The 72,089-nt window shown below is 37.8% G+C and overlaps 2 protein-coding genes, 1 long non-coding RNA gene and 1 pseudogene across 3 annotated transcripts; 1 reads left to right on the top strand and 3 right to left on the bottom strand.

Annotated features, from left to right (window-relative positions):
- Positions 1-23,203: 23,203 nt before the first annotated feature.
- LOC103934977 (polyadenylate-binding protein 6-like) lies at positions 23,204-26,788 on the top strand. Its single transcript, XM_009344744.3, has 8 exons — positions 23,204-23,530; positions 24,079-24,388; positions 24,640-24,899; positions 25,001-25,294; positions 25,394-25,635; positions 25,737-25,796; positions 25,887-26,117; positions 26,416-26,788. The coding sequence occupies exons 1-8, from the start codon at positions 23,260-23,262 to the stop codon at positions 26,572-26,574; spliced, it is 1,827 nt and encodes a 608-aa protein (XP_009343019.2). The 5' UTR covers positions 23,204-23,259; the 3' UTR covers positions 26,575-26,788.
- A 43-nt stretch (positions 26,789-26,831) lies between these two features.
- Positions 26,832-29,107, bottom strand: LOC103930316 (GDSL esterase/lipase APG-like). The gene is made up of 5 exons (XM_009339644.3): positions 28,803-29,107; positions 28,186-28,316; positions 27,814-28,047; positions 27,251-27,506; positions 26,832-27,178 (listed from the first exon to the last, which is right to left on the bottom strand). Exons 1-5 carry the CDS (start codon positions 29,056-29,058, stop codon positions 26,982-26,984), a joined length of 1,074 nt encoding a protein of 357 aa, XP_009337919.2. The 5' UTR covers positions 29,059-29,107; the 3' UTR covers positions 26,832-26,981.
- Positions 29,108-32,581: 3,474 nt separating this feature from the next.
- On the bottom strand, positions 32,582-41,889 carry LOC103934984 (annotated as a pseudogene).
- Positions 41,890-54,581: 12,692 nt separating this feature from the next.
- Positions 54,582-55,261, bottom strand: LOC103930317. Its single transcript, XR_664660.3, has 2 exons — positions 54,981-55,261; positions 54,582-54,839 (listed from the first exon to the last, which is right to left on the bottom strand). It is a non-coding gene; the product is annotated as an uncharacterized LOC103930317 (long non-coding RNA).
- Between the last annotated feature and the right edge of the window lie 16,828 nt (positions 55,262-72,089).

The following is a 72,089-nucleotide window of genomic DNA, read 5'->3' as shown; positions in this document are numbered from 1 at the left end:
TCGCATCTAAGTAGTAGCATTCCATTCATGAGATCATATCTAAACACGTTTAATTACTCTAGAAAGTGCGTTCTTTGTTATAACCTATGTGAGTACTAGTCTTTCATGTTTACATCAATCTGCTCACATATAACTAGTGTAGGGTGTGTAGTCAGAAAATCTGAGTGAAAATTGAGTGCATAACTAGTGAGGAATTGAGGGAATTCTCTAAGGCATGTTACTACATTCAAAATGTGTTTTATTTGATTAAATGCGAACTAGTGAATGGTGACTATGATTAAGTATGTGCTTGAGGGGAAGGAAGACTAAAAGCTATGTGAGTAATGATCTTTGACATGTCATGTTTCATTGGAAATCCCTGAGGCAAACGTTGGAAGGTTTAGGTTATGTTTTGTTTGTTTTGTTGCGTTTTGTTTACTTTAGTTGTTTTGTTTTGCTCGAGGACTAGCAAAAGTTAAGTGTGGGGGAATTTGATAGGAGCATATTCATGCGACTTAATTAGCTTGTTCTCGTGCATTTATGTTGTGTTTACTTAGTTGTTTTAGTGTTTAAGGCCACTTTTGTGTATTTTCAGATTATAAGGCCAAAGTGTGCAAGAAGATGCAAATTGGAGTCTTTTGGAGCGAAATAGGAACGAATGAGTTGAAGACTTGAAGAAATGACGAAATCCTACTCCAACGATGAATTCTTACCAAAACGAGGAATCCTACTCAAACAAGGCTTCCTATTTTAGGAAAGTTGACCCTAAGTTTCCCGTTTTGGTAACCTTTCCTAATTCTAAACGTCCATATTTTCTAGCCACTTTATAGGCCTCGTATGCACTTTAAGACACAAAACCAAGGCCCTAGCCCTATTTCCCTTCCTAGCCGCACCTTTATATTTATGTTTTAATTTCCTATTTTCGTAAGCCTTTGATTTAATTTAAAATAAGCTAGGGTTTATTTTCTAAAACCCTACATATTTTTACAACCAAGCCACCATTATTCTCACCAAAAACCCATTCATACAGTCTCGTGCCACTTCCCAAGCCGTCACACACATCCATCCCATTATTCAATTCCAAAACCTATAATCATTCACCCTAATTCCATATATTCATTCATACAAACAGCCGCACAAAATCAAAAACATTCCAGCAGCCACTTTTTCCCATTTTCTTGGCCATTAGCCGTGCATTCCAACTAAAAAAACTGGGCAGCCATCTTCCATTTTTTTCCTTGAGCCGCTCCCTCCATTCCACACCATTCTCACCCTAATTCTTATTATTTTTATATCAAGCCGCAGTCACCAAAACCCATTAAAACCGTGCCTTTCATCCATCCAGCCGCAGCATCCATTCCCCAAAAAACTGTCCAGCCGCAGCCACCTCCATTTTTCCCCCACCTGCCGCAGCCTTTCTCCATACTTTCCACCACCATACAAACCTTCACACACCACCCCACTACCTTGCCGCACCACCACACTTCCCTAAACCCATCCCTAAATCAGAAAATCACCCAAAAACACAATAAACCTTCTCTGCCGCAGCAAGAAGAAAGGAGGAAGAGGACTTAGACGCGCAGAAATTCAAGTGGAGTCGTTGGGCGTTCTAGGTGTAATCCATCCTTTGTTCTTTATGTTTAAATTCAATTTTATTTTTCTTGTTGTGAACATGAGAGGCTAAATCCCCCTAGTTAGCTAGGGGGTGATTCGAAACCATGTTTATGCTTGCAATATGAATTGATTACTTTCGGTTGGAATTTCATAAGTTGTGGATTCAATTCGTTCATCTATTTGATTGATAACTTATTTGTGTATGTTGATTGAGAGTGCACGCTTAGTTTTCATGCATGAATATGATGCTAGATTATGAGGGAGTTTCACCTAATAGTTACAATCTTATAATCACAAGTAGTGAAGGTCGCTTGAAAACGATCGCGTTGAATGAATTCTTAGCATAAGTTTCATGCAATTCATAGTAACGAATGCTTCGTCAATGCTTATGTTTTTCATAGAACTTAATGATTCTTGCTTGTATCTCTATTATGCAATTCATGTAGGGAACTTGTAGGGAATGTTTTGGGTTGTCGTATGCAATCATCCAACTTAATAACTTGTGGAAAAACTGATGGTTAATTAGTGCAATTCACAGTTAACTTGGGGCGTTGAGTATTTATAATTTATCGAAAGACCAATTGAAAATCATTTTGTATGCAAGTGTAACATGTGTGGAGAAGAACCTTCTAGCTAGCATTCATTCCATATTTCATCACATTCATATTTAAATTCTGCCTTTAAATTACAATTTGTGCATTTAATTTATTTTCGTCAAAACCACAATCTGATAGGAGCATATTCATGCGACTTAATTAGCTTGTTCTCGTGTATTTATGTTGTGTTTACTTAGTTGTTTTAGTGTTTAAGGCCACTTTTGTGTATTTTCAGATTATAAGGCCAAAGTGTGCAAAAAGATGCAAATTGGAGTCTTTTGGAGCGAAAGAGGAACGAATGAGTTGAAGACTTGAAGAGACAACGAAATCCTACTCCAACGATGAATTCTTACCAAAACGAGGAATCCTACTCACACAAGGTTTCCTATTTTAGGAAAGTTAACCCTAAGTTTCCCGTTTTGGTAACCTTTCCTAAACTTAAACGTCCATATCTTCTAGCCACTTTGACGGCCTTATAGGCACTTTAGGACACAAAACCAAGGCCCTAGCCCTATTTCCCTTCCTAGCCGCACCTTTATATTTATGTTTTAATTTCCTATTTTCGTAAGCCATTCAATCCATTCATTTCCATTTTAACCCTAATTTCCCTAAGCCACCATTTTTCCTATTTTTTTATTTTCAGCCGTGACTAACCCCCCAAAAGGCTCCCATTATTCAACCATTAGGCCGTGATTATTTCCACATAATTCTATCAAAAACCGTGCAGCACATTCCAATTTCCCCAAAAAAAACCTAATCCGTGCACTACAAAAGAAAAACCTAGCAGCCACATTTACATATCAAACCGTGCAATACAATCAGCCATTTTTCCCATTTTTTTCAAGGAGGCCGTGCATTTTTCCATAACCCTAAGAAAACAGCCGCATCATCCCATTATTTTATTTGCTTCCAATTGCCGTGCCTTTGAGAATCATCCCATAATTCCACACAAAAACCAAAACAGCCGCACCTAATCCCACCATTCCATTTTTATTCCCTCCACTCCCCCATCAATTCGTGGATAGCCACCATTCAGCCATTAAAACAACCTAATTACCCCATTTTCATTTTTCTAGCCGCAGCCATATTTTTCCCATAAAAAAAACCCAAACAGCCGCACCTTTTCCATAACCTTCCAGCCGCAGCAACCAATTCCCAAAAATCATCTCTGCCGTGCCATCTTCCTTCCATTCCAGCAGCCTCCCTAAACCGAAAGCCTTCACACACAACTTCCCATCATTGCCGCAGCAAGGAGAAGAGGAAAGAGGAGCTTCGACGCGCACCAATTCATGTGGAATCGTTGGGCGTTCTAGGTGTAATCAATCCTTTGTGCTTTATGTTTAAATTCAATTGTATTTCTCTTTTTGCGAATATGAAAGGCTAAATCCCCCTAGTTAGCTAGGGGGTGATTCGAAACCATGTTTATGCTTGCAATATGAATTGATTACTTTTGGTTGGAATTTCATGATTGGTGAATTCAATTTGTTTAACTGCTTGATCGATAACTTATTTATGTATGTTTATTGAGAGTGCACGCTTAATTTTCATGCATGAATATGACGCTAGAATATAAGTGAGTTTCACCTAATAGTTATGAACTTATATTCACAAGTAGTGGAGGTTGCTTATAAACAATCGCGTTAAATGAATTCTTGGCACTAGTTTCATGCTCATCATAGTAACGAATGCCTCGTCAACACTTATAGTTTTCATGATGCTTAATGATCTTTGATTGTATCTTTATTGTGCTTTTCACGTAAAGGACTTTTGGAGAATGTTTTGAATTGCGTTGCGCTAACCCATCCAATTCATTAACTTAAGGAGAACTTGACGGTTAATTTAAGCGGACCTAATTAACCTGGGGTGTTGAGTTTCATAATTTATCGAAAGACCAACTGAAAATCAAAGTGTATGCAAGTGTGACATGTGTGGAGAAGAACCTTCTAGCTAGCATTCATCCATATTTTCATCACATTCATATTTACATTCTACCTTTAAATTACAATCGTTGCATTTAGTTTAATTTCATCAAAACCTCAATCCCCCTTTACTTTAGTATCCAATTTAGTTAGAAAGTGTTTTAATTTGTGTTTATAAGCGTTTTGTATTCTTTGAGTCTTTTGATTTGTTTGAGTGTTTTTATTGTTAGTTTTGCATTCTTTGAGTCTAGTTTAGTATTTCAACCTTTATTTTACGTTTTTGAGTCAGTTTCCAAGTGATTTTGCAATCCCTCCTAATCCCCGGTTAAGAACGATCCCTACTTATTTATATACTACAATTGTCACAAGAGGGTTTTAATTTGTGTGCTTACTTAGTTCGCATCAAATTTTTGGCGCCGTTGCCGGGGATTAGCAACTTTGCTAATCCCTTGGATTGTTCAATTTCTGTTTATTTATTTATTTTGTTGAAGTTTCTGATTTTGTTTTGTTTTCCTTGTGTTAGGTACTAGAAGAGGAAGAAGAGGCCACGGCAGGGATCTTTGAGGAGCCACAAGACATGGCCGTAGACAACCGGACACTTAAGGAGCTTTCCGCTTCGGGATTGGCTAATGCAGCACCTTTGTGCATCCAATATCCCCCACCGGCCGAAGGGAAGACCGAGGAGTTTGAGTTGAAGTCAAGCTTGCTCCACCACATTCCGAAATACCATGGGATGTCCATGGAAGATCCGAACAAGCATCTAAAGGAATTCGAGGTGGTGTGCTCAAGTATGACTCCTGTCAACGTAGACGGAAGTATTCTGAAGATGAAGGCTTTTCCATTCTCTTTAATGGACAAAGCTAAGGATTGGTTGTACGATTTAGCCCCCGGAACCGTCACATCGTGGGAGAGCATGAAGAGGGCCTTTCTGGAGAAGTTTTTCCCAACTTCTCGAATCATCCTTTTGCGAAAAAGGATAAGTGGCATTCAACAAGATGAAGGTGAGTCATTTCCTACGTACTATGAACGTTTTAAATCTCTTGTTGCTTCATGTCCACAGCATCAGATGAAGGAGGAGTTGCTTCTGCAATACTTCTATGAGGGGCTCTTACCAATCGAACGACAAATGCTCGACGCATCGGCGGGTGGAGCATTGGTGGACAAGACGCCCAGGGATGCCAAGGTCTTGATCGCTAACCGAGCGTTGAACGCTCAACAATATGAAGGAGTGGGACAAAGAGGACCCCCACGGCAGCAGGTTCATGAGGTAAGTTCCGCACCTGATATTCATTCACAGTTAGCTAATCTTACCTCCATTGTGTCTCAGATGGCCGAAGGCATGAGGATGCAAGGACCAGTTGTATGTGGGGTGTGTTCAATCCAAGGACATGCTTCCGAGAAGTGCCCACAGCTCATAGAAAATGGTGGATGGGAAAGTGCCAACGCCATTGGATTTCAGGGCCAGAACCAACCAAGGAACGATCCGTACTCAAACACTTATAATCCAGGTTGGCGAGACCACCCGAACTTCAAATGGAGGGAGCCCCAACAACCACCACAACAAGGGGGCTTTAGGCAACAACCTCCGGGCTTCTTCACCAAGCCATTCGCACCCACAGAAGCACCTCCACAATCTGCCCAAACAAGTTCAGGTAACTCTTTAGACAATGATACACTTATTAAGATACTAACTAAGTTGTCTAATGGGCAGGAAGATCAAGCGAGGGCTATGCAAAACCAAGATAAGAGGGTGGATCAACTTGAGAAACAAATTGGGCAGATTGCCGAGTTTGTAGGTAAGTTTCGAGATCCCGGACAACTCCCTAGTTCCACCATTCCAAATCCGAAAGGAGGTTTCGAATCAGCTAAAGCAATCACCCTAAGAAGTGGTAAGGAAGTTGGGGCAGGTCCTACATCAAAAACAGGTCATAACGAGGATGAAAAGCTGCAACATGAAGAGGAGGAAGCAAGCAAGCCCACGGCAAGGGTACAAACACCCTTGCCGCAACTACCTAGGGACATTAATGCACCCAACTCATCCCATTCGGCCACCAAAGGTAATTTGGGTTCAAACTTGATTAATTCTAACTTTGTTCCACCCGATGTTCCTTTTCCTAGCAGATTTTTGCAAACAAAGAAGGAGGAGGATGAAAAAGACATCCTGGAGACGTTTAGGAAGGTGCATGTCAATATCCCGCTCCTTGATGCAATAAAACAAATTCCAAAGTACGCGAAGTTTTTGAAGAAGATTTGTACAACAAGGAAGCGGATTCGGGAAAAAGAGGTGGTTCATGTAAGTGAGAATGTCTCTGCCATCTTGCAACGCAAACTACCTCCCAAATGCAAAGACCCAGGTAGTTTCACTATCCCTTGTGTCATTGGGAATACTAGATTTGAATCTGCCATGCTTGATTTAGGTGCTTCTATAAATGTTATGCCATATTCCATTTATGCATCTATGAACTTAGGAGCATTGAAAAATGATGGTGTTGTTATACAATTAGCTGATCGATCTAATGCATACCCGAGAGGAGTCTTGGAAGATGTTTTGGTGCAGGTAGAACACTTGATTTTTCCTGCAGATTTCTATGTGCTTGACATGGAGGATTCAACCCACTCTCCACCATCGCCACTCTTACTTGGACGACCTTTCATGAAAACAGCCCACACCAAGATTGATGTGGCCAAGGGAGCTTTAACTATGGAGTTTGGTGGTGATACAATTAACTTTAAAGTTTCTGAATCCATTAAGAGTACTAATGATGTTCATTCTTGTTGTGTTATAGATGTGCATAAGGACTTAGGGCCGAAAGGATCCGCACCAATCAAGAAGGATGCATCTAGAATCACCATCAAGGAAGGAATTGGATTGGAGCAAAACGAGCACGCCATTACCATAAAAACATCCAATATGGCCGTGCCTTGTGCTAAAATTGGCGAGATAGTGGCTGCCCTAGGGACATTGCCACAACATCCTAGTAAGTCTCCAATCCCAATTCCGATTCCCATTTCAAGTAATAGGTTGTTACCTTCTGTGGTGCAGGTGAAAAACCAATTTAAAGGTGGTGGGAGCATGTACATGGAGTGTCGGAACCCAAGCACCAAAATCAGGGAGGATCACTATCCCCTCCCATTCATCGAGCCGTACTATGAGAAATTTCAAGGAGTATACCGTGGAGGACATAACCCTCCATTCCGTGAGCCAGAGTGAAGAGTAAAAGAAGGTTTCGTCCGGCTGGAAGATGTTAAAGCAAGCGCTTCGTGGGAGGCAACCCATGCAATCAACAAAGGAAGAACTCGGGAATCGCTCCACACTCAGATTTGCGTCCCTAAACCCTTTCCTTTGTTGCTTATTTTATGTTATATGTATTATGTTTTTAATTGTGTCTAAAACATTGAGGACAATGTTTAGTTTAAGTGTGGGGGGGTAACATTCTGTTGTGAGATTGTGTGCATGAAATTCGTAGAGTTTTACCACCTAACATGTCTAAACTTGTTCTTTGCTGTTTTTAAGTGTTTTTAAGCTATTTTAAAGTGTTTTAGAGTGTGTTGACTTAAAAATCCGAAAATACCATAAAAATTTGAAAAATTGTTTTGAAAAACCCAAAAAGAGTTGTTTTTGTGTGTTTGTGTCGTAGGTCACCTTCCAACACAATGATGAGGATTTGGTTTTTAATTGCATGATGGTTAAAGAAAGTTACAAACATGGTTGGACGTTTGATATACTCTTTGGTTTATGCTTGTTTGTAGTTATAGTTTACGAATTCACATGTAATCACAAAGGAAAAAATTAGTTTTTGTAACATGCTTGAAGGAATGAACTCAAACTAAAGCTACATCCCTGTGAGACTTGAGCCTAAACGTTATTTGGAGAGTTATAATCTGTGCATTAATGTTTTCTAAGTCGTTGCATGATCTCATTATTCTTTGCTTGGTTACTACTTAGAAGGCGTTTCATCACTTAGTTCCACATGCTAGAACTCATGCCCATTTCATTCAAAGCATGTTATTGATTTGCATAACACATTTTCAAGATAAAGTTGTGTAGTGACCACCACAAAAGCCAAATAGCCGTGCGCCCTTCACTCATTTTGCGTTTAAGTTTAACCCCCGTTGAGCCTTGTGTAGCCTATGTTCTTTGTTAACCCACATTATCCTCACCTAGCCTAGATTAGGACCATCCTTACCCTTGTTCTTGAAGCATAGTAAGCAATGAATTCCTTTTGATTAATGTATTGCAGGAAATAAGTGTGGGGGAAAGATTATTGATGTGAGTTTATGTGCCATGGGCACGGTTAGAAAAAAAAAAAAAAAAAAAAAAAAAAAAAGAGAAAAGAAGAAAGAAAGAAAAGAAAAGAAAAAAAAAATGAAAGAAAAAATTGAAAAGTATTGGTTGTTGAAGTAAGGGCCCAAAACAATGAATCAGGCCCTAAGAGTTGTTTGAATCTTCCCCATTTGTCTAAAAGTTGATTTCTGCATTCTAAGGGAATTCTAGGTCTTAATTTCATTGCTTTACTTGCTATTGCTTAAAGAACTTTTGTTTATCCCTACCTTTTCTTGTTAGCCAATACCCCAAGCCCCGTTACAACCCTTGACTTCTATCTTGAGTGCTGTGCATTTCAATTGTGGAGTTTGAATTTGGTATGAGCATATGGTGTCACTGGTTCTCGCATCTAAGTAGTAGCATTCCATTCATGAGATCATATCCAAACACGTTTAATTACTCTAGAAATTGCTTTCTTTGTTATAACATATGTGAGTACTAGTCTTTCATGTTACATCAATCTGCTCACATATAATTAGTGTAGGGTGTGTAGTCAGAAAATCTGAGTGAAAATTGAGTGCATAACTAGTGAGGAATTGAGGGAATTCTCTAAGGCATGTTACTACATTCAAAATGTGTTTTATTTGATTAAATGCGAGCTAGTGAATGGTGACTATAATTAAGTATGTGCTCGAGGGGAAGGAGGACTAAAAGCTATGTGTGTAATGATCTTAGACATGTCATGTTTCATTGGAAATCCCTGAGGCAAACGTTGGAAGGTTTAGGTTATGTTTTGTTTGTTTTGTTGCGTTTTGTTTACTTTAGTTGTTTTGTTTTGCTCGAGGACTAGCAAAAGTTAAGTGTGGGGGAATTTGATAGGAGCATATTCATGCGACTTAATTAGCTTGTTCTCGTGTATTTATGTTGTGTTTACTTAGTTGTTTTAGTGTTTAAGGCCACTTTTGTGTATTTTCAGATTATAAGGCCAAAGTGTGCAAAAAGATGCAAATTGGAGTCTTTTGGAGCGAAAGAGGAACGAATGAGTTGAAGACTTGAAGAGACAACGAAATCCTACTCCAACGATGAATTCTTACCAAAACGAGGAATCCTACTCACACAAGGTTTCCTATTTTAGGAAAGTTAACCCTAAGTTTCCCGTTTTGGTAACCTTTCCTAAACTTAAACGTCCATATCTTCTAGCCACTTTGACGGCCTTATAGGCACTTTAGGACACAAAACCAAGGCCCTAGCCCTATTTCCCTTCCTAGCCGCACCTTTATATTTATGTTTTAATTTCCTATTTTCGTAAGCCATTCAATCCATTCATTTCCATTTTAACCCTAATTTCCCTAAGCCACCATTTTTCCTATTTTTTTATTTTCAGCCGTGACTAACCCCCCAAAAGGCTCCCATTATTCAACCATTAGGCCGTGATTATTTCCACATAATTCTATCAAAAACCGTGCAGCACATTCCAATTTCCCCAAAAAAAACCTAATCCGTGCACTACAAAAGAAAAACCTAGCAGCCACATTTACATATCAAACCGTGCAATACAATCAGCCATTTTTCCCATTTTTTTCAAGGAGGCCGTGCATTTTTCCATAACCCTAAGAAAACAGCCGCATCATCCCATTATTTTATTTGCTTCCAATTGCCGTGCCTTTGAGAATCATCCCATAATTCCACACAAAAACCAAAACAGCCGCACCTAATCCCACCATTCCATTTTTATTCCCTCCACTCCCCCATCAATCCGTGGATAGCCACCATTCAGCCATTAAAACAACCTAATTACCCCATTTTCATTTTTCTAGCCGCAGCCATATTTTTCCCATAAAAAAAACCCAAACAGCCGCACCTTTTCCATAACCTTCCAGCCGCAGCAACCAATTCCCAAAAATCATCTCTGCCGTGCCATCTTCCTTCCATTCCAGCAGCCTCCCTAAACCGAAAGCCTTCACACACAACTTCCCATCATTGCCGCAGCAAGGAGAAGAGGAAAGAGGAGCTTCGACGCGCACCAATTCATGTGGAATCGTTGGGCGTTCTAGGTGTAATCAATCCTTTGTGCTTTATGTTTAAATTCAATTGTATTTCTCTTTTTGCGAATATGAAAGGCTAAATCCCCCTAGTTAGCTAGGGGGTGATTCGAAACCATGTTTATGCTTGCAATATGAATTGATTACTTTTGGTTGGAATTTCATGATTGGTGAATTCAATTTGTTTAACTGCTTGATCGATAACTTATTTATGTATGTTTATTGAGAGTGCACGCTTAATTTTCATGCATGAATATGACGCTAGAATATAAGTGAGTTTCACCTAATAGTTATGAACTTATATTCACAAGTAGTGGAGGTTGCTTATAAACAATCGCGTTAAATGAATTCTTGGCACTAGTTTCATGCTCATCATAGTAACGAATGCCTCGTCAACACTTATAGTTTTCATGATGCTTAATGATCTTTGATTGTATCTTTATTGTGCTTTTCACGTAAAGGACTTTTGGAGAATGTTTTGAATTGCGTTGCGCTAACCCATCCAATTCATTAACTTAAGGAGAACTTGACGGTTAATTTAAGCGGACCTAATTAACCTGGGGTGTTGAGTTTCATAATTTATCGAAAGACCAACTGAAAATCAAAGTGTATGCAAGTGTGACATGTGTGGAGAAGAACCTTCTAGCTAGCATTCATCCATATTTTCATCACATTCATATTTACATTCTACCTTTAAATTACAATCGTTGCATTTAGTTTAATTTCATCAAAACCTCAATCCCCCTTTACTTTAGTATCCAATTTAGTTAGAAAGTGTTTTAATTTGTGTTTATAAGCGTTTTGTATTCTTTGAGTCTTTTGATTTGTTTGAGTGTTTTTATTGTTAGTTTTGCATTCTTTGAGTCTAGTTTAGTATTTCAACCTTTATTTTACGTTTTTGAGTCAGTTTCCAAGTGATTTTGCAATCCCTCCTAATCCCCGGTTAAGAACGATCCCTACTTATTTATATACTACAATTGTCACAAGAGGGTTTTAATTTGTGTGCTTACTTAGTTCGCATCAAATTTTTGGCGCCGTTGCCGGGGATTAGCAACTTTGCTAATCCCTTGGATTGTTCAATTTCTGTTTATTTATTTATTTTGTTGAAGTTTCTGATTTTGTTTTGTTTTCCTTGTGTTAGGTACTAGAAGAGGAAGAAGAGGCCACGGCAGGGATCTTTGAGGAGCCACAAGACATGGCCGTAGACAACCGGACACTTAAGGAGCTTTCCGCTTCGGGATTGGCTAATGCAGCACCTTTGTGCATCCAATATCCCCCACCGGCCGAAGGGAAGACCGAGGAGTTTGAGTTGAAGTCAAGCTTGCTCCACCACATTCCGAAATACCATGGGATGTCCATGGAAGATCCGAACAAGCATCTAAAGGAATTCGAGGTGGTGTGCTCAAGTATGACTCCTGTCAACGTAGACGGAAGTATTCTGAAGATGAAGGCTTTTCCATTCTCTTTAATGGACAAAGCTAAGGATTGGTTGTACGATTTAGCCCCCGGAACCGTCACATCGTGGGAGAGCATGAAGAGGGCCTTTCTGGAGAAGTTTTTCCCAACTTCTCGAATCATCCTTTTGCGAAAAAGGATAAGTGGCATTCAACAAGATGAAGGTGAGTCATTTCCTACGTACTATGAACGTTTTAAATCTCTTGTTGCTTCATGTCCACAGCATCAGATGAAGGAGGAGTTGCTTCTGCAATACTTCTATGAGGGGCTCTTACCAATCGAACGACAAATGCTCGACGCATCGGCGGGTGGAGCATTGGTGGACAAGACGCCCAGGGATGCCAAGGTCTTGATCGCTAACCGAGCGTTGAACGCTCAACAATATGAAGGAGTGGGACAAAGAGGACCCCCACGGCAGCAGGTTCATGAGGTAAGTTCCGCACCTGATATTCATTCACAGTTAGCTAATCTTACCTCCATTGTGTCTCAGATGGCCGAAGGCATGAGGATGCAAGGACCAGTTGTATGTGGGGTGTGTTCAATCCAAGGACATGCTTCCGAGAAGTGCCCACAGCTCATAGAAAATGGTGGATGGGAAAGTGCCAACGCCATTGGATTTCAGGGCCAGAACCAACCAAGGAACGATCCGTACTCAAACACTTATAATCCAGGTTGGCGAGACCACCCGAACTTCAAATGGAGGGAGCCCCAACAACCACCACAACAAGGGGGCTTTAGGCAACAACCTCCGGGCTTCTTCACCAAGCCATTCGCACCCACAGAAGCACCTCCACAATCTGCCCAAACAAGTTCAGGTAACTCTTTAGACAATGATACACTTATTAAGATACTAACTAAGTTGTCTAATGGGCAGGAAGATCAAGCGAGGGCTATGCAAAACCAAGATAAGAGGGTGGATCAACTTGAGAAACAAATTGGGCAGATTGCCGAGTTTGTAGGTAAGTTTCGAGATCCCGGACAACTCCCTAGTTCCACCATTCCAAATCCGAAGGGAGGTTTCGAATCAGCTAAAGCAATCACCCTAAGAAGTGGTAAGGAAGTTGGGGCAGGTCCTACATCAAAAACAGGTCATAACGAGGATGAAAAGCTGCAACATGAAGAGGAGGAAGCAAGCAAGCCCACGGCAAGGGTACAAACACCCTTGCCGCAACTACCTAGGGACATTAATGCACCCAACTCATCCCATTCGGCCACCAAAGGTAATTTGGGTTCAAACTTGATTAATTCTAACTTTGTTCCACCCGATGTTCCTTTTCCTAGCAGATTTTTGCAAACAAAGAAGGAGGAGGATGAAAAAGACATCCTGGAGACGTTTAGGAAGGTGCATGTCAATATCCCGCTCCTTGATGCAATAAAACAAATTCCAAAGTACGCGAAGTTTTTGAAGAAGATTTGTACAACAAGGAAGCGGATTCGGGAAAAAGAGGTGGTTCATGTAAGTGAGAATGTCTCTGCCATCTTGCAACGCAAACTACCTCCCAAATGCAAAGACCCAGGTAGTTTCACTATCCCTTGTGTCATTGGGAATACTAGATTTGAATCTGCCATGCTTGATTTAGGTGCTTCTATAAATGTTATGCCATATTCCATTTATGCATCTATGAACTTAGGAGCATTGAAAAATGATGGTGTTGTTATACAATTAGCTGATCGATCTAATGCATACCCGAGAGGAGTCTTGGAAGATGTTTTGGTGCAGGTAGAACACTTGATTTTTCCTGCAGATTTCTATGTGCTTGACATGGAGGATTCAACCCACTCTCCACCATCGCCACTCTTACTTGGACGACCTTTCATGAAAACAGCCCACACCAAGATTGATGTGGCCAAGGGAGCTTTAACTATGGAGTTTGGTGGTGATACAATTAACTTTAAAGTTTCTGAATCCATTAAGAGTACTAATGATGTTCATTCTTGTTGTGTTATAGATGTGCATAAGGACTTAGGGCCGAAAGGATCCGCACCAATCAAGAAGGATGCATCTAGAATCACCATCAAGGAAGGAATTGGATTGGAGCAAAACGAGCACGCCATTACCATAAAAACATCCAATATGGCCGTGCCTTGTGCTAAAATTGGCGAGATAGTGGCTGCCCTAGGGACATTGCCACAACATCCTAGTAAGTCTCCAATCCCAATTCCGATTCCCATTTCAAGTAATAGGTTGTTACCTTCTGTGGTGCAGGTGAAAAACCAATTTAAAGGTGGTGGGAGCATGTACATGGAGTGTCGGAACCCAAGCACCAAAATCAGGGAGGATCACTATCCCCTCCCATTCATCGAGCCGTACTATGAGAAATTTCAAGGAGTATACCGTGGAGGACATAACCCTCCATTCCGTGAGCCAGAGTGAAGAGTAAAAGAAGGTTTCGTCCGGCTGGAAGATGTTAAAGCAAGCGCTTCGTGGGAGGCAACCCATGCAATCAACAAAGGAAGAACTCGGGAATCGCTCCACACTCAGATTTGCGTCCCTAAACCCTTTCCTTTGTTGCTTATTTTATGTTATATGTATTATGTTTTTAATTGTGTCTAAAACATTGAGGACAATGTTTAGTTTAAGTGTGGGGGGGTAACATTCTGTTGTGAGATTGTGTGCATGAAATTCGTAGAGTTTTACCACCTAACATGTCTAAACTTGTTCTTTGCTGTTTTTAAGTGTTTTTAAGCTATTTTAAAGTGTTTTAGAGTGTGTTGACTTAAAAATCCGAAAATACCATAAAAATTTGAAAAATTGTTTTGAAAAACCCAAAAAGAGTTGTTTTTGTGTGTTTGTGTCGTAGGTCACCTTCCAACACAATGATGAGGATTTGGTTTTTAATTGCATGATGGTTAAAGAAAGTTACAAACATGGTTGGACGTTTGATATACTCTTTGGTTTATGCTTGTTTGTAGTTATAGTTTACGAATTCACATGTAATCACAAAGGAAAAAATTAGTTTTTGTAACATGCTTGAAGGAATGAACTCAAACTAAAGCTACATCCCTGTGAGACTTGAGCCTAAACGTTATTTGGAGAGTTATAATCTGTGCATTAATGTTTTCTAAGTCGTTGCATGATCTCATTATTCTTTGCTTGGTTACTACTTAGAAGGCGTTTCATCACTTAGTTCCACATGCTAGAACTCATGCCCATTTCATTCAAAGCATGTTATTGATTTGCATAACACATTTTCAAGATAAAGTTGTGTAGTGACCACCACAAAAGCCAAATAGCCGTGCGCCCTTCACTCATTTTGCGTTTAAGTTTAACCCCCGTTGAGCCTTGTGTAGCCTATGTTCTTTGTTAACCCACATTATCCTCACCTAGCCTAGATTAGGACCATCCTTACCCTTGTTCTTGAAGCATAGTAAGCAATGAATTCCTTTTGATTAATGTATTGCAGGAAATAAGTGTGGGGGAAAGATTATTGATGTGAGTTTATGTGCCATGGGCACGGTTAGAAAAAAAAAAAAAAAAAAAAAAAAAAAAGAGAAAAGAAGAAAGAAAGAAAAGAAAAGAAAAAAAAATGAAAGAAAAAATTGAAAAGTATTGGTTGTTGAAGTAAGGGCCCAAAACAATGAATCAGGCCCTAAGAGTTGTTTGAATCTTCCCCATTTGTCTAAAAGTTGATTTCTGCATTCTAAGGGAATTCTAGGTCTTCGCCAGCGATGATACCATATTAACCTATGAAACTATGATACCCTAAGAGTATAGAACAATGGCACAAAGAACAAAGAGAAAGAGGAGAAGATAGCTCTGTATATTTCGAAGAGTAAAACAAAATACAATCCAATCCCAAATGACTGCTACATCAGCTATTTATACTAGCTAATATCTCATTACACAATGACTCAATTACCCTTTCTAACAACTTCATCCTAACTAACTCAATCCAATCGACTAACCAATGATATACTGCCATATGGCTTAGTTTACATGAATCAACATGACTATATGGTTATTAGGTTTTGCATATTTTTTATTTTATTTTTTGTTATCCTTTTCTTAATCTGTAAATTTTAATCAAAATCAGACCTTTAAAACGAGATGGGTTTTTCTTATTTTTCATTTCCTTTGATCCTTTTTGGCTTCACTTGTCATGTGTTATGTGAACTTTTTTCTTTTTCTGGGCACAAAAATTTCATTTATTTATTTTTAATTTTTGAGTGATGTATGATACAGTTCATGTTTATTCTTTTGGGCAAGGTTTAATGGGGGTTTTGATTTTTATGAATTTCATTTGTGTTTGTTAATCTGACATTGAATGGTGATGTAGATGGAAGATGATGAAGAAGAGGACCCATGATCATGTTTCTAAATTATATGGGTCAATGATTTGTAATTAGGGGTTTTTAATGATGGTGGGGGGGAAAGAACAGGGACATTAAGCCCCTTCTGTTGAAAGTTGGGGTGGCTTTTGCTGGATTTCTCTTTTCTCGTCTCAAAACCAGAAATGCCAAGCCTTCCATGCCTTCACCGCGCTCTCCGTGCTCTTCGGGTTTGTCTTTTCACCTTAGATTGATCTCCTTCATTTGTGTTTTATGTTCTTCATTTTTGGTTTTTGTACTTGATTGTCGATTAAGTCATCGTTTTGATCATTCATGCATGCAAATAAAGAAAGTGAAGCTGATTTGGGAGTGAGGCCTCGGCGGAAGGATGACCTTCATGCCACAAGGAAATCACACAGTTCATGCAATTCCGAAAAATATGTATGTTTAGTATAAGGTGTTCCAATAATTATAATGAATCAAACGAGTATCTTTGTTCTTGTTAAATTTTACTTCAGTCAACGAAGAATGTTTCTGTATTTTCTTAGCAGGAAGAGATGTGCACGCTGAAGGTCTGTAATGGTAATTGCGCATCCAGTGTTTCTCTGTGCAACAAACATGGTGGAGACAAAGATGGGTTACTCTTACCATTGTTCAATGAGCTTGTGGAGGAATTTAACTTTGGTGCTGCAAATCCTGGGTTTCTTCCAAGGAAAAATGTCGAAACTCCTAGGTCAGATGTAGACACTCCCAAAGCATATAGATCAGATGTGGATGAATATGAGTAAGAAATCAAACACCTCAGAAATACGGTTAGGTCTCTTCGAGAGAGGGAGCAAAGTCTTGAGGCCAGTTGCTCGAGTACTATGGCCTTAAAGAGCAGGAAACTGCTGTTATGGAGCTCCAAAACCAGTTGAAGATCAATAGTATGGAGACTAAACTTTTCTGTCTTAAGATTGAGTCCTTAGAGGCAGATAACCGAAGACTGGAGTCACAAGTGGCTGATCATGCAAAAGTGGTGGTTGAGCTTGAGGCTAATCGGGCAAAAATTAAGATACCGAAAAAAAAAACTCAGATTCGAAGCAGAACAGAACAAAGAACATATATTAACTCTGAAGAAAAGAGTTGAGAAGTTTCACGATACCGAAACTGCTAATAGTAATTCAGATATTCAATTAAAGCTGAGAAGGATGAAAGATTTGGAAGGTGAAGTGATAGGAGCATATTCATGCGACTTAAATGGCTTGTTCTCATACATTTACGTTATGTTTCTTTAGTTATTTTAGTCCTTTATGCTTTTTTTGTGTGTTTTCAGGATCATAAGACGTGTTTGACGAAAGGATGCATTATGGAGTGTTTTGGGGCCTTTTGGAGCACTATTGGGCTAAGGATGGATAGCTTATGCTTGGAGCCCAAGTGTTGGATGAAATTGAAGGCCTTGTATGCACTTGAGGACACAAAAGAATGGCCCTAACCCAATTACATTCACCTTGCCGTGGGCTTAACACAAACACCATTCCTTGCCATGCAAGGGGGAGCAATTTGGGTCCATTTCATGCACTTAAACCCTAGCCCAAATTACACACCATTGCAGCCAAATCCATTCTTTGCCATGCACATTCACCACCAATTCAACCACATGCACTTATTCCTCCATCGTTGCACAACATTGCAGCCACAACCACCAAAAACTACACTATGCCGTGCATTCCATTCTTTCCAACCTTTCCACATGCACATTCAATCATTCACTCACACTTCCTTTGCCGTGCATTCCCAAACCCTTCACATGCATTTCATTCATCACTTCCAACCCACATGCACCCTTTATTCTTCATCATTCCAGCCATGCACATTTAATCATTCATTCCCAAAGCCCATGCCGTGCACATTCATACACTTTCCAGCAATCTTCCACATCCCTCACCAAGAAATCATTCAACACATGCATCCATAATCATTTCTTCATCCTTGCCGTGAGTTCCCTACCTTTCCAGCATTCCTTTCACATGCATTTTCAGCACATTCCCTTGCACACTCCAATCATGCCGTGCATTCCCTTTCAATTCTGTCAACATACAAACACCTTCACATGCATTTCCAACCTAACATTCCCCCTTTAATGCACATGCATTCCCTTCATAAATCAGCCACATGCACACTCAATCACTCAACCCTTTGCCGTGCAAATCACCACACAATTCCAGCTTTCCAACCTAGCCACATCCACATGCATTCACTCATAATCATTCACTCACCTTGCAGCCACATTTCCACCCACCTCCTAGCTGTCATGTTCCCTCTTATTTACCTATAAATAAACACCTCATTTCATTCATTCAACACATCTCATTTCCATTGTACATACCACAACACAAACACACACCATCTTCACATCCTGAAATTCCCTTCCTTGCCGTGGGTTTCTTTCCATTTTCTATCTTTCCTCATCCATTTCCATAATTCCTGAATCCATTCAACACACCAACAACATCCCTTAGACCTTGTGCCATAATGAAGAGGAAGAGAAGAGGGCCTAAACGTTCATACAATTCAAGTTTGAGTTGTTGGAATGTTTAGGCGTTTCTTTGATTTCAATGTTTAATTTCAATTCTCTTTGTTTTGTACGTATGAGGAACTAAACCCCCCTTGGCTAGGGGGGATTCGAAATATATGTTTATGCTTGCAATATGATTTGATTACTTCTAATTGCGTTTCATAAGTTGTGAATTCAATTTGTTTATCTATTTGATTGATAACCTATTTATGTATGTTTATTGAGAGTTGACGCTTAATTTTCATGCATGAATTTGACGCTAGAATATAAGTGAGTTTCACGTAATAGTTATGAACTTATATTCACAAATAGTGGAGGTTGCTTATAAACAATCGCGTTAAACAAATTCTTGGCATAAGTTTCATGCAATCATAGTAACGAATGCCTTGTCAACACTTATAGTTTTCATGATGCTTAATGATTCTTGCTTGTATCTCTATTATGCAATTCATGTAGGGAACTTGTGAGGAATGCTTTGGGTTGTCGTATGCAATCATCCAATTCATTAACTTAAGGAAAACTTGACGATTAATTTAAGCGGACCTAATTAACCCGGGGTGTTGAGAATTCATGGTTTATTGAAAAGCAATTAGATTCGTTTTATATGCAAGTATAACATATATGGAGATGAACCCCTTAGCTAGCCATCCCATCCATTCAATTCCGTCAAAATCGTATTTACAATTCGTTTTCTTTGCAATCTATCCATTTTAGTTTAAGTTCGTCCAAAACTCAATCCCCCTTTACTTTATTGTTCAATTTAGTTAGAAATCAATTTAGTTTGTGTTTTTAAAGCATTTTGAGTCTTTGGTTTGTCTTAGTGTTTTAAAGTTTAGTTTTGCATTCTTTGAGTCTAGTATAGTGTTTTAAACTTATTTTTACGTTTTTGAGTCAAATCCAAGTGATTAACAATCCCTCCTAATCCCCGGTCCAAAACGATCCCTACTTATACTTATACTACAATTGACAAAAAGAGGGTTTAATTTGTGTGCGTATAAATCTCGCATCATGAAGCTGAAGCGTTGAGAAAGTCTAATCTAAAATTGCAACTTCATAACTTTGAATTAGCACAGAGCTTGGAGTCCACACAAATCCTTGCAAATTCTATCTTGGAAGATCTGGAAGTAACTAGCTCATCATAGTTTTTAGTTGTTATCATGTCTTCCCTTGATCATAATTCCTTGGAATTTACGTTGTACACTTTGTTGCAGGCAAAAACAATGAAGGAAATGAGTAAGTGTTTAAGACAAGAAAATGATGATTTGACAAAGGAAATTCAGCAACTCTAAGTTGATCGATGTTCTGATGTCGAAGAATTAGTTTACCTCTGGTGGATAAATGCTTGCTTACACTACGAGCTGCGGAATTATCAGCCTCCAACTGGTAAAACAGTGGCAAGGGACTTGAGTAAATCATTAAGCTCGACATCAGAGGAGAAAGCCAAGCAACTAATAGTTGAATATGCAAACACAGAAGGATTCGGGGATAAGAACATTAATTTTGACTCTGATCAATGGTCATCCTCCCAAGCTTCCTTGTTCACAGATTCCCCCGAGTTTGATGACTTTTCTGTCGACAATTCATCTGCTACAAAAACAAACACGTCGAGTAAAACCAAATTCTTCAGCAAGCTTAGGAGACTTGTATGAGGAAAAAACACATTCTCACAACCAAGCTGTGTCAACAGATAAAACTGGATATGCGGAAGATAATGAGTCTCCAACTCCGTTTTTCAGTTCTAGTAAATCACTAGCAGCTTATACTGTGCAAGAGGGTCAAAGTAACATATTTGCCACTTCTTCTCATAGTTCATTGAGAGCTTCTTTAGACCTTCCTAGATGGAGGAGTCCTAAAAGACAGGATACCGAGGATGTACGCAGCATTCAAAGGCACAGTGATGTGGGATACCCCTCCGGGTATAAGACCTTATGCAGGGAAGGTTTTGTGGAGAAAGCTGAGTTGGTGAAGTATGCAGAAGCTTTGGTAAACTCCCGTGGCGTCACGCCCAAGGTACACAGAAAATCTGCATCAACATCTTAGTTGATCAGCCGGTTTACACACACACGAGCGCGCGAATTGTATAGTTAAGAAATTAGCAAAACAAGGTCGTTTTTTACCATATTTTGACAGTTGAAGCTAGTTAGGAGCTAATTGTGCAAAAATTTGCAATACAACTGGATTAAAACGATCCATTCCCATCTCCCTCAATATAACGTGTAATCAAAGAAGAGAAAAAGTCTAATTTCAAATTTAGTTTCAATAGCATCTTTGCTTTCATGGCATTGGTGCACCGCCACAATAGCGTCACGTACCATGGAAGTCTGCTCCATCATTTTTGTTAAATGTAGCAATATCATAATGGAACTACTTTACGTTTGTTCTGTGTGGCCACAAATAATGCAATTTACAATAGTTCACTATTTTTAATCATGTATGAATTATGTATAACTAACGATGCATTTGGGTATTATGGTGTGAGTTCAAAACTACTACATTTGGAAAATAAACTGAATGTTGTGCATGAATGAATGCTCTACTTGAGTGACATTAGAAAAAAAGATACAAAATTAAATAGAATCCCTTCACATTTCTATTTTTCGCATGAAGGTTGAATATTATAATCTACCTATCCTATTGTCCTCGGCTGCAGCTTTCTTGGAGGCTTCCCGCAAACCATTGGGGATCTCTTCCTGGACAGGCTTCCCATTCGTGCTTGGCCCTTTGATCTCCCCCTGCTCCCTGTTTACCAAGCTGAATGTGGATGCGAGCTAGGATGCTGCTACGGTTGAGGGCTTTGTTGGGATTGTTGCCAGAAGCGATAAGGGTAGGTTCGTGGGGACGAGGAACCTGATGATTTCTGCTCCATGTGTTGCTGTGGTGGAGGCTCTTGCCTTATTGTATGGGTGTGAGTTTGCTACTTCACTGGGTTTGCAGATGATTATTGTTGAGTCGGACTCAAAAGAACATTTCATGTTTGGTTAATGATTTATCCTCTGGCAGCTGGGAGGCTTATCCTATGTTGACTAGAATTTTAAGGCTTTGGGATACCTTTCAAACGTGCCGCTGGTCTTGGGTTTCGAGATTGGCCAACATGGCGGCAGACCGTTTGGTGTTGAGAAGTAATACGGAGATGTGCGGTTCTACTTGTGTTAACCATCCCCCATCTTCGTTGGTGCATGTTTTGAACAAGGATGGGCTCCCGTGTCCTCTGTAATTGTGTTTTGATGGTGAAGGGGGCAACGCTTTTGCACTTGGTGCAGCGTCTTTAGCCTTTGTTCCCCTCTTCACTGCTTTATGTATGTTTTCCTTGGTTGTTGCCTCCTGGTAGGCCTCCCTGTACTTTTGGCTCCAACCCTGGTAATGCATATTATTAGCTTTAAGTAATTAATCAGGGTAAATTACTAATTTATAAACCAAATGTTAACTGAGGGGTTGCATGAAAGAGAACTAAAATCTAAGGGGTGTTAGTGTAATGTCTCAAACGTGAACGAGTTTTGTGAAAACTCGATAAACCTCAGTGAGTGTTAGTGTAATAAACCCGATAGAAATTGAAATGAAACAGAGCAATGTATCACACTATTTATTTTCTTAACTGTATCAAATAATGAATGTAGAAGAAAAGATGAGAGGGAGATTTGTAGCATCACTTTCTGTTTTTGATCTCGTGAGTTGTTTGTAAGAAAAAAGTGAAGTTCTTTCGGTGTTGTGACTCCACTATATTAACTCTTTTATATAGATAAAAGTCACAAACAAACCCCTATAATATTACACAAACATAAAATAAAGGATGTTGTAGCTAACGACGAGAACTATTTTACTCTATGCAAACCTAAAGTAAAGGTTATTGACCAAAAAAAATGTAAAGGCTTATCCAACCCACGTTGGCCATCCATACGTACAACAATTTGTACATTTTTTTTTTGTACGAGTGTCACTAACCTTCCTTTTTTGTTACACGGTTTACTCCTAACCAATTCAGTTAGGTTGATCTTTCTAACTCGGGAACCAAGCACAATCTCAGCCGTCCAAATTAGATTAAATCAAACCTTCAAGTTTCAACGGCTGTGCATTGGATGCCATCCAGAACGACAGCGTTCTGAAGTTTCCCGCCCTCGCGACGCTCAGCATTCCCAAATCGCAACCCAACCATAGCGAGTAGCCTCTTAAATCCTACTCGCCAATGTGTAGCATCCGTACACTTCATTTTTCTCCCTGGCATTTTATAGCAATTGAATTCTCTCTTGAGCTAATGGAGAGAATACTCCTGATCCATCATCATAGATTGTTAGATTTTTATCTAACGGTTACAAATAAAAGATCATTTTAAAGTTATAATAATTATAACCATTAGATAAAAATCCAACAGTCCAAAATGATACATCAGGAGAATCCACTCTGTTAGCTCAATTCGAATCCCATTTTATATACCCGTACAGTACACACACGACACTCACCGTTGTAACAAACAGACAAAAATCTCTCTCTCTCTCTCTCCTCCTCCCCACCCCCCCCAAAACTTCTCTCTCTCTTCTCTGAGCTCTGCTATTCTTGGACTGCAAGGAAAATGGCGGCAGAGCTGTCAGACCCTAAAACCCCAATGCCGCTACCGCCACCACAATCACTACTGCCGACGCTACCAGTACGGCCGCCGGCGCAGGTCGATCCTGAGATATTCTCTCTGTATGTGGGCGACTTGGACCCACAGGTCACCGAGGAAGACCTCCTCGCTACTTTTCGTTTCATGGGTCCCATCGCCTCCGTCCGTCTCTGCCGTGACTCCCACTCCGGCGAGTCCCTCCGCTACGGCTATGTCAACTTCTACTCCCACTCCCACGGTAACCAAAAACCCCACCGCCTCTCTCTCTTCTTTTCTTTCAACAATGGTAGCTCTGGTTCCCTGTATATCTCTCTGTTCTCTATCTAACATTCTTTGTGAGAGTATCTAAATCTTGGTTACGTTTACGTTTCTTGTTTATGGATGAATCTGGAAATGGGTTTCTTTTATTCGGTTTGTTCTTGGAGTTTTATTCTGGTTTTGGTGCCTCGGGTTCTTTAATCTTGCTCTTTGATTAGGGTTTTAGGGAATTCTTGCTTAGTGGAGAAAAAATTTTCAATTTCGAGAAAATGGGTTTTTGGCGGTTCTGTTTCTTGGGCTTAAGAATGTGTTTCCTGAGATGGATTTCTGAATTTTTTTTGTTTGTTTAGGGTTTAATTTGGGATTTTCGTACTCCAGTTTTCTTAATTGGGATTTTGGTGCTCTTAATTTCTTCTCCTCTGTTATCATGTATGATTTTTCGGTTAGATTTCTTGATTTTTTTGTTACTTTATCTGTGTGATATTCATATGTTTTCGATCCTTGATGTTTTCGGTCTGTTTTGGTCAGCATCCAAGGCTATGGCTTGTCTGAATCACACTGAGCTGAAAGGGAAAACCATGAGAATAATGTGGTCTCAGAGGGATTCTGTTCCAAGGAAAACTGGTCTTGGCAATGTCTTTGTGAAGAACCTTGACCCTGAAATCACCAGCACTCACTTGCAGGACATGTTCAGGGAGTTCGGGACTATACTCTCTTGCAAGGTAGCCGAACAAAATGGGAAGAGCAAGGGTTTCGGGTTTGTCCAGTTTGACAAAGAGGAATCGGCTGTGGCTGCTGTCAATGCTCTCAATGATACAATCATTAAGGGGAAGAAGCTGTAATCCCTCTGTTTCCTTTGTTCTGGTTTATTCATGTAGTTTTCTTGTTTTTGTGATGTTTGATTGTTTATAGATGGTCTTGTGCAATGTGTTACAATGTCTTTTCATACGTGTCGTCGATATGTTGTTCTATTAACCTGGATGGTTACATGATTTTCTTATCGGTTTTGCATTTATCGTTATTGATACAACAAAATGCTCTTGTGTTATTATATGTTCATTAATAAACTTATCCTGCATTTTTCATTAGGTATGTGTCGAAATTTGTTAAGAAAAGTGACAGGATACCAGCCCAGGATGAATCCAAATTTACAAATCTGTTTGTGAAGAATCTTGCTGAACATGTAACTGAGGATCTGCTTCGAGAGATGTTCTCTCAGTACGGAAGTGTTTATAGTCTTGCCATCATGAAGGATGAGAAAGGGAAGTCAAAAGGTTTTGGGTTTGCTAACTTTGAGTCGCCAGAAGAGGCTAAGAAGGCTGTTGAGGGCATGAATGGTGCACTGCTGGGTAAACCTCCAACTTCCTTCATCTCGTTGTAGCTTGTTTTGTTGTTAGTATAATTATGTCTGCAACTTTCACTAATAAAAAATAATTAAAATGTGGATCAGGATCGAAACATTTGTTTGTAGGAAGGGCTCAAAAGAAAGCTGAGAGGGAAAAGCTTCTAAAATGTAAAGAGGAAATGCTGAACAGTGAGATCGAGAAACTTAAGTCTATGAATCTCTATGTTAAGAATCTAGCTGAATCTGTTGATGATATCAAATTAGGAGAACATTGCAGTGCCTTTGGGAAGATTCTGTCGGCCAAAGTGATGCGTGATGGTAACGGGATGAGCAGAGGTTTTGGGTTTGTTTGCTTCTCAACTCTTCAAGAAGCTGCAAAAGCTCTCAGTAATCTTAATGGTAAACAAGATCTCGTTGTGTCCTTTCCTGCTTTTGCTTCTATTAAGCCTATATTTGGTTTAATGCCTGTCTGATTGAGTTTTTTTTTTTTTTTCCCAGGGGCTATGTTGGAAGGAAGAAAACTTTATGTGGCTGTAGCTCAAAGCAAAGATCATCGCTGCAAGGCTATGCAAGATTACTATACTCTTCAGCTGCCACAAAGATCTTTGCAATCTCCAAACTTGCCTGCCCTGCACCTGGTCCAGTACAGCGTTTCCCCAAGGCCTCCAACGGCTCCTCTGCTATGCCCACCAGTCATGTATCAAAGTTTTGGTACTAATGTCGATGCGGATTATCCTTCTGTAAGTAATCCACCTTATTTTCTAATCAGCCCCGTCGTATGTGTGTTTCTGCATGTGTGTATTTAGTGGAAGTTATTCTTATTTGATTCATGATGTCACAGGTTCTAAGCAGACAAGCACAGTGGGGTAGCAGCAATGGAAATGATAATTTCCAGAATAAGGTAGGTTCGGTTTTCATGTGTTATAATGCTGGTTTTTGTTGTGGACTGAACTGATTGTTTTGTTACTTTTTTGTCGCCTGTTTTTAACAGTCCAGGACATATGCTAACTCAAGTGTTCATACCAACTCTGGGAACCATGGAGGTTATGAAGCTACAGGATACCGGAAGAAGGTTTACAGACAGAGTGGAGCCACTGCAGGAAGTTCAAGATCAGCAACTACAGGAGGCAGAGCTCTTCTTACAGAAGGATCATCCACTGGAAACTCCAACTTGAAGGCAACTCCAAGGGATCGGCACCACTCTTTTGTGGAGAATCTTGAGGTCTGTGAGTAATCATGTAGAATTTTTCAGGTCGACGGGCCGAGGGCCTACTCCAACCAACACCGATACTGTCCCCACTTTACCACCTGTCCAATTCTCAGGTGTGGGGTTTTATTACAAAAGGCCTCGGTGTTAGTTAGAGTGGGGTAATTCTATTTAAATGGCTCTTTCTCCTTCCCTCTGTCCGATGTGGGACAAATGGGTTCCAACAAATCATGATTTTCGGTTCAGAGGGTTTTTATTCTTCATTTTCATGTTACTGAATAACACTAAAGTTATCTGTTTGGTCTCTCTCCAGCCTGGGCGTGCAGTACAGATAACAGGAACGTCGGGAATGCTGTGGGAGTTGAACAGTTCCGAGAAAGCAGCAGCTCAAGTTTTGAAGGTGGCAAATGGTACCAGGACCAGCGCAGATCATCACCCTGTGTTTGCTAAGTCTGGCCGCTACTTGAGCTAAAAATTGGTGGCGTTTTGCCTTGCTATATAGCTTTTTACCACACTTCCTACCAAAGCATTTTGGTGCTTTCATTTGGTAAATTTGCAAAACACTGCAAAAGGTTTGCTAAATGTTTAGCTAAATCTAATTGGTTCTGTATAAAATCTCTTCCGTTAAAACTGTTTAGCTAAATCAATCAGAACATAATGTTTAGTTGAAAATGTTGATCTCTCTCTCTCTCTCTCTCTCTCTCTCTCTCTCTCACACACACACACACGTTTGATTTATAAACCATTTGATAAATTAACAAATTGCATACAACTTATTAAGCTTTTGAGTCACTATGTTTAAACATAGCAGTATTTAAAAGCAAGTAGTAGCAATTTTTAAACATTTTTATGAGATACAGAAAGATCCATATAATCCTCTTATCCAATGAGGGAGATGCCTTGGATGATCAATGCATCGGCAAGAACTTGGTTAGCGGCTTGAGATGGATGGACGCTATCCCAAAACACGTATTGAGTCGCGTTAGAACAAGTTCCAACTGAGTGTGGATTGCACAGCAATGAAGTTGTCTCTACGATTCCTGTTCCACAGCAACCTCTTCTTGCTTCGGCGAATCCTGCAAGTTAACCCAAGAAGATTATAGTATCTGTCCGTATGAATATGTACTGGTTGAGACATAGTTCAGTACCGTAATTTGCTGGGGTTTTAATGACATCGTAGAGAGGCTTGTAAATGTCGAAGATGACGATTTTAAGGCCTGAAAGTTGCTTTTCGAGATTGCCTGCGGCAGAGGTTATCTTCTTGTTAAACCCTTGGGCGTCGGAGTTGATTCTAGCAACGCATCCTTGCTCATGGTTTCCAAATAAGGTGATTGCAGCCGGGAGGCAACCCAATGGAGGGAGTGAGGTCACACCGATCTTCCTGGCTCCCAAGTGATACAAATCCTAAGTTTCATGGAAGCAGAGCAAAACCTTAGGATCCATTCGGATGAAATGTTTAAAAGAAAGGATTCGGATTTAACAACAACGAAAACTGTCTAACCATTCCTCTCAAATGATCCCTTAATTAGTGTAGTCCTCATCAACTAATACAAAGTTAGTGAGATTCACTTGCAAATCAGATCATGGAAAAGAATCGCACCTGTAGCGAGATAACAGTCGGGTGCAATAACAACTGGGTTCAAGGTATTCCAGATTTTTGGGTTTATTACGGTTAGAATTAAGAGGAGGAGCAATGAGACGATATATATACCGTAATGAAGCCTTTGAAGACACCAACAAGGATGGAACCATACTGATCGGGAGTGTAGACTTTGTTAACAAAAGGGTTGACGTAGTAATTCTGAAGAAAGTCACTGTTTCCGGCACTCAGTAAATAGAGAGCATCCTTGATGATCGATGCGGCTTTCGTGCTGCCCGCTACCGTGGCAAGCTTCGTCTGGTACTCCTTGTAATAGTGCAGCTGCTGGGACAATGGGATTGCATGCTGCATGCCACACAAGCTCAAATGTATCAGAATTGCGACATAAAAGTATATAAGAGCGTTTACCCCTACACCCGATATTATGTCAAAACCCCCTACCCAGTATCTATAGTGCTGTTATAAATAAGATAAGAATTTTACACTTAAGGTTGCTGCTTTATCATCGTAACCGGATGCAGCTGAAGCGAAGTTGGCTCCGATCAGAAGGTTCTTCCCTGATGCTTGTGGGCTAAGGTACGCCGGCGGATAAGTAGTGAACCCTAGAGTGTCAGCTGCATATATAAATACCTCACATGAGGTTTTTTGGCAGTAATTAGATTTCCTTGGATATTCTAATTAACTTCTGATCGTGAAGAATAATGCAAGAAAAGTCATTTCTCTATCCACATTAGCAAACTAATTAACAAATCAACTACCATATCATATCATCAATTAACATGGTCCCTGTAATAGAAATTAATCCCAAAGAAACCACTTAAACACTGAACTGCATAAATAAATTAAAGTAATTAACAGTAATGTATCTTATAAAAATGCAGCAAAACAAATTAAGCCACACAATCAAACAATCATTAGTTTAACTAACCAATTCAAACTGAACTTTCAGTTCTATTAACTAAAAACCGTATGCAGGTCAACATTAAGTTTCCCACTACGCTAAAAAAGCTTAAGCACTTCTCCTGCATTAAGAAGCTACTAATTACAGTTTAAGAATGTTAACAAAAGCACTCTTTTTGGAAGCTGAATTTTATACTTACCAGTGATGTCAGTGGCCAGTTTGCCATTGCAAAACCTCCCAGTAGGCTGATGGTTCACAAAGTCCCTTCCATAAGGAGGGTAATCGGCCTTGAAAATGGTAGGGAGGTAGTTATTGTTGCCCACATCAACTGCTGAGTCTCCAAAAGTCATGATTGCCGGAACAAGTGTAGTTGACTCTTGTGCATAATTTCCTCCAATCACAAACGCAAAAGCCAAAACCAAACCAAAAGCTGCGCTCAAGAAACGGCTTTCCATATTGTGAAAAAAGCAGCTTTTTCTCCTGAAGTGATTTGTGTTGTGAATTTGGACCTTTATAAAAAAAATGACCCTTTTGAAGTTTCCTCTGGTAAGAGGGAAGATGGAGTTTTTATTTAGGCATTGAATGAGAGTTCAACTGGTTTTATGGATTTAATTACCCATGCACTAAAAATTGGAAATGATAAACACATTTTTTTAGGCTTCTTGCACACCCATGTTTGATTTTGGCCGTTATTTGATTTGATTTATTCAATTTGAAGGCCAAAAATAGAAAGAGAGATATTTTTCTAAAAATTATACGGAAAAATTGTAGCAATGATCCCTTAAATTTAACTCAATTAGAGCGTTGGTCCCTCAACTAAAAATTTATGACCATTAGTCCCTTAACTCATCAAAGTGTTTAGCTTTGGTTCTTTTCCTCAGCTCCGTCAAAATTTTCTTCAACACGAGTCATGGTGAAAGGACTATTGCTACAATTAGGTTAAAGTTGGGAGACCATTTCTACAATTGGGTTAAAGTTAAGGGACCATTGCTCCAATTAGGTTAAAGTTGAGAGACCATTGCTACAATTTTTTTTATTTTGGTTTCCCATACTTGCTCCTTGATTAAGTCTCACATGTGTGGCACGTGACTTATTTTGATAAAAATTTTGACGGAATTGACAAAAAGAACCATAATTGTACGTTCTAATGAATTAAAAGATTAATGTTCACGAATTTTTGGTTAACCATTGCTCCAATTTCCTCAAAAATATCCAAACAAACATAATAAATTACTGACCATGTGGGTCTTGCTTTTTACTTTAACGTGGGCCTCTATCGTTTGACAAAAAAAATTATTATTATTTTTTGGGTATTAAAGATGGAGGGTGCATAGGTGGTTGAGAAAATAGCAGGTGCAGGTATTATGAGTAAAAGGCATGTCAAAAGCCACATGTGATGGAGTTATTTTGGTGGTTCTGAAAAATCTTCTGACCCAGCACAGCTGGTTGCACCAATAATTCATGGAAATCGGTGGATTAATTAGCCATCTAAAACTAAGACAATTTAACATTGACAATGCTTGTTGCAATTGCAAATGAGTTAGCAGTTGGTCAAGATAGGGTGGCATTTTCTTGAGTTCAAGTTCGGCTTACATTTTCATATATTATGAGTAGACTGAGTAGTTTAAAATATCGTAAATTAATGACTATTAGCGATTGTGAACCAAGTTCAATTGTCATACATTGTAAATGTGGGTGATTATACGGAACTTATTAAGTGGTAGCTAACTTAAATTACATCTCTAATACACCAGTTGGATAGCAAAGTTGAGACCAAATCTTCTGTACCCAAACAATGATGGGGTACAAAGAGGCCAGAGATGCCACATTTATTTTGGAAGTAGAAAATTTGATCTAAGTATAGTTGGGAAGAATATGAGCTCAATTAGTTCATTTGATACTTTTCTTTTTCCGTTGTGATATAAGCACGATATAATAAATTCATCTAAATTATGAAAATAAAATTTTGAATTTGATTAGAGCAGAGAAAGCACACTGATGTAGCCAACAAAATAAATACGAATAAGTTTGATTAACTAAGTTTAAATATCTAATACCAATCCCATTGACGATCAAAGTACACCAAAATATGCATCAAGTCCCACACACATTACAGTGAGTCACAATTGGATGAGGTCTCTTTATGTTTTCGAAATAATTAGTTGGAAACCTGTCTGTTTAGTTATTGATGATTTGGGACCTGGCATTGGAAGTGAGGTCCCACGTGTGCCACAATCGACGGTCAGGATCTGCAATTAATCAGAGTGTTGCCATCAAGCTTTGCTACCTTCAACGTTGCAGCACGCGTTCTGTACATGTTCGATGTTCTGGAAATTAAATGAGAGTCGGACTATATCTTTTTGGCAGAAGAAATGGAGTAGTGATCCTTCTTGACCCGAAACTCTAAAAGAAATAAACAGATATTTTAAAGAGAGACTTTACACGCGGTTTCTAACTATTATGTTTTTTTAACTGAAATTTATTAGTTTCAGTTTTTATTGAAGTCTTAGTATTAATGTATTTTCATATTGATTATTATCTTATTAATAGAATTTTTTTGTTAATCAAAATATGATGAAAATACTATTTAGTTTTTTATCACAAAAAAATAATGGCAATAATGTAATTTCATAAAACTAAAGTTTGCTTTTTTATTCAGAGTAAATTAGAGCAATAGTCCCACAACTAAAAATTCATTATCATTATGTAGCTATGATCATTTTCATCAACTTCGTTAACATTTTGTTAAAATAATTTATGTTAAAAGGACTATTACTACAATTGGGGTCCCTCAACTCATCAAAATATGTAGCTATGGTCATTTGTGTCAACTTCTTCAAAATTTTATCAAAATGAGTTATGTTGGAAGGACCATTGCTACAATTGAGTTAAAGTTGAGGGATTATTGCTCTAATTGGGTTAAAATTGAGAGACAATTTCATCAGTTAAATTAAAGTTGAGGGACTAATGGTAATTGATTTTAGTTGAAAGACCATAGCTGTACGTTTTGATAAGTTGAGGGACCACTTGTAATGAATTCTTACTTGATGGACTATTGCTCCAATTGAGTTAAAATTAAGGAATCATTGCTACAATTTATTCTTTTATTTAAGTATCACCTACATGTAATTTTAGCATATATCCAATACTAAAAATAAAAAAAATAAAAAAAACAACAACCTCTATTCCCACTCTTAGTCTGACGTTCTCTCTCTCTCTCTCTCTTCCATTTTAAAACAAAAATAAAAAATATTCACACACATAAAGCATGTAGGCGTATACTAGTATTTTTTTTTGAACAAATGATATTATCTACATTAGGGGGAAGGGATGAGCTTAGTTTCACAATGGGCTAGCAATAATATGGTTCAAATTTGCCTTTGACGAGAATCGAACCTCAGACCTCTCGCTTACAAGTGAAGAGAAATACTATTAGACTGTAGTACTAGCATTTATTAACTTAAAAATTGATATTTGTAATTGCTTATATTAATGAGATTATAACTAAAATATATTAATATGTGGAATTGAAAATATTAAAAGACAAATTTTATTTGAATCCATCTAACCTCTTTCTACACCCAACTTACTTTTTGCACCCATTTGATTTTTAACTAAACTATCATTATCTCTTTAAACCTAAATTTACTACCTAAAATGCCCTCACAAACTCAATTCAATATGTAAGTTTATCTTTGCACCCATTTGATTTTTAACTCTATTAATGACAGTAAATTGTATTGGAGTGGTTCATCCTCAAGTTTCCTCAAGTCTCAAAGCTTAATTTTCTTCTCTTTCTCGGATTTTGCCATGAGATGGCCATTATGGTGGAATGAGATTGCAGAGACGGGTCCCTTGCAACAACCCCATTATAGGGGTTTACCTGCACTACACATTAGTACTGCCAATGGCTGTCTTGTACTGCTATCTATTGCTATTTGGAGTCTACCTTCCGAAGTCAAGACACTTGCACTGCTATCTACATCCATAACAATTTAAAATTTTCAACCTTCAACATAAATTAATGTTGTTCTATAAGAAACATTATATTGCTGCAGATCAATATAGAATTTATTTTCTCCAAAAAATAAATTTCAAGAGTTAAAAAAACATCAAGGCTCACTGCCCCAACAATTTACAAGTACTAAGAATAGGTAATTATTTTTCTACTGAATAATTTCAATTGCAAACAAACCTGAAACCGAAAGATATGTTCGTAAGTTGCCATTGGCCATGAACTCGTAAACGAGCCCTTTGTTGGTCTTATCATTGCAATACCCTACAAGGCTTGTCAAGTTTATATGATGAACTCTTACAAGAACATCAACCTGTAATTCAAGACACCATAAACAGAAAGTTTTAGTTTATTATATACGATTGAGACCAAAAGAGTAAAGCTATTTAGATGCATAAATTGTTATCGTTGATGACATACACTACTGTGTTAGAGGGTGTGTCAACAATTCTGTGCTTCTAATTAGAATTACTGGACCAAAAGTATTGAACTAATTTATAGGGACAGACGTGCCTCTGCACGAAATTCTTGAGGCCCTTGAACTGAAGATGGTGAAAGTATCTTCACAGCTACTTGAGTTTCTCCTATGCATCCATGATAAACTATTCCAAATCCTCCTTGGCCAAGAATCCTCTCAAAGTTATTGGTGATCTTCTGTATCTCGGAGAATTAAACTATCGTTGAATTGACCCAATGGTGGCTTTTGCTATAATTTCAAGTTAGTAAGTGTTGTCTTTACAAAAAATTGAACAAATTTTTTAAATCTTACCATGTCGCCTTTTCCTTATCAAGACAAAGCAGATAGATGCCACAATTAATGGCAGGACTGAAATCCCAACGGTTAATCCTACCACTGGAGTAACAGACTTGTGCTGCTGTTTCTTCTTCTTCAATCCACAAGAAACTTGCTAGGCTAGATTTGGGTTTTCGCACAAACTGACACCAGAATGGTGGATGGCATCAACAATAGTTAGATTTTTTTTTATCAATTTAAAGGTACACCTCTTTAACATCAGTAGAAAATGTTATAATTCTCAACAAGATTCAAGTTTGTTGATAGGTATATAATATCGGATCGGTTTATATACTCACGATACAAAGAAACTGAAAACAGAAGCATACCTCTGTTAATTAGTTCTTCGTCAATTTTAGATCTTACACAATTTAGGTGAGCTAAACTAAATATGAAAAAGATAATGATTCGTGGAAAAGGCACACCTTATTGATAACAAACCGTTGTTTCTTCTTTCAATCAGTCCTGTGGGAACTGAGTCTGTGAACTTGTTTTTCTCTAAGTTTCTGCAAAGGTAGATTAAGCACTATATTTATCACCATATTCTTTGTTATAAAGGTTCAATTAGCCCCATTTATAATCAAGTAACTTACAGGATATTTTAATTTGGCAATTCAGACAAAAAATCTGGAATTGGTCCTGTCAAGTTGTTGTTTGATAAATCCCTGAAACATTCAGCAGCTGAAATTATAATGTCCATTGTACCAATGAAATTACGACCTATACATACATACATATATATATATATATATATATGCGTGTCTGTGTATGTAATATGTATATATCTTACAATGTCTGTATCGTTGCAAGATCAGATATGGAACGAGCTATCTTCCCTGTCAATCTACTTGACGACAAGTTCCTGTTAATTTGCATGTTCCATAACTTATTAGATCACTGAGACAGAGGCGGAATAATTTCAAACAAGTATATCGAGAGTTTGTGAGATGCATAGATGCTTACAAGGAAATGATTCTTGGGGGCTCTTGTTGATGATAGCTACAATTTAGACCTTCCCACAATTAAACTTGAGGGGCACATGGATCACCTTGCCAATTCTTTTTTATACTATAAGTTGACTTGATGTTTGCGATCGCATCAACTAATATTTTGGTAAGCAAATAGAAATTATCATCAATATCAGTCATATACATGAGAACATGGATAAACTTGTGACGAAGAGTTCCTTACCGTCCTGTTGGTTTGTTTCTGATTGTAAGAATTCTTTTACCGTATAAACCTCCAAGGCATTGAGGATGGGTGATTGCAGAGGCTCCTCATCCCCATAGATTACGAAATCAAATTGTCCGCTCAAAACTCTAGAGTTGTAAATAGTAGTTGTGTTCAAGTAATCACGAGAAAATATCCCCTGAAAGGACTCCCCGTTCCTTAAAATGTAAAGCCATCTAGACTGGTTTTGCTTTTTAACTTCTACAAAGTGCATGTAAATGTAGTATTGTGTATTATTATTATCAGGAGGCACCCACCCAAAGTACAAGGTACCATTCGCCGTGATAGCAGTTCGCATGACAGTGGAGGGTAGTTGGAAATCATTGTCGGGTCCAGAGTTAACGGTATTTAAGGTGCGTAATGTTGTCAAATTATCGTTTTTATAGCCAACCAGTAGCGATCAAGAACATCCTCCGGATACTTAAATAGATCAGATTTAAAGATATTTATCAGTGTTAATGTAGCTACGAAGTTGTTATTAATTACCACCCTAAAAAAGTCAATCATGCACTCCTTTATTTTTTTCTACTGGATAAAAGTGCATAATAACTTTTTTGGAATACAAATTAACAGCAACTCACTTTAGCTATTTGACCAGTGGATTGATCTCCTAGCTAGGAGAGTACGTCTAAGTAAATACTTTCCCACATACGACACCTTCTCTCGATTGACCGGTGTCTAACCGGCTGTTAAGCGCCAATGACCCCATTTGGGTTTCATAAGATGCATTAGGTAAAACCCTGAGTTCTATACTTGATATGAATGGAACCCCGGAGCCCGTGTTCACCAGAAAAATATGTATATAATTCCGCCAAGGGACATGTATGACCTCTTTATGTCTATCTGCGGTGGTGGCATTCTCCAGCTTTGACTAATCCCCAAAAATTAGCTCCGAGATGCAGTTCTAACTCTGGATATTTATCTTGGCCATCATAATTTCCGTAAAAGAAACTTGCTGGGATTAAATATTTGGTGCCACTTGTAACGTTGATCTTGTAGCAGTTCCTGATTCTTTGAGGGAAGGTCCTCACATACCAGTACGGTTGTATCTTTCGACCTCTTTGATCTGGCAATTGGAACTTACTTTCACCACTGTCTATGAAGTCGGCGTCTGAAATATACTTAACGAACGTTGTCTTTTCGATATAGCTCGAACCTTCTGGTAGGCCGCAATCTATGCTAATGAAGCCTGTAACAAAAAAAAAAAAAAAACACAACGTTACAATGGATGCATTGCAGGTATTTAATATATATGTTTGCACATTTCTTGTTGTAGATATTCATATATCATCCAGGGCATGAACCTGGAGCATAAGAGCAAAAGCACCGAGCAGTGAAAAGAGAAATCGCTCGAATATCTGTGATGTCATTGGTCTGGCGAAACAAATACGAATGTGGATCATTTTATAGAAGGGTAAATGCCATCATGGGAGATCAGATCTCCTGGCCGAGTAATACATACAACACATTCTTGGTCCTAATATATATAATCAATGTGGGTAGGACAACGTGAAAAGAGAGGGGCGAAGACAAATGGTATGTAACACGTACGGGGAAACAAGCCAAGATAATGAGAAAATTTTCATTGTGATAAAAACACGGATGATACACCATGTGTTTTTATGTAAGTGGTGACAAATTTTAATTTTTAAGTTATTAACTTTTTAACACACATATTCCATCATTTATATAGTGACACTTGGTGTACTACCTCGTGTGCCGGTCACACTGAAAAATCTCTCCAAGATAATGAAAGTTTAATGAAATATGTAAAGTGAAAGTTTAAGTCATTAATTGCAACTAGCAATATGATTTAGTAATATTTTTTTTTATTAGAAAGTGGGAGGTCTTAGCTAGTTTTACTCCTCCAAGTAACAAATTCAATACTAAATTATTATGACTGATTCTTTGTGTGGCTTATAACCCAAACTATCACCCCTTATGCATTTATGATGAAGAAATTGCTTTCATAACCTCCCGGTTGAAACTCCAAAACGTCATGCCCACACTACGAGAGAGTCATATGCCCAGTATTCGGACTACGGCCAAATAGAGATGAAGGTGCGACCATAGTGAAGTTTGGTGGGCCATAAAATCAGGGGTGGAGCAGATGTGGTTTTTTATGTGGATAGTGTTAAGGAGACTAAATTTTTAGATAAAATTTTGTAAATTAAATAATATAGAAGTTGATGATTGAGTTATCACTTGAAAGGTTGATAAACGTGTTCATTCCCATTGGTACCAAATAATTTAGTTTGTAAATTTAGTCTATAAATTTAGTTTCCCTAACATTACCCTTTTCATGTCTTTGATCTGCCTTATGGTTGCGGTGGAGCAGAATCTGAACCCAAGAATTTCTCCCACTGTAGAGAGATGAAGTGGAGTTGCATTTACGAAAACTTGTGAGTCTGGAGGTCTTGCTGGTGTGATCTCAGGCGATGGTGGTGGGCGACATATCACGATGATCATTGCAGGGTTTTCTGGTGATGGTGTTTGCAGGCATTGGAGGAGCTGTATATTTTGGGTTTCAATGTTGTGTTTTTTGTGTGGGCGCCTTGTCCCCAGTGTTTTGATGCCCGTCTTTTCTTTTGTGCTTATCTTAGATTAGGGCTTATGTTTGTACTCATTGTTTGTTGGTAATGATAATTATCCTTTGTCTGAAAAAAAAAAATTTCCGATTATAATGTTCATATATTAAAGAGATATTAATCGTAAGTGAAGAGACAATAGATTATCTCCAAAGAAGAACACAAGCATTGTCCAACAATAAATTAATGAATAAATGTTTGGTGCTTGCACATTCACATAATAACTTTTTTATTATAGATCACAGTTTCCTTTCTTGGCGAACTATTTTTTATTTTATTTTAATATTTTTGGATCCATTGGCTAACTATTATATAACACGATATAGCCGACCAATCAACTTGATAAGACAAGTTAAAGTTATCGTGGTTAAAATACAAGACGTTGACTTCTTAATATTAGACCGAAAGTCTACGACACGTCTGGTTCTACGCTTCGACTCAAATGTCCGAAGTCTGTGACACAGCTGGTTAAACTCAAACCTTATACAATATACAAGTAGTGGTCGCTGACTTAATACATGCAAAGGAAAATGATTTATTTATACATTTTTCTCAATTCTACCCCTTGCGATTAATTTTGGCAGTTGATTATGTTTTATTCATTTAATCCAAAGAATAAGAGTGTACAAAGCATAAAATAAGTGCCCAAAGTTCACATTAATATGCAAATGGCCAACTGATCCCATTCTTAAATAAGCTATCCATTATTATTTGTTAAAAAGATTGATTGGTATTGCAATCTTCAAAGCATCCAGTCAAGTTGTTATCCGGATATCCACTATACATTTAAAAAGATTGATGCAATTGCAAATGCCATCATTTTTAATAGGAAGGTTTAACAAAACACTTTCAGTACTGTTCACTTTTAACGAAAAATCACATTTAGACATTTATTTGATATTATTCACTATACCTTTAAAAAATGCTTTTCATTAAAAAAGAAGCTTTTCTAGACTTTTCGTTAGTTTTCATTTTTTAATAAGGGAGTTAATGCTGAATGGTACCAATGGTTCTTGATGAGGTAATGCTTGGGAAACCATTTATTTAAACTAAATTTTTATTCATGAATAGTACTAGATGGTGAGCAGAAATGTTTAAGGGTTCAAGTTGTTTGTGCCATAAATAAAAATAAGGTTTGCAATGGGGCCTATCCATTTTTATTTATGTTAAAGTCATACGACTTTGGCCCACAACCTTTGAAGCCAAAAACCAGAGCTCGAACGACCATCTCATTTCATGTTAATATGTCTGAGGGTTTGGATAAGTTTCTCTCTGAAGCATGTGTGCCACACAGACGATCAAAGCCCCAGAATATCTCATCCCCTTAAATGCCTATGCATGCATCATCTAACACGTTGATATCACTAATGTGATCATGCAAAATGCCACAAGACACAACTGAAGGCTACTTACCAAGAATTACAGTTACTAGTAGTCCAAATGACCACTCTACTCATGCTCTAGCTCAATGATAAGATCAAGGTTGCTCCTTCTCCACTACCTCTAAATAGAACCAAACGCCTTCAAGCTTAGGACCTTCGTTAAATCTAATCTCTACAACTAAACAAAATCTTGAGAGATAACCTAACTGCTTTTTGGTACAAATCAAATAACTTTTTAGCAAACATATCAATGATTTTCAGCTACAAAGCTTAAAGCCCTTTTCGAAACAAACACTGCCTATAATCCTTGAGATCTAAAATTGTTATAGATCTACCATCCTATGGTATGATTTGGCTGACGTGCAATTCCAACCACTCTGATTCCCTCTCTGATGAGTATGTTTTGTACCAAGTCCAGTCTGAAGACAGTAATCTCGGTGGACTTCTCTAGCATTATCTTGCACTTGATGGCCTGAATCTTGCTAAAAATTTTACTGTTTTCTTTACATTTCCAGTTATGTAGCTCGGTCCATCAGCCTCGATTTTACTTTTATAAATGTTTGTAACCTTGACTCCACCAGGAAATAATTATGTTTTTTATGCTCGCGTTAGAGTTCGTTTAGATGTGCTTTTAAAATGGTTGAAATCACTTTTGGTGAAAATGTTTTGAATCAATACTTCGTAAAAATGCAAGTTAATCTTGGAAAAACACTTAAAGTGTTTCCTGGAAGAAGCACATAACTGGTGCTTCTTGCAGAAAACACTCAAAGACTTTTAGAACCCAAAAATATTTTCTTTAAAAGTGCTTTTAGTCATTTTAAAAGCACTTCCAAACGAGCCCTTAGTTTCTATTTCTAAAATTGGTACCAAGTGGAATAACCTGCAATTAAAATTCTCTATATGCTTGACTGACTAGTTAGCAACACTAGTAAACTAAGATCAGCTTTGTCCGTTAACCAGCGGCGGAAATAATCAATTTAAAAACTAGGTTTACAAAAATGTCCCTAGTCAACTAAGGTCCAGTTTAGTATAAATGCAAGCCCTGATAAGCTTAGCTGCATGGACAAGTCTATGATCATGTATCGTATACAAGATGTAAGAAATAAATCCAAGGAAATCAATAATCAACACGGGATGTTTTTGGCTAGAAAAAACCCACTAGTTAAAAAAAATTGGGGACTCTCCACTGAGTCTAGTCCACTAGTGAAATCAAGATTCTTACAAAGTTACCACACAAGCTCAATTCCTAGATCCTAATCTACGGAGCATCTTGTACCTTTGTGTGACCTTACCTTTCACGAGGTCAATTCCTTTGGTCTTCACAAAGTGGCAGCTCATCCTAATCTTTTCACCTTGTGGCACCGAAATCAAATCAACTTATGCAAATGATGTTATGATGAAGTTGATGGAAATCAGGATTCAATGTCTAGTCCGTTTCACTTGTCAAACACTTGAAAGATGAAACTAACGTGAATCCAAAAAGAGGTTAGCTCAAATATTTGAAACTAGAAAAGCTTGACCTAAAACAAAAATCAAAATCATAAAAACAATGCTACCCTAATATGCAATGATTTGGGTAATTAGTGCATGAGTGTGATTTTGTGGCTAGGGTTTTCGAGTAAGAACAAAGAGGCAGCACAGGTTGAAAACAACTCTTTTGAAAAATATAGATCTCTTAGCCAAGTGAAAGTGAAACCCTAGATTAAGGATTTATAGAGGGCTTGTTTCAGACAAGAAATAGGGGATGAAAAGTCATGCGTCATGTGCAAAATCAATTTGGAAAGATCTAGGGGTGAAAAACCATTTTCGGGAAAAAGCTATTAGATGGCCCATGTGGGTTGTCTTAAAGTGTGTGCCCAGCTTTTGTGAATGCAACGAGAAGTTTTGACAAGACAAAACCACTAGACAGAATGTATTGGAAATAATGGCATGTGTTGCATATGAATGAACAAACCTTTGATGAGAGAAGTTAAGCTCTTGAAATGATATTTCCAGTAGCATGATTCCAAAAGTAGCAATTAAACCCTAAACCTAATTAGAGCATGTGCGGTATAATTTACAACATTTGACAAGGGAAGCTAACAATAAAACTAGACTTGACAATTTTCCTTTACGTTTTAAGCAAAAGCACACAAAGTTACACTGAATTTTAAGTCCTCATCCACACAAAGCACCAAAAAGAACTTAACTGAACCAATGTCTTAATTGGTACACAATATTTTGGTTAAGAAGTCAGATTTACACGCAACCTCACTCAATTACCAACACTTTTTGTTGGTAGCCTCCAACAGTGGCACACCTATTCTTTCATTCACTCGAGCCATTCCTGACATTAAGTTCGAAGGCAGCACTTAGGCTAAATACATGTTGAACCTGTGCCAGGACTTCGTCCAGGTTTGGGACCAACATAGTTTTTAGGCAGTGCCCAATGTGACAGTGTGATATTTATGTATGCATAAAGTTTCCAAATGCATTCTCAAGCTTTGGAAACTTTAGGCATTCTTAAGTTGAGGTGAATATGCCACTGTGAGTTGTTTTTCCAGGCCCAAATCTTCTCAAAAAGCATTGAATTCCACTGAGGTATATTCACCTCCCCTACATTTGTTATCTTCTTAATTTGATGCCCACTTTACAATTCCACCATTGCTCTAAATTTCATAAAAATATTGATGACTTCCGACTTGAATCTCATAAAATATTCCTACACATCGTTGAGTAGTCATCTATGAAGGTTAAGAAATATTTGTTCCCACCAATGACTGCAATCTTCATTGGACCACAAATATCAGTGTGAATCAATTCTAGTGGCTTTCTAGCTTTCCAAGCCTTTTATGTTCAAATATGTCCCTGTGTTGCTTCCCAACCTTCACAACTCTCATCCATATCTTCTATTTGGAGTATACCTTGTACCATTTAATGTTTCTACAAATTTTTCAAATTCTGCATATTCAAATGGCCAAATCTTTTGTGTCATAACCTTTCTGAATCAACTACGTCTGCTTTCTTGTCATTTCTAACAGACATTTTAAAAGTAGTGGAAATTTTTTTTTTCTTCATTTCAACCTTAGTAACCAAGTTTGACAGTTTGATCTATCATCATATATTTCAACAACTTTGCCATTAAATAACAGAGAGTATCTATGCTCCATCATCTGTCCAACATTGAGAAGATTTTTATCTAATCCAAGGATGACTTCCTTAATGTGTCTTCTACCCTTCTTAGGTTCAATAATAAAGGTCCCTCTGCCAACTGCTTTCACAAGATCCCCATTTCCCATTTTTACTTTCCCAATGTATGAAGTGTTAATATCAACGACTAGAGCCTCATGTGCGATTATATTGATTACTGCACCCACTGTTTATGTACCAAACTTACCGTCTGTTTTACAACAGTAGCACTAATGCACAAAACACATTTGTCTCTTCCTCCACTTGATTTGCACAGTTCACTTGTTGAGTGACATTTGATATGCAATCATTCTGAACATGACCAAACTTGTTGCATTTATGACATTTTGATTAGCACAGTTTACACTGAGAGTGTTAGTTTCTTTGGTTTTCTCTATCACACTTACCATAGAATCATAAGGCTTATTTTGGCTAATCAAATGTTTTTCACTGTTCTTTCATTTGGCAAGTCTTCTCCATAAGTTTTCATTTGATTTACTTTTCATTTGATTTACAACATCAAATAGTCTAGAAAAATAATCTTTAAGTGATTCATCTTCTCTCAAACGTGTATATTCAAAATTACGTCTAAGAGATTGGAGTTTCACTTTTCTTACCTTCTTATCTCTTTTGTATTCTTGTTACATGACATTCCAAGCTGACTTAGAAGTCTATCATTTACTATTCTAATAAAGATTGCCTATGAGATTGTTCCTTGTATTATTCCCAAGGCATGAGCATCATTCATCATGTTCTTTGATGTGAAATTAACTAACACACAAATTAAAACCCTATAATTGTAGTATGCGTAAGTAGGGATCGTTCTAGGCCGGGGATTAAAAAGGATTGCTAATCTACCTAAAACTGACTCAAAAACACAAAACTAGGCTTAAAAACACTTAACTAGACTCAAAACACTAATAGAACTAAACTTAAACAGATTCTAACTAAGTTAAAACACTAAATATTAAAGAGGGATTGATTTTGATGAAATTAACTAAACAAGGCAGATTGCAAAACTAAACAGTTTAGACACTAAATTGGTTAAATTGAATGGGTAAAGGCTAGCTAGAGGGCCATTCTCCACACATGCACATATGAAACACAAATTGATTTCCAGTTATTATTCCTTTAAACCATGAATGACAATGCCCCAAATTAATCGTGAGAAGCACAAATTAACTTTCAGATTTTCCTAGTTTCAGTGAATTGGATGGAATACGCAACGGCAACCAAATTATTCTTATCAAGTTCCCTACATGGACAACATAATAGAGATACAGTCAAAGATCATTAAGCCTTGTGAAAATCATAAGCATTGACAAGGCATTCGTAACTATGAACTGCATGATACTCTTACCTAGAATTTACTTAACACAATCATGACTAGTGACTTTTACTACTTGTGAATATAAGTTCATAACGATTAGGTGAAATTCCCTTATACTCTAGCATCAAATTCATGCATGGAAACTAAGTATGCATCCTTAATCAACATACAAGAACAAGTTCTCAATAAATCAGTTAAGTAAATTGCATTCACAATTCAAGAAACAATAACTGGAGGAAATCAATTCATATAAAACATATGTCCATGGCTTCGAATTCACCTCTAACTAAGAAAAACTTAGTTACACATGTTCATAACAATTGAAAAGCAAATTAAAATAAACATGGAAACGAAACGAGGGAAGAAAGAACTCTGAAAGTCTCCAATGCATGCAGGTGGCTTGCGGTATAAGGTCTTCCTTCTCCTATGAAAGCCACGGCAAACTTCTTCTTCTCCCATGTTTGCGGCACAAGATGTATTTTTGAGTATATTGTGTGTGGTGTCTTAATTCCTGCGGCAACATAAGTATATGTATGTGTGGCACGGAAAACCCTAGAGATTAGGGCTTGAACTTAGTAGAAATAAAGGATTAGGGCCTTAGGGAAAAGGAGTCATAGCCCAATTAATTTCTAATATGGACTTGCACAATCCAAATCCACAAGGAAAAGGGCCAATTCAAATTAGAATCCAAGAGGGAAAAGGGCCATAAGGTGCGGCATAACCCTTGGATTTAGGAATAGGCTTTCTAGAAAGGGTATTGTGGTAGATTTCTAGAAGGAAAGGCATAAGGGGTGCGGCATACATTTAGGATCAGATAAGGTGTTCTAGAACCACATATCTAGGTGTATAAATTTGAAATTAAGCCCTTTTTGCAGTTGAAATTAAGGTGGAACAAGATTAGGTTAGGATAAGGTTTGGATAAGATAAGGTTGTTTGGATAATGTTCCATATTTCTAGCTCTTTCCTTATCTTCTTTGTCTTAAACTTGTTTCTCCAGATTTGTAGCATGTTCCTAGCCTCTTTTGACTTCAAATTCATCCATCCACCTTGCTTCATATGCAAGCTATCCATAATAAGCCCAAAACTGCTCCAAATAGCTCCAAAATGCACTTTCTTGCTTCTTTTGCCATTTAAACCTACAAACACACGAAAATAGCTTAAAACACTATAATAAATGGAAACTAACTATGTAAATGCAAGAAAACAAGCTAACTAAGTCGCATAAATATGCTCCTATCAAATTCCCCCACACTTAGCTTTTGCTAGTCCCCGAGCAAAACAAAACAAACAAAACATAACCTAAACCTTCCAACAATTGCCTCAGGGATTTCCAATGAAACATGAGATGTTAAAAATCACTACTCCCACAAATTTTAGTTATCCCTACCCTTGAGCATATACTCAACCGTAGTCACCATTCACTGGCTCGCATTTAATCAATTAAAACAACATTTTGAATGTAGTAACATGCCTTAGAGAATTTCCTCAATTCCTCACTGGATATACTCTCTGTTTTCACACAGATTTTCTGACTACACTCCCTACACTAGGTATATGTGAGCAGATTGATGTAAACATGAAAACTAGCACTCACATATGTATAATCAAAGAAGGCATTTTCTAGAATTATTAATATGTATATGATATGATCTCATGAATGGAATGCCACTACTTAGACGCGAGAACCAGGGATACCATATGCTTTTACCAATTTTAAACTCCACATATTGAAACACATAACAATCAAGATCGAAGTCTAAAGGTTGTAACGGGGCTAAGGTATTGGCTAACAAAGAAAGCTAAGATAAACAAAAGTTCTTAAAGCAATAGTAAGCAAAGTAATGAAATAAGCACTTAGAATTCACTTTTGAATGCAGAAATCAACTCTAAACACGAAGGGAAACTTCACACATCTCTTAGGGCCAGATTCAAACATTTGGACCTTTTCTTCAACAACCAATACTTGTTAGTTCATTCTCACTTATTTTCAACTCTTTTTCTTTCTTTTCTTCAACTTTTTCTTTCTTTTTCATGTTTGTTTTTCTTCTCTTTCTTCTTCTTTCTTCTTCTTTTTTTTTTTTTTTTTTTTTCCTCCTGTGCCCTTTTTCTTTCTTTGGCACACTACTTGTACAACCTCACACAATTCCAAAGAAACACCTTCCCCCCACACTTGTTTTTCTGCAATTTGTAGAACAAAAGGAATTCCCTCTAAGTCATGCTTCATTATCCTTTAAGAACAAGGGTATGTGTATTCCCTTTCTAGGCTAGGTAAGGATAATGTGGCTAACAAAGAAAATAGGCTAAATAAGGCTCAAAGGGGTTAAACCTATAAAACATGTGCAAAGGGTAAGGCATTTTGGCTCTGGCTTAACTAAACAACTTCATCTTATTGTATGTTATGCAATCAATATCATGCTTTGAATGAAACGAGCATGAGTTCTAGTATTTGGAACTATAGTGATGAAACACATTTTAAGTAGCAACCAGCAAAGAAATAATGAGATCATGCAATGACTTTAGAAAACAAAAACATCAAGATTAATAAGTCGTTAAAAAAAGTTTAGACTCAAGTCTCTCAGGGTTGTAGCATTAGTTTGAGTTCCTTCCTTCAAGCATGTTACAAAAATTGAATTTTTTTTTCCTTTGTGATTACATGTGCATTCGTAAATAACAACTACAACTAAGCATAAAAGAAAGAGCATATCAAACTTCCATCCATGTTTATAACTTTCTTTAACATTCATGCAATTAAAAATAAAATCCTCATCATTGTGTTGGAAGGTACCCTAAGACACAAACAAACACAAAAACAAAAACGACTCTAAAAACAACTCTTTTTTGGGGTTTTCAAACATTCTTTTTCAATTTTTTTTTTCTAAATTTTCGGACTTTCTGTTTAAGACACATTAAAACACCTCAAAACACACTAAAAACACTTAAAACAGTGAGTAACAACATTAGAAGTGATAGGTGAATAAATCTCACGAAAATCATGCAAAAACAGCTTGTTTACCCCCCCCCCCCAACACACTTATATAGACTCACAAAAAAACAAACAAATAATACAACTAACAAACAAGACAATTATGGCAAAATAAAAGCAATAAAGAGAAGGGTAAAAGAAAGCAAATCTGGTTGCTGGAGCTAGAATTCCATCATCTCCTCGTTTGAACACATGGGTTGCCTCCGAAGAAGCGCTTGCTTTAATGTCTTCCAGCTGGACGATACCTTATTTTAAGCTTCGATAGGGCTTACGACATGGAGGGTATGTCCTCCACGGCATGCTCCTTGAAATTCTCGTAGTAGGGCTTCAAACAGTGTCCGTTCACTTTAAATTCATGTCTCGTCTTCAAACTTTGAATTTGAACTGCACCATAAGGAAAGACATTAGTAATAACAAAAAGACCAATCCATTTAGAACGCAACTTACCCGGAAACAAACGAAGGCGAGAATTGAAAATTAACACTTTCTGCCCTATAGAGAACGTCTTGCTCCGAATCATCTTGTCATAGAAAGCTTTTGTTTTCTCTTTGTAAATGCGAGCATTCTCATAAGCCTTATTCCTTATCTCCTCAAGCTCATTCAATTGAAGATTCCTATGGATTCCAGCGGCATCAATGTCCATATTGAAAGTTTTGACGGCCCAATGTGCTTTGTGCTCCAATTCAACGGGAAGATGGCATGGTTTCCCATAGATAAGCCGAAATGGGGACATCCCAATTGGTATTTTGTAGGCTGTACGATATGCCCACAATGCATTATTTAAACGCAAGCTCTAATCCTTACGAGTTGGCCCAACGGTCTTCTCCAAAATCTACTTGATTTCTCGATTAGAAACCTCAACTTGCCTACTTGTTTGAGGATGATAAGGTGTTGAACCCTTATGTGTGACATTATACTTCTTGAGCAACGCCTCTGTGGTCCGATTACAAAAGTGAGAACCTCCATCACTTATTAGTACTCTTGGCATCCCAAATCTGGAAAAAATGTTAGTTTTGACAAAATATGCAACCACTTTGGAATCATTAGTATGGGTGGCTTTTGCTTCCACCCATTTCGACACATAATCAACCGCAAGTAAAATGTAATTAAAACCATGAGATGAAGGAAAATGACCCATGATAACAATACCCCAAACATCAAAAATTTCGACAGAAAAGATGGGATGTTGCGGCATTTGGTCATTTGCACCTATATTGCCCGTTCTTTGACAACAATCACAAGTCACACAAAAACTTCTAGCATCCTTAAATATAGTTGGCCAATAAAATCCACATTCTAAAACTTTATGTGCTGTTCTTTGAGTGTCAAAATGACCCCCACATGCATAAGTGTGACATTAAGTTAAAATTGAATTAAACTCCGATTCATGCACACCCCTACGTAGAATCTGATCAGGGCAATATTTCCACAAATATGGGTCATCCCACACATAAAAACGAGCCTCTTTCTTAAGTTTATCACGTTGGTGCTTATTTAGAGTGCTTGGAACTTGTTTAGACACCAAATAATTCACTAAATTGGCATACCATGGCACACTTACCTCGATGGACAATAGCTGCTCATCAGGGAATGTCTCTGCGATAGGCACTGCATCCTTTTCATGCACCATACGGCTTAAGTGGTCAGCCACCACGTTTTCACTTCCTTTTTTGTCTCGAATTTCAATATTGAACTTTTGGAGAAGAAGCATCTAATGAATAAGCCTTAGTTTGGCCTCCTTCTTTGTAAGTAAGTACTTCAACGCTGCATGATCAAAATAGATTATAACTTTAGTACCAAGTAAATAAGAATGAAACTTATCTAAAGCAAAAAGAACAGCAAGAAGTTCTTTTTCCGTTATGGAGTACTTCAATTAAGCATTATTTAGGGTCCGGGATACATAATATATAATGTGTGGGCTTGTTCTTCCTTTGGCCTAAAACATCTCCTAATGCATAATCTGAGACATCACACATACGCTCAAAAGGAAGACTCCAATCTGGTGGAATAATGATGGGGGCCGAAGTGAGCGTCTCCTTTAGGTGTTTAAAGGCCTTCTCACATGCTTCATCGAACTTGAAAGGTACATCATTTTGTCGGCATAGGGGTTGGGAAATCTTAGAAAAGTCCTTGATGAATTACCTATAGAATCCTGCATGTCCAAGAAAAGAACGAACCTATCTAACCGAAGTAGGAGAGGGTAAGTAGCGTACAAGATCTATATTCGATTTATCAACCTCAATTCCCTTGGTCGAAACTATGTGCCCTAAAACTATGCCTTGTTTTACCATAAAGTGACATTTTCCCCAATTTAAAACAAGGTTAGTTTCAATGCATCGTTTCAAGATTAATCTGAGATTATCTAAACAATCATCAAACGAATCACCAAATACGCTAAAATCATCCATGAATACTTCAATAATCTTCTCTACAAAATCTGAAAAGATACTTACCATGCATCTTTGAAAGGTAGTTGGTGCATTACATAAACCAAATGACATTCGACGATAAGAAAAAGTACCAAATGGACAAGTAAAAGTAGTATTTTCTTGATCATTTAGAGCTATAACAATTTGATTATATCCTGATTAACCATTAAGAAAACAATAAAAAGAATGACTGGCTAACCTTTCAAGCCTTTGATCAATGAATGGCAACGGGAAGTGATCTTTCCTTGTGGTGGTGTTGAGCTTCCTATAGTCAATGCACACTCTCTAACCTGTTTGGATACAAGTTGGCACAAGTTCATTATCTGCATTCTTCACCACGGTGACTCTAAATTTCTTTGGCACAACTTGAACCGGTGGAACCCAACGACTATCTGAAATTGGATAAATCACTCCATAATCAAAAAGCTTGATAATCTCCTTTTTCACAACTTCCATCATTAGAGGGTTGAGTTGGTGTTGAGCCTCTCGAGTTGGCTTAGCCCTCTCTTCTAGAAGTATGCGACCCTTAATGTTGGCCAAAGTCCATCCAATGGCTGTTTTGTACTATTTTAACACTCGAACCAATTTTCCCTCCTCCATTGCCGTGAGTGATGAAGAAACAATGACAGGCAACGTCTCTTTTTCTCCCAAATAGACATACTTCAAATGATCTGGCAAGGATTTAAGCTCAAGAATGGGTGCCTGAATCACCGAAGGTAACAACTTGTTAGTAGAAACGAGAATTGAAATTGGGATTGGAGGCTTACCAAGGTGTTGTGGCAATGACTCAAGTGCAACAATCATCTCGGCCTCATCTTCACATGTAGGCACGGCAAAGACCTCTTCATGCATGCCGTGGGTGTGGTCATTTCCTGCCCCTTAGTTTTTAAGTCCCATTCCTTTTGTAATGGTCGTTTCAAGTGGATCTCTCTCTAAAGAGTCAAGATAATCCTACACTAATGAATCGAATACATCAATAGAAAAACAAGAATGATCATCTTTAGATATTTTATAGTTTCAGAAAGATTGAAATCAATAACTTCCCCATCAAATTCCATTTTTAACGTCCCCTTGAACACATCTATCTTGGTGCGGGCTATTTTCATGAAGGGTCTCCCAAGTAAGATCGGCAATGGTGTAGAATGGACTGAATCTTCCATGTCAAGCACATAAAAGTCCACTGGAAAGATCAAATTGTTAACCTGCACCAAAACATCTTCCAAAATTCCTTTCAGATATGCATTAGAACGATTGGCCAATTGAATAATCACACCATCTTTTTTAAGCTCTCCTAAGTTCATAGATGCATAAATTGATGACATTAATTGAAGTTCCTAAGTCTAACATAGCATGTTCAAACTTAGTATTGCCAATAACATAAGGTATTGTAAAACTACCCAGATCTTTGCATTTAGGTGGTAGTTTCCTTTGTAACACCGCATAAACATTCTCACTTACTTGGACCACTTCCTTGTTCGAAATCCTCTTCCTTGTTGTGCAAAGCTTTTTCAAGAATTTGGCATACTTAGGAACTTGCTTGATTGCATTAAGGAGCGGGATATTGACTTGAACTTTCCTAAAGGTTTCCAGAATGTCTTTCTCATTCTCTTCTTTCTTTGATTGCCTAAACCTGCTAGGAAAGGGCACATTTAGTGGAATAGAAATAGAAAAATTTGAATTTGGACTTACCTTGGTGGTTTGGGATGACTTAGGTGCACTAGAGGGTTGCGGCAAGGGTTGTTCTACCCTTGCTATGGCTTTGTCTACTTCTTCTTCTTCTTTAAGCAACAGCTTCATCCTCTTTTTGACTTGCTTTGGTTGGTTTGGGGTTGGTTCCAAATTCCTTGCCACTTCTCAAGGTGATAGCTTTAGCGGTTTCAAAACCTCTCTTTGGATTCACAACGGTTGAACTAGGAAGTTTGCCTTGTTCTCTAAATTGCCCAAGGAACTCTGAAATCTGCTCCATTTGCTTCTCCAATTCATCCACCTTTTTGGCTTGATTTTGCATTGCTTGGGTTTGATTTTGGACTCCCTGTGCCAAAGTGGTTAATAATTGAACAATTTGATCATTATCCATGGACGAACCTATTTTTGGTTGGGCAGATTGTGGTTGGTTTTGAATTGGTGCGTATGGCCTTGGAAACATCCGAGGGGGTGGTGGACGAAATCGTCCTTGTTGTTGAGGTTGATGAGGCTCCCTCCACTTGAAATTTAGGTGATTTCTCCATCCCAGATTGTATGTATTTGAGTATGGATCATTCATTTGCTGATTTTGGCCTTGATAACCTATGGCATTGGCAGATTCCCATCCTCCATTCTCAATCAATTAAGGGCATTGCTCAAAGGGATGTCCTTGCATGGTGCACACGCCACATACACTTTGTTTTTGCACTTTGGATCTATTGGCAACCTGAGATACAAGCATAGTGAGGTTAGCTAATTGAGATTGAATTTCAGAAATTGCACTTATCTTATTCACTTGTTGTTGCCGTAGGGGGTCTCTTTGTCCAACTCCCTCTTATTGTTGTGCATTCAAGGCTCGATTGGCAATTAAGATCTTGGCAGCCACCGGTGTTTTGTCAACCAAAGCACCCCCTGCCGAGGCATCTAGCATGTCTCTTAATTAGAAGGAGTCCCTCGTAGAAATATTGAATTAAAAGCTCTTCCTTCATTTGATGTTGAGGGCATGATGCAGCTAGAGTTTTGAGACGCTCATAGTACGCTGGAAAAGACTCCCCTTGGTTTTGTTGGATTCCACTAATCCTCTTCCTCAAACAAATGACTCTCGAAGTTGGGAAAAACTTCTCTAAGAGTGCTCTCTTCATGCTTTCCCAAGAAGTGACGGTTCCGGGTGCTAGTTCATAGAGCCAATCCTTAGCCTTTTCTAAAAAAGAGAATGGAAAGGCTTTTATCTTCAAAATGTTCCCATCGACATTGATAGCTGTCATGCTCGAACATACCACTTCAAACTCCTTAAGATGCTTGTTTGGGTCTTCCATGGACAACCCATGGTATTTGGGAATGTGATGCAACAAGCTAGACTTCAATTCAAACTCATCGGTCTTGCCTTGAGCTGCCCTAAGGTATTGAATGCATAAAGGCACGGCATTGTCTAGTCCCGAGGCTGAAAGTTCCTTGATTGTTCGATTATCCGCAGCCATGGCTTGTTCTTCTTCTTCCACTTCTTCTTCTTCTTCTTCAGATTCGGCCTCAGAACTAGGTGGACTAGGTTCTGGATGCCTTCTCTTTCTTCTCAACGTTCGTTCAAAATCGTCGTCTCAGGAACAGGTTGAGAACTACAAGTCATAAACTAGTACCTAAAACAAAGCAAACAAAACAAAATAAAAGCAGAAAACAAAACAGAAACAAAAGAAAAACACACTCCACTAACAATTTTGCTAATCCCCGACAACGCCGCCAAAATTTGATGTGAAATTAACAAACACACAAATTAAAACCCTATAATTGTAGTATATGTAAGTAGGGATCGTTCTAGGACGGGGATTAAAAGGGATTGCTAATCTAATTAAAACTGACTCAAAAACACAAAACTAGACTTAAAAACACTTAACTAGACTCAAAACACTAATAGAACTAAACTTAAACATATTCTAACTAAGTTAAAACACTAAATATTAAAGAGGGATTGATTTTGACAAAATTAACTAAACTAGGCAGATTGCAAAACTAAACAGGTTAGACACGAAATTGGTTGAATTGAATGGGTAAAGGCTAGCTAGAGGGTCCTTCTCCACACATGCACATATGAAACACAAATTGATTTCCAGTTATTATTCATTTAAACCATGAATGCCAATGCCCCAAATTAATCGTGAGAAGCACAAATTAACTTTTAGATTTTCCCAGTTTCATTGAATTGGATGGAATACGCATCGACAACCAAATTATTCTTATCAAGTTCCCTACATGAACATCATAATAGAGATACAATCAAAGATCATTAAGCCTTGTGAAAATCATAAGCATTGACAAGGCATTCGTAACTATGAACTGCATGATACTCTTGCCCAGAATTTACTTAACAAAATCATGACTAGTGACTTTTACTACTTGTGAATATAAGTTCATAACGATAAGGTGAAATTCCCTTATACTCTAGCATCAAATTCATGCATGAAAACTAAGTATGCATCCTTAATCATCATACGAGAACATGTTCTCAATAAATCAGTTAAGTAAATTGCATTCACAATTCAAGAAACAATAACTGGAGGAAATCAATTCATATAAAACATATGTCTATGGCTTCGAATTCACCTCTAACTAAGAAAAACTTAGTTACACATGTTCATAACAATTGAAAAGCAAATTAAAATAAACATGGAAACGAAATGAGGGAAGAAAGAACTCTGAGAGTCTCCAATGGATGCAGGTGGCTTGCGGCACAAAGTCCTCATTCTCCTATGGAAGCCACGGCAAACTTCTTCTTCTCCCAAGGATGCGGCACAAGATGTATTTCTGAGTATATGGTGTGTGGTGCCCTAATTCCTGCGGCAACATAAGTATATATATGTGTGGCATGGCAAACCCTAGAGATTAGGGCTTGGACTTAGTAGAAATAAAGGATTAGGGCCTTAGGGTGTGGCACAAGGCTTGGGAAAGAAGTTATAGCCCATTTAATTTCTAATATGGACCTGCAAAATCCAAATCCACAAGGAAAATGGCCAATTCAAATCAGAATCCAAGAGGGAAAAGGGCAATAAGGTGGAACAAGATTAGGTTAGGATAAGGTTTGGATAAGATAAGGTTGTTTGGATAATGTTCCATATTTCTTTCTCTTTCCTTATCTTCTTTGTCTTAAACTTGTTTCTCCAGATTTGTAGCATGTTCCTAGCCGCTTTTGACTTCAAATTCATCCATCCACCTTGCTTCATATGCAAGCTATCCATAATAAGCCCAAAACTGCTCCAAATAGCTCCAAAATGCACTTTCTTGCTTCTTTTTCCATTTAAACCTACAAACACACGAAAATAGCTTAAAATACTAAAATAAATGGAAACTAACTATGTAAATGCAGATAAACAAGCTAACTAAGTCGCATAAATATGCTCCTATCATTCTTCTTCTTCTTCAAGGCAATCTTTTGTGCCACAAAAAGGTCCTATTAAATAACATCATCTTCCATTTCTGGCAACTCATATCCCTTCTCAACCATATTCCAAAGGTCATGAGACTAGAAAATGGTTATCATTCTAATTCTCCATTAGCCATAGTTTTCTTCATCAAACACTGGAGCTTTGAGCTCACCTTCACTCAATCCTTTTATCTTGGATTTGAACTGACACTTAGGGTTTCAACCTTTACTTGAAAATTCCCAAAGATGGTGATTGTTGATGCAAATTTCCGCCATCTTTAGTCTTTACGAAATGCACTTGCAAAACAATCAACACCTTTGATCAATGACCAAAGCCTCACATGCCCACGAGGTAGGGGGGTTAGGCTAATGAATCTCCGATGCCTAAGTCAATTTCTCTGAGGAGAGTAAAGTGTTTAGGGCTTTTTTAGGGTAGCAAAAACTTCATAAATTTGGTAGAATATGAGGCATATATAGGGGAGAGGGCCGACCATAGTGTTAGGGTTTTACCCTACGCATGGTAGCATCCTATTAGCCAAGATTTATGGAGAAATATTCTCAAGATATTAAATAGGAAATAATATATTGAGATGTTGGAGTAATTATCCCTAATTGAATTAAATAGGGATTACTTGATTGAAGTCAATCTTCAGTTGAGAATGTATTAAAGACAGGATTTGGGTGATTAATCCTTATCTTTAAAGAAAAACTAATGAAAAGGACTTGAAAACCTTTAGTTTTAACGATAAGGACAAAATAACTATTTTGGTCCCAAGAACAAAAAAATGGCCCATTTATGTCATTCCCCTTATTTTTTTGTGTGTAAGTTCTGTTTTGTTTCTTCTCATATTTACTTCCCGTGTTTGGTTTACAATCTTAGATAAGCAAATAAGTTTGTAAAGGGATATACATGTCACCAAACCTTTACTGGTCCGCAATAAAATGTCAAATACTGGATCATGATCTGTTATAACATATAGTTTTATTCAAGATGGGACATGGTTTCCAAGAAGAGGAAGCCCGTGTTCAGCTTTCTATATACAAATGATCATTATTTTTCCTTCACCGTGACATGAAGCCAGGTATATATATGTATACATATTTGCTGTATCATGGTGACCCTTCCTGGGACTGAGTTTCAATTGGTGTAGCACAACAATCGCAACAAGAGCCTTGTGGTGCAGGTGCGCAGCATACACAAGCTGGACATATAGGAGTTGTATCTGAAAAGAAAACCAAATACAGAATCAACATTTCATACACATATGCAGATGTGCTTATGTTGGTTATCTAAGTTCGAATCTCCGTTTTCGTAAATACAAACAGGTGCAGAGATATGAAATAATATAGGTGATGTGAATTACCTAGAAAAACGAATCGAGCTGCCTCTGGGGTTGAAATCGGAGAGAGTACGACGGCAAAGATGAAGAGGGTCACCAAAGCAGACCTCATAGAGCCACCTGCCATTAGTTCTATGTTATTAGAAAACAATAACAAACTTGTTGGGATGAGGTGTATATGTAGGTTGGAGCGCGTTGTTTGAATAGGATGGTTGATTTTTCTTCTCAGTTTACGGAATTAGACTTTGATGCAGCGCTTGTATGTTGACGTTCTAGAATTTCAATACAGTATACCCCATTAATTAATTAATTCTAGGATATTATTCGTGGATTATCAAACATAAGATTTGCAGATGATCCGTAAATTGTCTAAGCTATAAAATATATGAATACTGACAGGGTAGTCAATTACGGTTTGAATTTGCGCACCTGTTAAAACATATGAACATGCATTAGTGTTGTTTGGCAAAAACATTTTCAACATATTATCACTTACTATCAAGTCGTGGAGTGCTTATCACTTCAATGGAATTCTCCCTAAACTTATGAAGTTGGTTTCCCTGCTGATGCTAAACCATAAAATTGGTTGATTGCTAGTGTTAGCATTTTGATTAGGCAAACCCTAGGACTTAGAATCTCTGGAGAGACTAGAATGTTTAATCATTAATCAGTTTCCAACCCAATATAGTACTAATTAGTGTTTGGGCTCACTTCACAATATTTTATCCTGACCAAAACCATTAATGTTTTAGATCTTCATTCAAAAGTCACCATTACCATCCAAATCTATCAAAATAGGATAAATTAGTCCAGATTCTTATCCGTTTAAGGGAATGTGATATCACTTGTAATTAATTCCTACCACATAGGGGTTTTCTCTAAACTCTATATATTGTAAACTTTGTACATAATTAATTCAAGGAGTCATATTTCTACAAAATCGGAAGTAATTTAGTCATTTGATTATTGTCATGAACATTTCATGTGTTTTTTGCAACACTGTGTCACAATTAGATATTGAAAATGTTCATCAATGTTGAAGCACTAATCAGTTAATATCTTAATGGTGTTCTAATCACTCATTTGACCTTGCTTCACTATGTAGTCTTATGATTTGAACCGTTCAAATTTTTAGAATATCACTACTAGATCATACTTGCAAAAATTCATGTAAATCGGAAATTACTTAGCTCTTTAATTATTATTATTATTATGAACATTTCATTGTTTATCGACAACTCTATCTTCGTCTATTTTTTGTTGAAGTACAGACTCCAAGCTCTTTACTTTCTTCAAAAATCATCAGAACCAATTTCAGATTTCTCAAAATTTGAATCTATTTTTGGGTATTTGGTAGATTTTTTCAATGGTTTTTCTGGGTTTCTTTTATAGTTTTTGAAATTACGGAGCATTGATGAGTATGAAGGGATTGAAGTTGCTTCAATTAAACTAGGTCAAGCTCTATGACCTCCTGCAGTGCCCTGAAGATCTTGAGAGGCTCTACTAAATCCACCTCCTCAAAACATCGAATCACAGAAACATCATGATGTTCTACCTTTCCTCGGTTGATACTGGCAAAAGAAACATCAATTTTGTCACTGACATGTTCGCCTTTGGGACTTAAGCAGTGTGTATTTTGTGATTTTTTTTTTTTTATAAAATTTTTATGATTTTGTAACTGAAATGTTCACCTCGCTCACTGCGTTACTATAATAATTGCTGCTTCATAAATTATCATACTTGAATCTAATATGAGTGCCCCTTCGCAAATTTTGTTGGTTTGTCAAGTTGATTGATTGAAATAAGGGAAAACTATTTACTTAGAAGGTTAATATGTGTTTAGATTTCAATTCAATTTTATTCGAGTGGGGACACCAGAATTCATGGCTTCTGAAGTATGTGAAGAGGGAAACGAAGAAGATGAAGAAGGAAGCAGTAAAACTCAGTTGGGTCCTCAATGCACTCTTAAAGAACAGATTGTGCTCAAATGTGGCAAAATGTTGCTTATTTTTACATCATTTAATTTTCTTTATGTCATTTTTATTTGCTGCACCGTTGGTTGACTTTGTTGTTTCAGGATGATGGGGACTTAGAGCGTTTGAGGGGGATGGAGCATCTTCTTATGACTTTGAACCTTGACCTGTCAACAATTCAGGGCTGCAAGAGTTGACCAAGAGAAAAGAACTCAATCACGCTAAGCCTACATGACCTCATTCTGTATGTAATACTTCCACCTACGAAGTACGGATACGGGAGCAGGAGTAGAGATTTGGAGGCAATTCCAATTTAGAGCATGAAAGTTCAAAATATCCCGATTTATAGTAGTAGAAAGGGTAAAACATTTTCCTTTAGGATTACAACATTTAATAGGTAATCTAATCCTAATTGGAATATATAATACTTTCCCAGATTCCCTAGGATTTACACAATCACATTTCTATTCTAAGTATGACTGCAACACTCGCCCTTAAATATGTAAATACTCAACAAACCATTGATATCGGATCAGATCTTCAGCAGATAAGGTAGAATAGTTGATGAAGTTATCGGCACAACGGGTGATCGCGAGTCTCAAATTTACTTTGAAGTATGCATTTGTAAAAACTCATAAAAACCTTGCTATGGTAAAGCCCAAGGAATGGGGAAAAGCCATAGACTAAGGAGGAAAGTAAGAAAATATGCATAATGTCTAAAACGCTCGTCAAACTGGATGAAGGTAGTGAACTCAACGGAGTATGATCATCCTAGGATGGGTGCCTCGTTAAAACCTAGTTAGGTAGAAAAAAACTAGTGGGAAAAATGCTCCTAATCATAGGGGAAAAGAATACCTTAAGATCATGTGAGTATGCTTCAAGATACTCCCCCTGAGTTAGACATAACTTCTAAATAAGAGAACTACAAACGATTCAACTCAGATAATTTACGCATACCGATTCCTTGGACGAGCTTCTGAAATGTCGACTTGGGCAATGACTTGGTAAAGAGATTAGCCAAGTTGTCTTGGGAACGGATTTGCTTGACTTCAATGTTTTGATGCTGCTGCTGCTGCTGCTGCTGCTGCTGGTGTGAGTAACAGAATTTCGGCGCTATGTGTTTGGTGTTGTTTCCCTTGATGTATCCCTTCTTCAGTTACTTAATACATGCTGCATTGTCTTCAAAGATCGTCGTAAGAAGGTCAACGACTAATGTAAGACCACTAGTGTTCCGAATATGTCCCATAACTTCTCTCAGCCAAAAACACTCACGCGATACTTCATGCAGGGCGAGAATCTCAGCATGGTTAGACGAAATCGCAACTAGCATTTTCTTGGTAGACCTCCAAGATATAGCGGTGTCTCCAATGGTAAAGACATAGCCCGTTTAAGAACATGCTCTATATGGGTCAGACAGATATCCAGCATCTGCGTAACCAACAAGGCGAGAATCAATCTAAGAGCTATAGGGGGCGGCAACACTCGGAGATTCGCGAGTATAGAATAATCCCAAATCCGTAGTACCTTTGAGATAGCGAAAAATGTCTTTAACACCATTCCAGTGTCTGCGTGCAGGCGCATTGCTGTATCTAGCCAATAGATTCATAGCGAATGAGATGTTGGGTCTAGTGCACTGAGCCAAGTACAATAAAGCCCCAATTGCACTTAGGTAAGGAACTTTGGGTTCCAAAATCTCTTCCCCATCCTCCTTTGGATAGAACGGATCTCATTTAGAGTTCAAACGACCATGGGTGTACTCGAAGGCTTTGCATTATCCTCATTAAAACGATGCAACACCTTTTGGGTGTAGTTCGATTGATGTACTAGGATTCCATCCGAATAATGCTCAATCTCCAGGCCGAGACAGTATCGAGTTTTCCCAAAATCCTTCATCTCAAATTCCGATTTTAGGTGTGCAGCAATTTCCTCAAGCTCTGCGGGAGTCCCAATGAGGTTCATGTCATCGACATAAACTGCAACAATTGCAAATCCGAAATATGACTTCTTTATTAACACGCATGGGGATAGTTCGCTATTCACATAACCCTGACTTGTTAAATATTCACTCAGACGGTTATACCACATCCGCCCGGATTGTTTCAATCCGTAGAGCGACCTCCTCAATAGAGTGCTCCGTGGTCTAGAACTATTTGAACCAGTCAATGAAAGTCCTTCTGGAACTGTCATATAGATTTTTGTATCTAGATCCCCATAGAGATATGCGGTTACCACGTCCATAAGTTGCATATTCAATTTTTCGGAAACTACCAAACTGATTAGGTAGTGGAACGTTGTAACGTCCATTATGGGGGAATACGTCTCCTCAGAAGCCTTGCGCTTCAAGGCGTGCTTTGTATCGCACTATTTCATTCTTCTCATTACGCTTTCTCATGAAAACCCACTTGTAGCCAACAGGCTTCATGTGTGGCGGTGTAGGAACAATATGTCCAAACACTTTACGTTTCGTGAGCGAATTGAGTTTGACCTGGATTGCTTGTTTCTAGTTTGACCAATCGGTTCTACATCAGCGATGGAACGTGGTTCAATGTCATTGCTAAGCATGATGTCAGTAGCTCCTGAGTACACGAATGCATCGTCGATGATCATCTCATTCCTATTCCAAACCTCATCCAATACTGTGTAGTGGACCGAAATTTCGTGATTCTCAGGAGGTCGGCATGTTTCATCTAAAGCATCATTGTAATCTAGAATAACCTCATGCGTTGGAACGGATGAGTGAGCGATGGTCGGATTCAAACTAGGGTCACTAGTTGGTGCCATTTCCTTTTCCGGGGTTGTGAATCCTTTGAACCAAGGAGTCTACCACGCTTCATGATCGGAGCAGATGATTGGCTAGCTGCCAATGTACCTTGCTGTGTGAAGGGTATGGCATTCCCAAACAGGCAGTTGATGTACGTGGGGTACATTTATCCTTGCAAGTGTTTGCAGCAGATCTTGTCACCTTTGCTGGATCATTAAAAGCATCCGGCATGCTTTGAGTAATGCTCTAAAGATCTATAATTCGTCGCACCTCAATTTCAGACTAGGTAGTGCGGGGATCTAAATGAGACATAGTGGGAGTATACCACGACAATTCGCGGTGTTCTACGGGAACGTTATCATCTTTATCTCCCCCTAATAATGGGAAGACTATCTCATCAAAGTGACAATCTACAAAATGTGTGGTAAAGAGATCTCCTGTCAAGGGTTCTAAGTATCGAACAATTGATGGTGAATCATGACCGACATAGATTCCCATTTTTCTTTGAGGACCCATTTTGGTATGTAGTGGGGACGCTATTGACACATAAATGGCGCACCCAACCATCCGTAAATACGAGACGTCAAGCTCGTATATAGTGACCAACTGTAACAGTGAATGTGGTTAGTTAGCGGTGGGCCTCAAGCGAACGAACATAGTTGTGTGCAATATTGCATAGCCCCAGGCAGATACTGGCAGTTTGGTTCGCATAACAAAAGTCTGAGCTATCAATTGAAGGCGCTTTATGAAAGCTTTTGCTAGGCCATTTTGGGTGTGAACATATGGCACAGGATGTTCCACATCAATTCCTACCAACATGCAATAATCGTCAAAAGTCTGTGACGTAAACTCTTCAGCGTTATCTAGTCGAATTAACTTAATCGGATAATCAGGGTGGTGAGCCCTTAGCTTAATGATTTGAGCTAGGAGTTTAGCAAACGCGGCATTGCGTGTGGACAATAAGCAAACATATGACCATCAACCAACACCATAAAATATTTAAATGGTCCGCAGGTTGGTTGAATAGGTCCATAAATGTCCCCTTGAATCCTCTGAAGAAATTTGGGGGGGTCGTGAATAATCTTTGTATGGGAGGGTTGAATATTCAACTTTCCTAAAGAACACGCTTTGCATTATGGAAATCCAACATAAGGATGTAAGTTATGCCTGTCAGAAGATTTAAGGATACGGCGCATCATGTCACGTCTAGGATGTCCAAAACAATCATGCCAAAGCAACAAAGTGTTCGGGAACTCATGCATGGGGCCGGCCACACTGTGGGCTTCTATGTTGCGAATGGTTGTGATGTACAACCATCTCAGCAGACGTTCCAATTTCTCGTGAATATGCTTCTGGCTATATTCGTATGAAATGATACAAAGAAATTTAGAACCATGATCTTCAATGGTTTCAAGATGATATTTATTATCTCGAATATCTCTAAAACTCAGTAATGTTTTGTCGGAACGTGGAGAGTAGATTACCTCCTTAATGGTCAAGATTGTACCATTAGACAACATGATACGTGCCTTTCCATATCCTTCAATCAAGTTGGATAGGCCTGAGAGAGTTGTCAAATGAGCTTTCTTGGGTATTAAGTTAGTAAAATAGTGTCGTTCATGCAAGATGGTGTGCGTGGTTGCACTATCTACCAGACAACTAACTTCCACACTAGACATACCTAGAAATAAATTGAATGAATTGGTCACATGCAAAAATATAAGTCCATTCATTCAATTAAGCAATTCGAGAGAATAATATCCATTCAAATAACAATCCATAATTCAAAACAAACCAAAACCAAACAAACTATTCCAAATACATAGAAAAGTTGTTCAAATTAAACCATAAACCTAACAAAGGAAGGGTAGGGTTGGCCACTCCTAGTGGGTTCGGCCACTCTTAGTAGGTTCAGCCACTAGGGGTAAAACACCCTAAAAACATGTCTAATTTATTCATTCATAAGCGTTGATGCCTCCTGAAAGTCTGATATCTCCATGGATGTAGTTGCATCTTCCGGATGATCCATATGTGCAAAGTTAGACTCACGATGGGAATGATACTTGGCAATGGCCTCAGGGGAAGCTCGGTATATGCGTGATCAATGATCTTTGGATCTACAATGATAACACATGTCCAGTTCAGTTGAAACAGCCTGAACGGGAGCTTTGCCCTTGTTCTTGAAGTTTGGGGCCTTAAGGGCGAGTGGTGGACGCTGCTGGTCACATTTTTTCCCTTAGGTGCGGCACTCTGTTGACCTTGGGCCCGTGGTTGGGCTTGCAGCCCATTGACACGGTCGCGACGGTTCTTTCATCGTCTATGGCTGCTAAAATTGGTCGCATGCGCTTCAAGCGCAGCGTTCGAGTTAGTAGGTCGAGCTTGATGATTCTTCATCAAAAACTAGTTCTGCTTTTTAGCGAGAAGTAAAACAGAGATCAAATCCAAGAACTTGGTGAATTTCTGTGCCCGATATTGTTACTGCAGGACAATATTGATGGCATGGAAGGTCGAATAGGTCTTCTCCAGAAGATCTAATTCAATTAGTTCCACTTTGCGAAATTTCAACAAAGAACAGATTCTACAAACTTTAGAGTTGTATTTATTCACGGACTTAAAGTCTTGGAAGCGAAGATGCTGCTAGTCGTATCTTGCTTCAGGCAAGTATATGTCTTTTTGGTGATCGAAACGATCGGCCAGAGCAAGCCAGAGGGTGCGTGGGTCCTCCCCAGCGAGATACTCAGTTTGCAACGCATCATAGATGTGTCTTCGAATGAAGATTATTGCAGTAGCCTTCTGAGCTTCGTCAACAAGTTTGTCGGCGATAGGTGCCTCGATAGTGGCTCTAAAGCCCTTTGCAGTGAGATGAGCTGCACATCTTGAACCCAATTTAGATAGTTTCTTCCAGATACTTCTAGAGTGGAGAAATCGAGCTTGTTCAAGTTCAACATGTCCCTAAAACGGAGGGAGAAAACGTGATTAGTCATATGGTAAGCCATAGACATATATCGTATAACATACAGGTTCTATAGACATATAGTGGTTTAATTTATGCATGAAAACTACGGGTTGCATGTGGTATGTTTTGAATGAAAACTTCAGGTTTCAAAGGCACTAAATTTGAAACTACAGGTTCAATTTAGTTTTTATGAACAATTAGTTCATAATGAGAGGTTCCTGTAAGAAACACAGAATGCAATATGCTGATTTAAGTATAGCGGATTTAAGTTTCTTCGGGAACTACAATGTGAGAGCTTCGTTACTACGAAAGTATGTGACGGTTCAAAGTATAAAAATAAATTATTGAATCGTTAATATCCAAAAATGATCTTCAGGTTAATAATTTTGGATTCATTATTAGATTAATGGACTGCAGGTCACCTGTAATTAATTCAATAAATCGGGCCATACCGAGTCGATTGCAGAAGCAAAATAATATTACATTAATATTATTAGATAGAAGATATAGCCCCAAAATAATATTGGGTTTGGTGTCGTGGGTTAAGTGGCACGAGTTTAGGTGCCTTAAGTATAAGGCAAGGCCCAAAAGATTTCGGGGGTGGGCTGTAGGCCACATAGAGGAGGGAGAAGCCCCAGCCGCAGCTGGGTTTCAGTTTGGGCTGAAGGGGGTGGACGGGACAAGGCCCAGTAGGTGCTAGCCTTATGGGTGATGCACAGGGGAACAAAACCTAGCCCTATGGGCTAGCTTGTGAGTTCGAATGGGAGCCCAGCCGTATAGGCTGGCTTCCTGTGCTGCGAGCCACAATGAAACAAGGCCCAATCAAGTGGGCTGGCACCAGAGATAGTAGGTCTGCGGGCCTAGATGGTGCGGGATAAGGAACCAACAAGCAAGGCTTGCTGTTGGTTTGGTCTGGATCCATGAAGGTTGCGGGCCTCCTCAGTGATAGAACTAGGGCTACAGGCCTATTCTAATTAATCAGGCCGAATGCCTGGGGGTCCAAGTAGGTGCAGCAAAGCCTAGAGGGCTGCTACAGATGTTGTGCCACAAGGGTGATGCCATCCAATGTCCAATTTCCCCTTTTGTTTTCAAACAAAAAAACCCTTAGGGTTTAGGAAACCCTAAATATGTTTCTAATTCATTTTATATAATTTGACTCACAAATTCCACATAACAATTTAATTGTGCGATGCATGAAACAAATATATATATATTGAAAAATATATGAACATATACAATATATATATCGGAAGGAAAATGTAAACATAGGGGGGTTCATGCATCATGGGGAATGTTTTCATGCTTCATGGATGTTTCAAATGACTTCCTTTATTTTAAGTGTACCTGATTAGTAGAAAACAAATAAGCCTTTGAATGTGGTGGATGATAGCCTCCTCTTACGATGCGTCAGTTCCTCAGCTTCTGGCAAGAGCGTGCTGATAACGTGTTGTAGGCCTATTTGATTGAACAATCTAGGGTTTAGAGAGAGAGAGAAGGGTTCGGTAATATTCAGAGAGAAGAGAGATTGATTTAATTGTGAGTATGTTTGATTCACCCCATTGTGCCTTTATTTATAGTAGTAGAAAAGGTAAAACCTTTCCCTTTAGGATTACAACATTTAATAAGTAATCGAATCCTAATAGGATTATATAATACTTTACCAGATTCCCTAGGATTGATACAATCACATTCCTATTCTAAATATGACTGCAACATATACAAAATTGTACATATAGTATTAAGTTTTTGGTTTTTGTTCGAACGAATAATATGGTCTACACTAAGGGGTATGAGATGAGCTAACTCTCACAATGGGCTAACAATAATGTGGTTCAAACTAGCCTTTAAAGAGAATCGAACCTAAGATCAGTTAGTTACAAGTAAAGAGGAATACCACTAAATCATGGTACTAAATAGCTTAAGTTTTGGCTTAACAAGATTGACAAAACCCAAGACCAAATATGTGGGCTTGAAAGCACCCAACTCTCTGCAGGAGATGTGTGGTGTCATTGCGCTGGCTGCAAGTTAGAGCCCATCTCAAAAGCCTATATCATAGCCCTTACTGGGTTGGAGAACCAAAAACTAAATTAGGCCTAATTTTTGTGGATCGGTCTGTACAATCCAGCGAGGTTGTTTATGTGCCACCCCTCGGAAAAACTGACAGAGGTAGCCCGAGAAAAGCTATTGATGGCACTCTGTGATGGTTGTAGATCGAGGCCGTTGTCGTGGAGTCTCGAAAGACAAGACGACAGGATATGCAATTCAGAGGGTCAGAGATGACGGGGGATCTAAGAGGATAGTCGTAATAATGTAGACACCCATGATCCGTCGGAGAAGGAGGGGAGACAACATCAAAATGACGTGTCATTTTGCAATTTAGGCAGTGACTTGGCTTGGCGCGAGTGCAAGCTAGGGTTTCAAAATCCCTTTTTTCTTTCTTTTCCTTGCTTATTCATATATATTCAATTCACATAATATAATAATATTATGAATATGCATGCACAATTTATGTAGAATCTATAATTCGTAAAACGTAAAGTTGAGTCATGTATTATGGTAAAGGTTCATGCAATTAGGGCTGAAAAAATATCGAGATAAAACCCGCTGTTTTAGAATAACTTGGATTGTGTGATGAATATTGTGAACGGTTTTGAAGGAGTTCTTCCTCCGGATTTTGTATCTCTATCTTCAAGGCATGTTGTATCTCGTTTCAACATAAAAAATAAAAAAAAATTAAATCAATAAAAGTATACGAACTTAATAAAATCAAAAGTTAATCAAATAAGAATAATTGAAACGTAATACTCTCCTGTTTGAAGATGAACAAATTCTCTGTAGTGTAATACCAAGAGCGTGCTGATAAGGTGTTATGACCTATTTTAGAGAATGAAGGGAAAAGGAGCACACCACAGAGACAGTGAGGGATGGAGAAAAGTATTGAGGAATTCTATGTGTTATTCCCCAATCCTTGTGCCTTCATTTATAATAAACCAAGGAGGATTACTTGCTTTGGAAGTAATACAATCTTAAAAGGAAAAAAATCTTCTAGTATCCTAAATACAATGATTTACACAATTAACCATTTGCTAGAAGTAAATTCATAACAAATACTATTTATTCTCAATTGCCAATTGCATAGATTTAAGTTGAACTACCTAGTAATCTGGAACTTGACTAGATCTCTAGGTCTTTGACTTTGCTGCGTACAAAATTTGAAGAATTATTTTTTGCCAAATTTTTTTTTGTGGTTCCTATGGTGAGACCCTAATTTTGAACGAACCCTTGTGGTGAAAAAGTTGGTAATCATAGCCTTCATCATTATTCTGTTACATCTCCGTAAAGATGTAGGGACAAAAATGTCTTTCAATCCAATTTGTTGTCTCAACCAATTATATATTGCCACATGGATAAATAAATTTTATTTTTATTTATTTTTTAGAACTGAAGGAAAATAATATCTCAAATTCTCATAACCCCATCTTCCCTGTCCCATCTACTGGTTCTCAAGGAAGGAAATAGAATGATAATCATGGAAGGTGTTCTTTAGAATCAACCTACCTTGCCCCAACAACCATTGTAATCGATAACGATGGAGAGAGCATGTGGTGCCATGAAATCATTGCCTGAGACAGAGATGGAAGACAATGCCAAGAAAGAGCAATTGATTCATTTATTGTTAAAGAGGGGATGTTAGCGGGGTTAGATGGAGAAGGAAGTGGTGCTTGGATGGGGAAATAGAGATGGACAGGGAGCCGATCATAGTCATGCAAGAGATGAGTGGGTGTTTTTCATATTTTAGTATTTTGTTGTTGTTGTTGTGAAATTGAAGATATGTGTGTAGTATAAAATAAATAAGATACACTATTTACGAGATTCGACAAGTGCGCCTATGTCCTTGGGGCAGTAGTAGTACCTTCTCTCATTATATGAAATAATAGGAGTACATGGATAACTCTCACTATTTTTCTCTCTATCTCTCTAGCCTTTCTTTTCTCTCCTCTATTTCCTTTCTTTCTTCCGTATCTTTCTTCTGCTACTTTTGCTACTTCTTCTCCGCTTGGTTTTTATAGGCAAATGACCAACCATCTTTTCTTCATTCCACCTCACCTTTTCGTTACTCAATAATATTAAATACAAAAACCAGGTGATGAACCTACGAACCATGACTTGATGTCCAAAGTCTTTAAGTGGGTACTACTTTTATCGAGGGCATTCACACTGCTTTTACAACATTTTTCTCATTTTGTTCAAATTCTTTTTTTTTCTTTCTATTTTTTTTTTTCATTTTTATCCTACTAATGTAAATGGAGGTGTGAATGCTATAGTAATAGGCAACCAAATAAGACCGTAACTTTACAATGTTGTTAGAGAAAATGTCTTGGTAAAATTATTAGATTGAAAAATATGGCCAACCAAATATGACCAAGAAAGACTGAAACCTCTATATAAAGAGGTATTTGCATCATTGAAGAACACAACACAAAAATAGAGAAAAAACATAATGAGGAAAGAAAGAGTGAGAAGAAAGAAGATATATGTAGGAGAAAACACCAGTGAGCCAGGTTAGAGAGAAAAGAGAAAATAGTGAGATTTATTTTGTTCTCTTATTATTTCAGATAATAAAAGAAAGTATTACTGCTGCCCCAATGATGTAGACACACTTTCCTAACCTCGTAAATATTGTCTTATTTACTTTATATTCCGCTGCACACATGTCCTCAATTTCACAACACATTATCAACACAAGAATCTCTAGTGTCGGATGAAAGCACAACACCATAAATCCGGTGAAGCACTACTTACCTTTCACCTATGTTGGCTGAAATCTCACAGATAAGAAAATCCTTTTACTTTATCTTCATACTTTTGTATGACTAATTTTCTTAAAGAAAATATACGTCTGATTATATAAATATTTATTATTATTGGCAAAAAATCTGACAGCCATGTAAATAGCCTCTGAACTCCAACTTTCTGATGGTGGATGATTCTCTCCTGTCTTAATCTCTCACCCCTTCCTTCCCTTCCTACTTGAACGGTTACAATTTGTCACGTAAACATCTTATATTAATTTTTATAGGGACAAAAAGACAAAAAACAAAGTGTGAGAGGAGGGGAGGGAAGGGGATGAGAATAGGAGGGAAGAAAATCTTACTCGCTTCCTGACCTCAGATTGAAATTTCAAAAAAAAATCCAATGGTGCAATCGCTGCAGATGTTTGAAATACCAGCCTAGTTTTCAATTCTACAGAAAACTAAATAACCATCTTATGAGTGCCAAAATCCCATTTTTCATAGCTCAGATCTAAATGGTTTCTTCATGAAAGTTGTTCGTTATCCTCTTATCCATATCATACTAAATTTTGGGTCAGATCCAACAGTTTGATCTTCCTATAATTCTCAGACACTATCATTGTTACATGCCCATAGTTAGAAAGAAAAAGGGAAGTAGAGTAAGTTAATATTTACATTTTCCTTATCATAATTAATCTTGTTATTAATGTGATTAGTGGGGTATAATAGTCCATCATACATTAATATACATGTGGATGACGCGACATTGTCGCCCTTCTTATAATAACAATTATTATCTTTAAATTTTGATATTTATGTGAATGGTGCATAGTTAAAGCCCTTGTCACAATCATTATTTATTTAAAGCAATTTATTTATAGTCACTGAAATTGCCGCCCTCTGCTTTAATTTACTTATTGTACCACATTTTGCTACGATGAATATATATAGGATCCGAAGTTCCTTGATCAAATTAGAATCATAAGTTTCTTAATCATCATCATATAAAAAGATCGGACATGAAGTTCTTTGATCATCATCATATAAAAAGATTGAACCCAAAGTTCCTTGATTAAAATTAAAACCTGAAGTTTTGAATCAATTGAGAGAACAACGGTTCCTCAACTAAATTAAAATGACAACTATAAGTGCCTCAGTCCACAGACTATTAAATAAGGACTAGAAGGTCATTGATTCATGTATATGAGGACTATAAATTCCTTAATCCATGTAAATATTAAGTATGAGCATGAATTCCAAAAATATGAACCTAAAGGTTCTAATGATGTCGATATCGAAAATAAATTTCGAGTACATATGAATAATGTTTTGATCACAAATGTTAAGAACTTGAAGTTCTAACATTTTGTGTAGACATGTGTTATATATGGTATGAATTAATTATTGCAAGTTCCATTATACCTGAATTTTGTCATTTTGAGGAATAAGAAAATGGTGAACTTAGCAAAACTTTATTTTGTTACCATCGATATCTAATGTTAAAGATACTTTCATAAATTCATAATGACCGAGAATTCATGTGGAAGCATATGATATTAGAAAACATCTTTGCTTAGAAGCTCATTGAATCATATTCATGGAACCAGAAATTTCCATCGTTTCTTTATTGATGGAACAAGAAGTTTCCATAGTTTCCTATATCTAACAAACTGAACCAGAAGTTTCAAACATATATAAAACCCGAAGAAAGGGAACTTTTCTATATAGACGCATGCACACACATGAATTACAAGTACAACAATAATAATAAAAAAAAAGGAGCTTTCCAATGGTTGATCATGTGAATTCTCAATACTTGGCAGAACCCCAGAAGAGGGAGGCATTGGAGATTGATCATGTGAAGCCTCAGTACTTGGCAAAACTCTAGAACCGAAGGTTGATCATTTGAAGCCTCAGTACTTGGTAGAGCTCTAGAGGGTGCAAGCAATGGATGCCTTCGGAATAGAGCCATGAACCTTTGATGGTCACTTTGAATTCTGCTTTCAGATTCCTGCAGCTGGTCGAGCTTTCTTTTCATGTTCTTAGGGTAATTATTTGCAAGTATGTACAACTTTCTATTCTTATGCTTGAGTCATCTAATCTCTTGTCTAAGACTTGCCTCCTCAGCCATTAATGATTCAACTTGGCGAGTTCGAGTAAGTACACGTTGGCCCATGTTGGATACAGAACTCACATAGTTAAGACTAAGAGCCAAAGAGTCTTGAACAGCCAATTAGTCAGACCTTTTTGAAAGTATTCTTTTATCTTTGGGAGTGACAAGGTTTTTAGCTAATACTAAAGCAGCTATATCATTCTTCATCACGAAGCCTCCAACCTTAAGAGGACCATTATAGGATAAAAAGGATGGGCGCCAAATATTGTCTTGAAGAGGCATGTCTGCATCTTCCACAATATTCAAATCAAAACAACGGTCAGATAGGCAAGATATTTTAAGAAATGATGAAAGAAAATGAGGTCAGATAAGTGAAATCTCATAAATACAACAGTAGCAATTTTCATAGGCGGGAAACTTTATGAGCGTACTTTTTGGATACAATTAATGGCTAACACAATCACTTGTTAAAACGAAGAGACACCGTTATCTGAATTTCAAAAGCTGGATTTACCTGAATAAAGTCATTAGCACTTCTCAGACGCAAATCTTAGCTTTTTGGATATCAATGACAACTCTGTCAAATTATCTTTGACAAAGTTAAAACACGTGAATTTTATTGTTCCAACTACACCACTGTTGCCGACAAGCATGAAAGAGATGCTCCCAACAACATTGCTACCTGTTATTGGGAAATCCCTATATTTGTCGACCTGTCCTCGATACCAAGGCAGACTTCTAAAAATGCCTAACTATTATTCCTTGCCGAGAATACATGCCTCTCAAAATACTCAGTTTTCCTCATTTATGAGAATACCTCTTCAACCAAGTCCCTCAAAATGGCCAACTCATTTCCTCAGCAAGAAAATATTTTTGATCAAGAAGTTTTACATTAGCATCATATCCTTCTACTGTTTTTCTTCAAGAGATTTTACCTTATATAATCAGGGTCAACAGCAAAAGTATCTCATATCATGTTTTTTCCCTGTCTTTTCCTTTGCAAGCAATCAATCGAAACTTGAAATCAAACTTCTGATTCGGAATTGATTGCCTGGAGCCCTTGCTTGATTTCGTACCTTGCATTGCTCTCAAGTAGTCATCTTCAATTGTTGGTACGCTGTTGGCTCTTTACACTGAAGCTACCAAGCATGGATAAGCCATTGAGAATTGATGTTTTGAAGGATCATTTCATGGCAAAAGTTGCACATCATTCTATTATGCAGGACGTTAAAGCCAAAGGATCAACAATTTACCCATAAAAGTTCAAAAGGAGAAAATGATTGGTTGACTAAGTGAATGGAAGACCAAATTTCTATTATGGGAATCCTACTCATAGCCTTGGCAAACTTTACATGAGTCTATGACCAAGGGATAACAATGACTACAAATATTATTTTGTCTCACCAGTTTATATCATACCAATGATATTTAAAAGGTAATACAATCTTCACTATTACTAATAAACTACCAAATGCATTAACAAGTTACAAAAATGCCGCATGAATTGAAGTCTTAATAAGACTATCCATGAACCTGACACTACTAAACTATTGCATGCCTGAAGCATGATATTCGTTACATAGATTCAAGTCCAAAAAGGACAATCTATGGACATGAAAATTTTAACATATTGAAGGATGATAGATGTATAGATTCCAATGATTCAACTCCCCAAAAGTGGAGATTAAAAAAAAAATCCATACTCTATAACGCTCTAGAGGATGTTATGATCTAAATTCTCCAAACAACTCATCTGATAAGAGGAGACTCTCCTAGAAGAGACAATGTAAAGCCCCTGAAGAGGCAAGTATATCCAAAGTAATGAAATGTTTATAAATATGCATGCGCATGCACATAAGAATTGTGAATCGCAAATTGATGATAACCAATGTTAATTTTGGTTTTACAGCAGCTACTAAATTCATCAATGAGTTGTGTTGATAAAACGAAAATTATAGGCCAAAAATGGAAAGAGGCAATTCCATTACAATTGAGTAAGAACATGAAAAAAATGAACCTACAGTACAAACCACCAAACTATGTTGAACCCAGAAGGTTACATGTGAGTATTTGTAATACAGTGAGACGCAAGGTTCTTAGTTGAAACCTAAAATTGTAATACACTTCTGGAAACATGATTTCTCATTGTGAAACTTGTTCATTTCAGTGAAGAATTATATATATGCCCAAAGCATATCTCCATAAGTAAATCCCTCAAGTATACATAAAAGAAAATTACTCTGTATAAATTCCAAAGGAGAATGTGTCATGAAGTATAGAAAATCCTTGAAAGATTCAAATTGCTTAAAGTAAACCCTGGAAGGGTAAAATATAAATTATGTACTCAATACCAATGGATGATATAAATTGCCTTAGTTGGTACTATCATTATGATACTGTTGCAACATATTAAATCTTTTGCAAGGGTTGATATTAGATTGAGACTCCTGAAGAGTCTAGAAAAATTATAAGGTGTTGAAAGAAATATTGTCTCGAGCTGCAAATCGAATAATATACTAACACGATTCGTCTCCATG

This window comes from the organism of the source record quoted next, unplaced genomic scaffold (assembly GCF_019419815.1).
Source record: "Pyrus x bretschneideri cultivar Hongxiangsu unplaced genomic scaffold, Pyrus_bretschneideri_v1 Contig20, whole genome shotgun sequence".
NCBI lineage: Eukaryota > Viridiplantae > Streptophyta > Magnoliopsida > Rosales > Rosaceae > Pyrus > Pyrus x bretschneideri.
Note: the sequence above shows the minus strand (reverse complement) of the source record. Positions and strands in the feature narration are given on the sequence as shown.

Excerpts from the sequence above, each read along its gene's own strand:
- LOC103934977 (XM_009344744.3), top strand. The coding sequence starts at position 23,260 with ATGGCGGCAGAGCTGTCAGACCCTAAAACCCCAATGCCGCTACCGCCA. Across the intron at positions 23,531-24,078 it reads CTTCTACTCCCACTCCCACG|CATCCAAGGCTATGGCTTGT; the intron begins GTAACCAAAAAC and ends TGTTTTGGTCAG. Across the intron at positions 24,900-25,000 it reads CATGAATGGTGCACTGCTGG|GATCGAAACATTTGTTTGTA; the intron begins GTAAACCTCCAA and ends AATGTGGATCAG.
- LOC103930316 (XM_009339644.3), bottom strand. The coding sequence starts at position 29,058 with ATGGAAAGCCGTTTCTTGAGCGCAGCTTTTGGTTTGGTTTTGGCTTTT. Across the intron at positions 28,317-28,802 it reads ACTGGCCACTGACATCACTG|CTGACACTCTAGGGTTCACT; the intron begins GTAAGTATAAAA and ends TTATATATGCAG. Across the intron at positions 27,507-27,813 it reads TCTTCAAAGGCTTCATTACG|GATTTGTATCACTTGGGAGC; the intron begins GTATATATATCG and ends CATGAAACTTAG.